At 39.3% G+C, this 72,089-nt stretch overlaps 2 non-coding genes across 2 annotated transcripts; one reads left to right on the top strand and one right to left on the bottom strand.

Moving 5' to 3' along the window:
* The first annotated feature begins 46,704 nt into the window (after nucleotides 1-46,704).
* LOC112713698 (small nucleolar RNA R71) lies at nucleotides 46,705-46,813 on the top strand. The gene has a single exon (XR_003158669.1). It is a non-coding gene; the product is annotated as a small nucleolar RNA R71 (small nucleolar RNA).
* A 14,673-nt stretch (nucleotides 46,814-61,486) lies between these two features.
* LOC112713622 (small nucleolar RNA R71) lies at nucleotides 61,487-61,590 on the bottom strand. The gene has a single exon (XR_003158593.1). It is a non-coding gene; the product is annotated as a small nucleolar RNA R71 (small nucleolar RNA).
* Between the last annotated feature and the right edge of the window lie 10,499 nt (nucleotides 61,591-72,089).

Below are 72,089 nucleotides of genomic sequence, written 5' to 3'. Positions count from 1 at the left end.
TCCGGTCTTCCACAGGAAGAGCCTACTGAGTTTCTGGCACAGTTCTTACAAATTGCTAACATAGTACGTGATAAAGAGGTGGATCAGGATGTTTACAGACTATTACTGTTTTCATTTGCTGTAAAAGATCAAGCTAAGAGGTGGTTGAATAACCAACCTACAGCAAGCATAAAGACATGGAAACAATTATCAGACAAATTCCTGAATCACTTTTACCCTCCAAAGAGGATGACATAGCTAAGGCTGGACATCCAAGGCTTTAAACAAGAGGATAATGAATCCCTTTATAATGCCTGGGAGAGGTATAGAGGTATGCTAAGAAAATGCCCCTCTGAAATGTTTTCAGAGTGGGTGCAGTTAGACATCTTCTACTATGGGCTTACAGAAAAAGCTCAGATGTCTTTAGACCACTCAGCTGGTGGATCTATACACATGAGGAAGACAATTGAAGAGGCTCAAGAGCTTATAGACACTGTTGCTAGAAATCAACATTTATACTCTAGCAATGAGTTCTCTACAAAAGAGGAAGTCATGGCAGTAGCCACTGATCCTAATCCTCAAGAACAGATGATTGAGCTTAATCAACAATTGCACCTGATGACAAAACAATTAGCAGAATTTAAAGAGATGCTCCAAGAAACTAAAATTGCTAACAAGAACATAGAACTGCAATTGAATCAGGCAAAACAGCAGATATCTAAACAGATAACAGAGGAATGCCAAGCAGTTCAACTGAGGAGTGGGAAGACATTGAATAACACTGCTCAAAGTAGCAAAAAGCCAAACAAGGAACAATTGACAGAGGATAACCAAACCACTATTCAAAATCCCTCTGAGGACAGTAAGAGCCCAGAGAGGAGCACTTTTGGCGTTCAAACGCCAGAAAAGGGAGGAGAGCTGGCGTTAAACGCCCATTCCCTGCCCAATTCTGGCGTTCAAATGCCAGAGAAGGGAGAGAAGTTGGCGTTAAACGCCCAATCTTCACCCAATCCTGGCGTTCAGACGCTAAGGGAGGATCAGACACCTGAGAGTGCTGCCAGTAATCCCTCTAAAAAGGCTTCTTCAACCACTTCTGTAAGGAATAAACCTGCAGCAACTAAGGTTGAAGAATATAAAGCCAAGATGTCTTATCCTCAGAAACTCCGCCAAGCGGAACAGGATAAGCAATTTGCCCGCTTTGCAGACTATCTAAGGACTCTTGAAATAAAGATTCCGTTTGCAGAGGCACTTGAGCAAATACCTTCTTATGCTAAGTTCATGAAAGAGATCTTAAGTCATAAGAAAGATTGGAGAGAAACTGAAAAAGTATTTCTCACTGAAGAATGCAGTGGAGTCATTCTAAAAAGCTTACCAGAAAAGCTTCAAGATCCAGGAAGCTTTATGATACCATGCACATTAGAAGGAGCTTGCACCAAGACAGCCCTGTGTGATCTTGGAGCAAGTATCAATCTAATACCTGCATCCACTATCAGAAAGCTTGGGTTGACTGAAGAAGTCAAACCAACCCGGATATGCCTCCAACTTGCTAATGGCTCCATTAAATATCCATCAGGCATAATAGAGGACATGATTGTCAAGGTTGGGCCATTCACCTTTCCAACTGACTTTGTGGTGCTGGAAATGGAGGAGCACAAGAGTGCAACTCTCATTCTAAGAAGACCTTTCCTAGCAACTGGACGAACCCTCATTGATGTACAAAAAGGGGAAGTAACCCTGAGAGTTAATGAGGATGAGTTCAAGTTGAATGCTGTAAAAGCTATGCAGCATCCAGACACACCAAATGACTGCATGGGCGCTGACATTATTGACTCTTTGGTGGAAGAGATCAATATGACTGAAAGTCTAGAATCAGAGCTTGAGGACATCTTCAAGGATGCTCAGCCTGATCAAGAAGAACCAGAGGAAACAAAGGAATTTTTGAAAATTCCTCAGGAGGAGGATAAGCCTCCCAAACCTGAACTCAAACCACTACCACCATCCCTGAAGTATGCATTTCTGGGAGAGGGTGACACTTTTCCAGTGATTATAAGCTCTTCTTTAAATCCACAGGAAGAGGAAGCACTGATTTAAGTGCTAAGGACACACAAGACAGCTCTTGGGTGGTCCATAAGTGATCTTAAGGGCATTAGCCCAGCTAGATGCATGCACAAGATCCTGTTGGAGGATAATGCCAAACCAGTGGTCCAACCACAGAGGAGGCTAAATCCAGCCATGAAGGAGGTGGTGCAGAAAGAGGTCACTAAATTACTAGAGGCCGGGATTATTTATCCTATTTCTGATAGCCCCTGGGTGAGCCCTGTCCAAGTTGTCCCCAAAAAGGGAGGCATGACAGTGGTTCATAATGAAAAAAATGAACTGGTTCCTACAAGAACAGTCACAGGGTGGCGTATGTGTATTGACTACAGAAGGCTCAATACAGCCACCAGAAAGGATCATTTTCCTTTACCATTCATAGACCAAATGCTAGAAAGACTAGCTGGTCATGATTATTACTACTTTTTGGATGGCTATTCAGGTTACAACCAAATTGCAGTAGATCCTCAGGACCAAGAGAAAACAGCATTTACTTGCCCTTCTAGCGTGTTTGCCTACAGGAGGATGCCTTTTGGTCTGTGTAATGCTCCTGCAACCTTTCAGAGATGCATGTTATCCATCTTCTCTGATATGGTGGAGAAATTCCTGGAAGTCTTCATGGATGACTTCTCAGTATATGGAGACTCATTCAGCTCCTGTCTTAACCACCTAGAACTTGTCCTGAAAAGGTGCCAAGAGACTAACCTGGTTTTAAACTGGGAGAAATGTCACTTTATGGTGACTGAGGGAATTGTCCTTGGGCACAAAATTTTAAGCAGGGGAATAGAGGTGGATAAGGCAAAGGTAGAGGTAATTGAAAAATTACCACCACCTGCCAATGTTAAGGCAATCAGAAGCTTTCTGGGGCATGAAGGATTCTATAGAAGGTTTATAAAGGATTTTTCGAAAATTGCAAAACCTTTGAGCAACCTGCTAGCTGCTGACACACCATTTGTGTTTGACACACAGTGTCTGCAGGCATTTGAGACCCTGAAAGCCAAGCTGGTCACAGCACCAGTCATCTCTGCACCAGATTGGACATTACCATTTGAACTAATGTGTGATGCCAGTGACCATGCCATTGGTGCAGTGTTGGGACAGAGGCATAACAAGCTTCTGCACATCATTTATTATGCCAGCCGTGTTCTAAATGATGCACAGAAGAATTACACAACCACAGAAAAAGAGTTACTTGTAGTGGTCTATGCCATTGACAAGTTTAGATCCTATCTAGTGGGATCCAAAGTGATTGTGTACACTGACCATGCTGCTCTTAAATACTTACTCACAAAGTAGGATTCAAAACCCAGGCTTATAAGATGGGTGTTGCTTCTGCAAGAGTTTGATATAGAAATAAGAGACAGAAAAGGGACAGAGAACCAAGTAGCTGATCATCTATCCCGAATAGAACCAGTAGCTGGGGCATCCCTCCCTTCTACTGAGATCTCTGAGACTTTCCCAGATGAGCAACTCTTTGCCATTCAGGAAGCTCCATGGTTTGCAGATATTGCAAATTATAAAGCTGTGAGGTTCATACCCCAGGAGTACAGCAGAGTGCAAAGAAAGAAATTAATTTCAGATGCCAAGTACTACCTATGGGATGAGCCGTATCTCTTTAAGAGATGTGCAGACGGAATGATCCGCAGATGTGTACCCAGAGAAGAAGCACAAAGGATCCTATGGCACTGCCATGGATCACAGTATGGAGGACATTTTGGAAGTGAGCGAACAGCCACTAAAGTCCTCCAATGTGGCTTCTACTGGCCTACTCTCTATAGAGATGCCCGAGAGTTTGTGCGTAACTGTGACAGTTGCCAAAGAGCTGGTAACTTGCCTCACGGATATGCCATGCCTCAACAAGGGATATTAAAGATTGAATTGTTTGATGTATGGGGGATTGACTTCATAGGTCCATTCCCACCATCATACTCAAACACTTACATTCTGGTGGCAGTGGACTATGTATCTAAGTGGGTAGAAGCAATTGCTATACCCACTAATGATACCAAGACCGTGCTGAAATTCCTCCAGAAACACATCTTCAGCAGGTTTGGTGTTCCCAGAGTACTAATCAGTGACGGGGGCACTCATTTCTGTAATAAACAGCTATACTCTGCTATGGTCAGATATGGAATTAGCCACAAAGTGGCAACTCTGTATCATCCACAGACAAATGGGCAAGCTGAAGTCTCTAACAGAGAGCTAAAAAGAATCCTAGAACAGACTGTGATAGCCCGAAGAAAGGATTGGGCAAAGAGTTTGGATGATGCTCTGTGGGCATACAGAACAGCATTCAAGACTCCTATAGGAACCTCTCCATACCAACTGGTGTATGGGAAAGCCTGTCATCTGCCCGTGGAACTGGAACATAAAGCCTACTGGGCAACCAGGTTCCTAAACATGGATGCTCAATTAGCTGGTGAAAAAAGATTGCTCCAACTAAATGAGCTAGAGGAGTTCAGACTCAATGCCTTTGAAAATGCAAAAATTTATAAGGAAAAGGCAAAGAAGTGGCATGACAAGAAGTTGTCATCCAGAGTCTTTGAGCCAGGACAAAAAGTTCTGCTATTCAACTCTAGGCTCAGATTGTTCCCAGGAAAGCTTAAATCTCGTTGGAGGGGTCCGTATGTGATTACAGGAGTATCACCATATGGATATGTTGAGCTCCAGGATGCTGAGTCTGACAAAAAGTTCATTGTTAATGGACAGAGGATCAAGCATTATCTTGAAAACAATTTTGAGCAAGAATACTCAAAACTGAGACTTGAGTGATTCTCAGTGAAGGTCCAGCTAAAGACAGTAAAGAAGCGCTTGCTGGGAGGCAACCCAGTCATTAGCAGGTTATATGTTTTGTTTCTACAAGGGCAAGTATCAAAAATGAAGGAATTCACAGAGTTACAGAAGGATTCAGTGCAAAAAGCAGAGAAAAAGAGCTTACTGGCGAAAAAATGCCAGTAAGGGGTACTTTGGGCGTTAAACGCCAGAATGGGCACCATTCTGGGCGTTTAACGCCAGGTGTGCAGCATCCTGGGCGTTTAGCAAACGGCCCAATGACAAAGGGAATTCTGGCGTTTAACACCAGCCAGGGCACCTGGCTGGGCGTTAAACGCCCACAATGGCTAGCAAATGGGCGTTAAACGCCAGAAAGGTGGGGGACTGAGATTTTGCTTTCCGATCAAATTTTTTTTCAAACTTTCCTTTTTTGACCCATACTTTTCTACATAAACACATTTCAACCTTTCATCATTCACCTTCAAATCTTCAAAAATCAAAATCATTCTTCAAATCTCTCTCAAATCAATCCCAAATCTTGTTCAAAAAACCCACCCTTCTCTCAAATTCTCTCCATATCTTCTCAAATCTCCTTCCAATTTTTCGAAATCTCTTCCCCCCTTATAAAAACACGTTCGGCCTCCTTATTCCCCCACACCATTCGAATTTGCTCTTCTCTTCTCTCTCTCTTCTTTCCTTTCTTTTGCTTGAGGACAAGCAAACCTCTAAGTTTGGTGTGCTTTTCCGTGATCACTAAGCCAAGATTCATCAAGATCATGGCTCCTAAGGGAAAACAAACCAAATTAAGAGGAAAGAAAGAGAATAATCCAAAGAATCTTTGGAATCAAGAGAAGTTCTTAACCAAAGAACATGAAGACCATTATCACAAAATAATGGGTCTGAGGTCAGTGATCCCGGAAGTTAAATTTGATCTGAAAGAAGATGAATATCCGGGGATCCAAGAGCAAATTCGAAACAGAGGATGGGAAGTTCTAACCAATCCTAAGATAAAGGTTGGAAGAAATTTGGTTCAGAAATTCTACTCAAATCTGTGGCTGACAGATAAGCAGAGAATGACTGGAACTGCTTTCCATACTTACAGAACCATGGTCAGAGGGAAAGTTATCTACTTCCATCTGGACAAAATAAGAGAAATCTTCAAATTGCCTCAACTGCAAGATGATCCTGAATCCTTTAATAGGAGAATGGTGAGAGCAGATAAAGGGTTGGATCAAGTTCTAGAGGACATATGCCTCCCTGGAACTAAGTGGACAACCAATTCAAAGGGTGTCCCAAACCAACTCAAGAGGGGAGACCTCAAACCAATTGCAAGAGGTTGGCTAGACTTTATTGGGCGTTCCATATTGCCCACTAGCAACCATTCTGAGGTCACTATCAAGAGAGCAGTGATGATTCATTACATTATGCTTGGAAAAGAAGTGGAGGTTCATCATCTGATTGCTTGTGAGATCTACACAATTGCAAATAAGAATTCCACTAAAGCCAAACTGGCTTACCTAAGCTTGATCTCCTTGCTCTGTAAAGAGGCTGGGATAAAGATGGGAGTAGATGAATTCATACCCATTGAACATCCAATCACCAAGAAGTCAATGGAAGGACAAATGCAAGACAACTCTATCAAAAGGAGGGCGCAGGAGTTCCTCCCTGAATTTCCTGAAATTGGCTACTGGGCCAGCCTAGAAGCATCTATCACCAAGTTGCAAGAAACTATGGAGCAACTTAAGGAAGAACAGCAGAATCAGAACTGCATGCTCTGCAAATTGCTGAAGGAACAAGAGAAGCAGGGGCGTGAACTTCAAGAACTGAAACGCCAAAAATTCTCCCCTCAATTTGAGGGAGCATCCACTTCTCAAAATCAAGGTTGTTGAGTCCTAACTCTGTGAAAACCTCTATCATTAGGAGCCTATTTAAATTTTTGTTTTCTATTTTTTTTAGTCTCATCTTATATCTATTTTTGAGTCTTGTTCTTAATTCATAATTAATAAAATTTAAAATTCATGTCTTAAAGCTATGAATGTCCTATGAATCCATCACCTCTCTTAAATGAAAAATGCTTTAATCACAAAAGAACAAGAAGTACAAGATTTCGAATTTATCCTTGAAACTAGTTGAATTAGTTTGATGTGGTGACAATACTTTTTGTTTTCCGAATGAATGCTTGAACAGTGCATATGTCTTTTGAATTTGTTGTTTTGAGAATGTTAAAATTGTTGGCTCTTGAAAGAATGAGGGAAAAAGAGAACTGTTATTGAGGATCTGAAAAATTATCAAATTGATTCTTGAAGCAAGAAAAAGCAGTGATTCAAAAAAAATGAAAAAAAAGAGAAGAAATAGAAGAAAAAGAAAGAAATAAAGTTGTGATCCAAGGCAAAAAGAGTGTGCTTAAGAACCCTGGACACCTCTAATTGGGGACTCTAGCAAAGCTGGGTCATAATCTGAAAAGGTTCACCCAAGTATGTGTCTGTGGCATGTATGTATCCGGTGGTAATACTGGATGACAGAGTGCTTTGGGCCACAGCCAAGACTCATGACATAGCTATGTTCAAGAATCATTATACTTAACTAGGAGAATCAATAACACTATCTGAGTTCTGAGTTCCTATAGATGCCAATCATTCTGAACTTCAAAGGATAAAGTGAGATGCCAAAACTGTTCGGAAGCAAAAAGCTACTAGTCCCGCTCATCTAATTGGAGCTGAGTTTCCTTGATATTTTGGAGTATATAGTATATTCTCTTCTTTTTATCCTACTTTGATTTTCAGTTGCTTGGGGACAAGCATCAATTTAAGTTTGGTGTTGTGATGAGCGGATAATTTATACGCTTTTTGGCATTATTTTTAGTATGTTTTTAGTATATTTTAATTAGTTTTTAGTATACTTTTAGTAGTTTTTAGTTAAAATTCACTTTTCTGGACTTTACTATGAGTTTGTGTTTTTCTGTGATTTCAGGTATTTTCTGGCTGAAATTGAGGGTCCTGAGCAAAAATCTGATTCAAAGGCTAAAAAGGACTGCAGATGCTGTTGGATTCTGACCTCCCTACACTCGAAGTGGATTTTCTGGAGCTACAGAAGCCCAATTGGCGCGCTCTCAACGGCGTTGGAAAGTAGACATCCTGGGCTTTCTCGCAATGTATAATAGTCCATACTTTGCCCGAGATTTGATGGCCAAACCGGCGTTGCAAATCAGCTTCAGAATTCCCAGCGTTTAACGCTGGAACTGGCATAAAAATTGGAGTTAAACGCCCAAACTGGCATAAAAGCTGGCGTTTAACTCCAGAAAAAGTCTCTACACATGAAAGCTTCAATGCTCAGCCCAAGCACACACTAAGTGGACCCAGAAGTGGATTTTTATGTCATTTACTCATTTCTGTATACCCTAGGTTACTAGTTCACTATTAATAGGATCTTTTGACATTGTATCTGTACCTCATGACACTTTACACGTTTCTTTGTGTACCTTCTATGGCATGAGTCTCTAAACCCCATGGCTGGGGGTGAGGAGCTCTGCTGTGTCTTGATGAATTAATGCAATTACTACTGTTTTTCATTCAATCATGCTTGCTTCCATTCTAAGATATCACTTGTTCTTAAACCTGATGAATGTGATGATCCGTGACACTCATTATCATTCTCAACTATGAACGTGTGCCTGACAACCACCTCCGTTCTACCTTAGATTGAGTAGATATCTCTTGGATTCCTTAATCAGAATCTTCGTGGTATAAGCTAGAATTGATGGCGGCAGTCAAGAGAATCCGGAAGGTCTAAACCTTGTCTGTGGTATTCTGAGTAGGATTCAATGATTGAATGACTGTGACAAGCTTCAAACTCCTGAGGGCTGGGCGTTAGTGACAGACGCAAAAGAATCACTGGATTCTATTCCAACCTGATTGAGAACCGACAGATGGATAGCCGTGCCGTGACAGGGTGCGTTGAACATTTCCACTGAGAGGATGGGAGGTAGCCACTGACAACGGTGAAACCCTTGCATACAGCTTGCCATGGAAGGAGCCTTGCGTGCTTGAAGAAGAAGACAGTAGGAAAGCAGAGATTCAGAAGATGGAGCATCTCCAAAACCTCAACCTGTTTCCATTACTGCAGAACAAGTACTTATTTCATGTTCTTTTACTTTTCACAATCAACCCTGATAATTATTGATATCCTGACTAAGATTTACAAGATAACCATAGCTTGCTTCAAGCCGACAATCTCCGTGGGATCGACCCTTACTCACGTAAGGTATTACTTGGACGACCCAGTGCACTTGCTGGTTAGTTGTGCGGGGTTGCAAAAGTGTGATTGCAATTTCGTGCACCAAACTTCAGATGGGAAGAATTTCTCCAGGAACTCCTTTCTGAGTGTATCCCAGTTGGATACGTTTGCTAGAGGTTGAGTGTAGTACCACTCTCTTGCTTTTCCCTCAAGAGAGAACGGAAAAGCTTTCAGTAGAATTAAAGTTTCATCAGCGCCATCACGCCTGACAGTAGAACAGGCTGCCTGGAAATCTCTCAAGTGCTTGATAGGCTCTTGAGCAGGTAGGCCATGAAACTTTGGCATCAAATATAGCAGTGCGGTCTTTATTTCAAAATCCGTAGCTACCGCTAGATGATGCGCTTGAAACGGTTGCAGTGTAAAATCAGGAGCTCCTTCCTCCTGAATGGTAATTCTTCTAGCTGCCATGTTTTCTGCACGTAAAACAACCGAATCAGTAGAACGGGGGCTGGTTTCTTCCTCAGATTCACTTTCAGATCCGCCCTCAGAGTGGACTAACCTACGCTGTTCTCGCCTTATTCGTGAAATTGTTCTTTCAATTTCAGGATCGAATATTAGCAAGCGCGGATCAGGAAGTGAACGTGTCATTTGACTGAAGAAACACGCAGCTCATAGTAGCAAAATTAAAAAAAATGCAAATAAATAAATTCTAATTAATAAAATAAGCACTCTATTGCAACTCCCCGGCAACGGCGCCAAAAATTGATGGAGTGCAGAAGCAGGTGAATTAAAAATTTATTAAAATGGTTACGTTGCAAGTATAGTTCTTAACTCACCGAAAATCTGCCTATCAATTTAGAAATATGTCACTGAAAGTTTAAATTAAAATTACTGGGAGTTTTTAGTCCCAGGTCGTCTCCCAACGAGTTGCAGAAAAATGTGCTGTTTTATTAATCAGATATTCCAAAAAGAGTTAAGCTAAGTAAATTGGGATTTAAATTGAGGAATTTTAAATAATAAAAAGAAGAGGCCTTGACTGGGAATTGATTGGTTAGAATCTCTATCATTGATGGTGTGATTGTAAGATTAATTTATAATTAATAGTCGTTCTGTTTGGTTATCCCTTACTAGGTAAGAGAAAGTCAAACAAGTAGAAATGCTAGATCTGTTCACAAGTTGCAACCCACTTAGTTCAGAGGGATTGGCGTCGGTGATAGGATAGCAATCCAACATTTAACCCAATTACAAATTTTTCTTTCAATCCTTCTAACTCAAGAGTTCCTTTTAATTAACTCCCCATCAAGTAATGAAACTACTCACGCATTGTAAATAAAGAATCCATGGCACATGAAAGGGAATTAAAAGAAGACATGATTATTGGAATGGAATTTAAATTAAAAAGAAATATTCCTTGTATTAATTAATCATAAAAATATCTGAATGACAAAATTGAACATAACAAAGAAAATGGAAGAATAAAACCAAGTTAAGAGAACAAACTAGAGTGATGAAATCTTGATGAGGAAAATAACTCTTCTCAATGTCCCAATGCTAAGATCAATTGAAAATTAAAATTCTTAAAACTAGAGAGAAAAAAACCTAAAAGAGTCAAAAACTAGATCTAAACTACTTAATGAATGTTTTCTCTGTTGTTTCTGCATATTCTCTGAGTCTGGTCTGCTGTTCCGGGCCAAAAACTGGGCCGAAATAGGGTCCAAAATCGCTGGTTTCAGATTCTGCAGTTTATGCAGATCGCGCATGTCACGCGATCGCGTAGTCTATACGGACGCGTCGCTGGCGCTTTTCCTCTTCACGCGTTCGCGTCGTCCATGCTACCGCGTTGCTTGTGCTTTCCAATCCGCGCGGTCGCGCAAGCCATGCGGCCGCGTCACTGCGATTTGCGCTCCTTCACGCGGTCGCGTGAGCCATGCGACCGCATCACTTTTCGTTGGTTATCTCCTCAAACTCTTGTATTCCTTCCATTTTTGCTAGCTTCCTCTCCAATCTCCGTCTCATTCATGCCCTATAAAGCCTGAAACGCTTGACACACAGATTACGGCATTGAATGGAATAAAGGAGAATTAAAATTAAATAATTAAAGTCTCTGGGAAGCAATTTTCAAACATGTAATAAATTCAGGAAGGAAATCTAAATGCATGCTAACTTGATGAATAAGTGGGTAAGGATCACGACAAAACCACACAATTAAACACAATATAAACTATAAAATAGTGGTTTATCATATACCCCAAAGGGGTGATTGAAAACCTTTTAGTTAAGGTTGACAAGTTCATCTTTCCTATAGACTTTGGGATCCTGGATTCAGTAGAGAATGAGAATGACTCCATAATACTTGGTCGACCATTTTTGGCCACTGCTAGAGCCATCGTAGATATAGAGCAAGGAGAGCTAACCCTCAGGATGCATGAGGAAAGCATTACCTTGAAAGTGTTTCCAACAACACAGTAGAGCAGAAGAATGAGCAGGTATAAGGAGGAGAAGGAATTCAAAAAGAAGCCGGGATGATAAACAAAAAGGGAGGTATCACAACTAAAGCCACTGTCAAGGAAGAAAGATTAACAAGAAAAAAAAAGAAAAACAAGAAGAAGGCTCACAAAGGGTGGAAGAATAAAAAAATCCCAACTGAAGGATTTTCCAAAGGTGACAAGGTGCAATTAGTATATCAACAGCTGGGAACAAAAGATCACTACACTGTTAACCAAGTACTCTCTCTCGAGCACATTGAAATTGAGCATCAAGGCACACAAAGGAGGCTTACACTGAGGGGGGACAAGCTCTGACATTTCAGCCATCAACCACCCTAAGGGGATCAATGTCAAGCTAGTGACAATAAAGAAGCGGTTGTTGGGAGGCAACCCAACCTGAGGTAGTTTTCTTTTCATAAGCTTTTCAATAAAAAGGTTGTATGATTGGTATGTATTGCAAGGAGCTAAGTTTGGTGTTTCACACCAAAACAATTTAAGAGAGAATGAAGGACTTTAAGTTTGGTGTTCCACCAAAAATTTATCTAAAAACACGTTCTCACTTTCTGCCTAATGCTAGCTCCAAGCAATCAGACAAATCATTTAACCATTTAGCTGTTTTCTAGTTCATAGTTACATAACCTTTGGCAAGGCTAAGAGAATCTATAATTGGTTAACTTGTTGCATCAGAGGTAATGGCAAGGAATTAAGTTTGGTGTTCCCACACCAAAATAAATCCAAAAGACACACTCAATTTATGCATACTAACCATTCATTTAAGGGGTTGAGAAGCAAGCAACTTTTGAGAATTATGCAAGAAATTAGCCAACAATTGAAGACAATTTGCATTGTGACTCAAAAAGGATACAACAAGAGGAAGAATGAAAAGTTGCAACCCAAAAGGTTGTATCTACACTTAATCCTTGTTGTTGTTAAATGTTTTAATTCAGGAATTCTTGTATGTCTTGCTAAAGTGTTCATCTAGTTGCAAGTGAAGTTGTTTGATTAAGTATGTTGATCTGCATAAGTGTTTGTCATCCATTACATAGCTTTGAATTTTGTTTTGTTTCCCCTGCTGTTTGAATAAAAGAGAGATGTTTGACTTAGAAAAGTAATTGTTCAATGTTGCAAAAGTTAGAATGAAAGTTAGTGGTGGTATGTGTTTGATTCAATTATTAGCTCATAGAATAACTGCTGCATAATGACATGTTACTTGAAGCTTAAGCTAGTTTGCTGCTATGATCCTTCAATTAATGAAAGTCCCTTGAAAATAAATCAAAACCAAAAGAAAAAGAAGAAGAAAAAGCCAAAAGCTGGCAAAGAAACAAATAATAAGGCTAGACACCAATAGCTTGGACCCTAGGACACATGCCTATGGTGTTTTTGTACTAGGATATGCTTGGACAAGTAAGTTCTAAGGAGTATTTCAAAACTTGGCCACTTAGATCAACTGATTTGGGATTGCCAACTGAAAGTCCACAATAAAGAGCAACCTAGCTACAAAACATTTAGTTATCCAAAGAGATGTGATGAGCGGATATTTTATACGCTTTTTGGGAGTAATTTCATGTAGATTTTAGCATGTTTCAGTTAGTTTTTAGTAGAATAATATTAGTTTTTAGGCAAAAATCATATTTCTGGATTTTACTATGAGTGTGTGTATTTTTCTGTGATTTCAGGTATTTTCTGGCTGAAATTGAGGGAGTTGAGCAAAAATCTGACTTAGGCTGAAAAAGGACTGCTGATGTTGTTGGATCCTGACCTCCCTGCACTCGGAATGGATTTTCTGGAGCTACAGGAGTCCAATTGGCGCGCTCTCAACGGCGTTGGAAAGTAGACATCCAGGGCTTTCCAGCAATATATAATAGTCCATACTTTACGCGAAGTTAGACGACGTAACTTGGCGTTGAACGCCAAGTTCATGCTGCTGCCTGGAGTTAAACGCCAGAAAAACGTCATGATCCGGAGTTGAACGCCCAAAACACGTCATAACCTGGAGTTTAACGCCAAGAAAGGCCTCTACTCGTGGATAGCTTTAGTCTCAGCCCCAGCACACACCAAGTGGGCCCCAGAAGTGGATTTTTGCACCAATTATCTTAGTTTACTCATATTCTGTAAACCTAGGTTACTAGTTTACTATTTAAACAACTTTTAGAGACTTATCTTGTACCTCATGACATTTTCAGATCTGAATTACATACTTTTTGACGGCATGAGTCTCTAAACTCCATTGTTGGGGGTGAGGAGCTCTGCAGCGTCTCGATGATTTAATACAATTCCTTTGTTTTCCATTCAAACACGCTTGTTCTTGTCTAAGATGTTTATTCGCGCTTAATTGTGATGAAGGTGATGATCCGTGACACTCATCACCTTCCTCAATCCATGAACGTGTGCCTGACAACCACCTCCGTTCTACATCAGACTGAATGAATATCTCTTAGATTCCCCAACAGAATCTTCGTGGTATAAGCTAGATAGATGGCGGCATTCATGAGAATCCGGAAAGTCTAAACCTTGTCTGTGGTATTCCGAGTAGGATTCTGGGATTGAATGACTGTGACGTGCTTCAAACTCCTGAGGGCTGGGCGTTAGTGACAGACGCAAAAGAATCAATGGATTCTATTCCAACCTGATTGAGAACCGACAGATGATTAGCCATGTTCTGACAGAACATAGGAACGTTTTCACTGAGAGGATGGGAAGTAGCCATTGACAACGGTGACACCCTACATAGAGCTTGCCATGGAAGGAACCTTGCGTGTGAGAAGAGGATTTCAAGGAGAAGTAGAAATTCAAAGGACAAAGCATCTCCAAAACTCCAACATGTTTCTCATTACTGCACAACAAGTAACTCTATTATTTTAACTTACAATTTTAAGTAGTTTGTAGTTTGGCTTTTTACAAATAAATCCAATTAACTTCTTTAGCCTCCTGACTAAGATTAATAAAATAACATTGATTGCTTCAAGCCAATAATCTCCGTGGGATCGACCCTTACTCACGTAAGGTATTACTTGGACGACCCAGTGCACTTGCTGGTTAGTTGTGCGAATCACAAATTCGTGCACCAAGTTTTTGGCGCCGTTGCCGGGGATTATTGAGTTTGAACAATTGAAGGCATATTTTATTTCTTAGATCAGGAATAATTTATTTTTATAGAGTCATTAAATTCTGATAGGATAATTTCTTTTCAAAAATTTCTTTTCAAAAAAAATTATTTTTCTTAATTAAGTGTTAATTTTTCGTGAGTTTAGTGTCTTATTCTAAGTTTGGTGTTAATTGCATATTTGATATTTTTCTTTAAATTTTCGAACTTGTGTTCTTTGTTCTTCATTGATCTTCAAGTTGTTCTTGGTTATTTTTCTTGTTTGATCTTGAGTTTTTCTTGTTTTGTGTCTTTTCTTGTTTTTCTTGTGCTTTTTAAAAAAAAATTAACTTTCAAAAATTATACTTTTATCCACAAAAATAATACATCTTTAAAATACATTACATTTTTAACTCAGTTGGTTACAGCGTTGGCTTATGTTCTTGGCAATTGGGCACCAGTTCTTTTGAAAATCTTTTTCAAAAATAATTTTTCTTGATTTAATCTGTGCCAAACTTTAAGTTTGGTGTTTTCTTGCTAATTTTGATATAATTTTCGAAAATTTGTCTTGGTTTTCTAAAAATTTTAAGTTTGGTGTTCTTTCTTTTGTTCTTGGTGTTCTTGTGAATCTTCAAGGTGTTCTTGAGTCTTTCTTGTGCTCTGATCTTAAAATTTTTAAGTTTGGTGTTCCTTGGTGTTTTCCCTCCAAAAATTTTCGAAAATAAGGAGCATTGGATCTAAAAATTTTAAGTCTTGTGTCTTTTGTGTGTTTTTCTCTTTCATCATAAAATTCAAAATTCAAAAAAAAATATATCTTTTCTAACTAATTTTAAAACTACATTTTCGAAATTTTTTATATAAATTTCAGATTTTAATTTCAAATTTTTCGAAAAATTTTTAAAAAAAAAATAATTTTAACTTCTTTTTATATATTTTGTTTCTATTTATTCCACTTTTATAAAATAAATAAAATCAACATATAAATTATCTCTTGTAATCCAATATGGAAGCAAGTAGGAATGAACAGTCCAAGAGGACTCTGGGGTCATATGCTAACCCCACTACTGCTTCATATGGGAGTAGTATCTGTATACCCTCCATTGGAGTTAGTAGCTTTGAGCTGAATCCTCAGCTCATTATCATGGTGCAGCAAAACTGCCAGTATTCTGGTCTTCCACATGAAGAACCTACAGAGTTTCTGGCACAATTTCTGCAAATTGCTGATACAGTACATGATAAGGAAGTAGATCAGGATGTCTACAGATTATTACTGTTTCCATTTGCTGTAAAAGATCAAGCTAAGAGGTGGTTAAATAACCAGCCTACGAACAGCATAAAAACATGGAAACAGCTGTCAGAAAAATTCCTGAATCACTATTTCCCTCCAAAACGGATGACACAGCTAAGGCTAAGCATCCAAGGCTTCAAACAAGGAGATAATGAATCCCTTTATGATGCCTGGGAGAGATACAGAGAGATGCTAAGAAAATGCCCCTCTGAAATGTTTTCAGAATGGGTGCAATTAGACATCTTTTACTATGGGCTCACAGAAAAAGCTCAGATTTCTCTAGACCACTCAGCTGGTGGATCTATACATATGAGAAAAACAATTGAAGAAGCTCAAGAGCTTATTGATACAGTTGCCAGAAATCAGCATCTGTATCTAAGCAGTGAATCTTCCATGAAAGAAGAAGCTAAAACAGTAACTGCTGAACTCAGTCCGGTGGATCAGGCTAATGAAATTAATCAGCAATTAGACTTTCTAACTCAGCAGCTAGCCGAATTCAAGGAAATATTACAGGAAACAAGAATGGCTAACAGGAATATGGAAGTGCAATTAAAGCAGACAGAAAAGCAACTGTCAAAACAAATAGCAGAAGAATGCCAAGCAGTTCAATTAAGAAGTGGAAAAATATTAAATACCTCACTTCAAGGCAGCAGGAAACCAAGAAATGAACAGATGTCTACTCAAAATCCCTCTGAGGACAATCAGAGCCCAGAGAGGAATGATGCTGGCGCTGAACGCCCAGACCATGCTCATTCCTGGCGTTCAACGCCAGAAACAAGCATGAATCCGGCGTTGAACGCCCAAAGGGAACATGGTTCTGGCGTTCAAACGCCATTAACCAATAAGGAAGTGGCATCTAATGCCACTCCAGCTTCCACCCCTGGCATTCAAATGCCAGTGGGTGATCAGTCACATACAAGTGCTGATAACAACCCTTCTAAAAAGGCTTCCCAACCCACTTCTGTAGGTAATAAACCTGCAGCAACTAAGGTTGAGGAATACAAAGCCAAAATGCCTTATCCTCAAAAACTCCGCCAAGCGGAACAGGATAAGCAATTTGCCCGCTTTGCAGACTATCTCAGGACTCTTGAAATAAAGATTCCGTTTGCAGAAGCACTTGAGCAAATACCCTCTTATGCTAAGTTCATGAAAGAGATCTTAAGTCATAAGAAGGATTGGAGGGAGACTGAAAAAGTTTACCTCACTGAAGAATGCAGTGCAGTCATTCTGAAGAGCTTACCTGAGAAGCTTAAAGATCCTGGAAGCTTTATGATACCATGCACATTAGAAGGTACTTGTACCAAGCAAGCTTTATGTGATCTTGGGGCAAGTATCAATCTAATACCTGCATCCACTATCAGAAAGCTTGGTTTGACTGAAGAAATCAAACCAACCAGGATATGTCTTCAACTTGCTGATGGCTCCATTAAATACCCATCAGGAGTGATTGAAGACATGATTGTCAAGGTCGGGCCATTTGCCTTTCCTACTGACTTTGTGGTACTGGAAATGGAGGAGCACAAGAGTGCAACTCTCATTCTAGGAAGACCTTTCCTAGCCACTGGCCGAACCCTCATTGATGTCCAAAAAGGGGAAGTAACCTTGAGAGTCAATGAGGAGGAGTTTAAATTGAATGTTGTCAAAGCCATGCAACATCCAGACACCCAAAATGACTGCATGAGTGTTGATATTATTGACTCTCTGGTAAGAGAGGTCAATATGACTGAGAGTCTCGAATCAGAACTAGAGGACATCTTTAAAGATGTTCAGCCTGATCTGGAGGAATCAAAGAGAATAGTAGAACCTCTGAAAATCCCTCAGGAAGAGGAAAGACCTCCTAAACCCGAGCTCAAACCATTACCACCTTCCCTAAAATATGCATTCCTGGGAGAAGGTAATACCTTTCCTGTGATCATAAGCTCTACCTTAGAGCCACAGGAAGAGGAAGCACTAATTCAAGTGCTAAAGACGCACAAGACAGCTCTTGGGTGGTCCATTAGTGATCTTAAGGGCATTAGCCCAGCCAGATGCATGCACAAAATCTTGCTGGAAAATGACGCCAAGCCAGTGGTTCAACCACAAAGGCGGCTGAATCCAGCTATGAAAGAAGTGGTGCAGAAAGAGGTCACTAAATTACTAGAGGCTGGGATTATTTATCCTATTTCTGACAGCCCCTGGGTGAGCCCTGTCCAAGTTGTCCCTAAGAAAGGAGGCATGACAGTGATTCATAATGAAAAAAAATGAACTGGTTCCTACAAGGACAGTTACAGGGTGGCGTATGTGCATTGATTATAGAAGGCTCAATACAGCCACCAGAAAGGATCATTTTCCTTTACCATTCATAGACCAGATGCTAGAAAGACTAGCAGGTCATGAATACTACTGCTTCCTGGATGGATATTCAGGTTATAATCAAATTGCAGAAGATCCCCAGGATCAGGAGAAAACGGCATTTACATGCCCATCTGGAGTATTTGCATACAGAAGGATGCCATTTGGCCTGTGCAATGCACCTGCAACCTTTCAGAGGTGCATGCTCTCAATTTTCTCTGATATGGTGGAAAAATTCCTGGAAGTCTTCATGGATGACTTTTCAGTATTTGGAGACTCATTCAGCTCCTGCCTTAACCATTTAGCACTTGTTCTGAAAAGATGCCAAGAGACTAACCTGGTTTTAAACTGGGAAAAATGTCACTTTATGGTGACTGAAGGAATTGTCCTTGGGCACAAAATCTCGAACAAGGGGATAGAGGTGGATCAAGCTAAGGTAGAGATAATTGAAAAATTACCACCACCTGCCAATGTTAAGGCAATCAGAAGCTTTCTGGGGCATGCAGGATTCTATAGGAGGTTTATAAAGGATTTTTCAAAAATCGCCAAACCTCTGAGCAACCTGCTAGCTGCTGACACGCCATTCATCTTTGATAAAGAGTGTCTGCAGGCATTTGAGACTCTGAAAGCTAAATTGGTTACAGCACCAATCATCTCTGCACCAGACTGGACATTACCATTTGAATTGATGTGTGATGCCAGTGACCATGCTATTGGTGCAGTGTTGGGACAAAGGCATGACAAGCTTCTGCACGTCATTTATTATGCCAGCCGTGTTCTAAATGACGCACAGAAGAATTACACAACCACAGAAAAAGAGCTACTTGCAGTGGTTTACGCCATTGATAAATTCAGATCCTATTTAGTAGGATCAAAAGTGATTGTGTACACTGATCATGCTGCTCTTAAATATCTACTCACAAAGCAAGATTCAAAACCCAGACTCATAAGATGGGTATTGCTTTTGCAAGAGTTTGATATAGAAATAAGAGACAGAAAAGGGACAGAGAATCAAGTAGCAGATCACCTGTCCCGAATAGAACCAGTAGAAGGGGCGTCCCTCCCTCTCACTGAGATCTCTGAAACTTTTCCGGATGAGCAACTCTTTGCCATCCAGGAAGTGCCATGGTTTGTAGACATTGCAAACTACAAGGCAGTAAGATTCATACCCAAAGAGTACAGTAGGCTGCAATCAAAGAAATTGATCACAGATGCAAAGTACTATCTTTGGGATGAACCATATCTCTTCAAGAGATGTGCAGACGGAGTAATCCGTAGATGTGTGCCTAAAGAAGAAGCACAGAAAATTCTATGGCATTGCCATGGATCACAGTATGGAGGACATTTTGGAAGTGAGCGAACAGCCACAAGAGTCCTCCAAAGTGGCTTCTACTGGCCCACTCTTTATAAAGATTCCCGAGCATTTGTGCTTAATTGTGACAGTTGCCAAAGATCAGGCAACCTACCTCACAGTTATGCCATGCCTCAACAAGGGATCTTAGAAATTGAGTTGTTTGATGTATGGGGCATTGACTTCATGGGACCTTTCCCACCATCATACTCAAACACTTATATTCTGGTGGCAGTGGATTATGTATCCAAATGGGTGGAGGCTATTGCAACACCCACCAATGACACTAAAACAGTGTTAAAATTCCTCCAGAAACATATTTTCAGCAGATTTGGTATCCCTAGAGTGTTAATCAGTGATGGGGGCACTCATTTCTGCAATAAACAGCTTTACTCTGCTCTGGTACGTTATGGAGTCAACCACAGGGTAGCTACTCCATATCACCCACAAACTAATGGGCAAGCTGAAGTCTCAAATAGAGAACTCAAAAGAATCCTGGAACGGACTGTAATTAACCGTAGAAGGGATTGGGCAAGAAGCCTGGATGATGCTCTGTGGGCATACAGAACAGCATTCAAGACCCCTATAGGGACCTCTCCATACCAGCTTGTGTATGGAAAGGCATGTCACTTGCCAGTGGAACTGGAACACAAGGCCTACTGGGCAACCAGATTCCTAAACCTTGATGCCAAGTTAGCTGGAGAAAAACGATTGCTCCAGTTAAATGAGCTAGAGGAATTTAGACTCAATGCTTTCGAGAATGCAAAAATATACAAAGGGAAAGCGAAAAGATGGCATGATAAGAAATTGTCATCCAGAGTCTTTGAGCCAGGGCAGAAAGTTCTGTTATTTAATTCAAGGCTCAAATTATTCCCTGGGAAATTAAAATCCCGGTGGAGAGGTCCATATGTAATCACAAGCGTATCACCATATGGATACATAGAACTTCAGGATAGTGACTCTAACAAAAAGTTCATTGTTAATGGACAAAGAGTTAAACACTATCTTGAAGGTAATTTCGAGCAAGAATGCTCAAAACTGAGACTTGATTAAAAGCTCAGTAATAGTCCAGCTAATGACATTAAAGAAGCGCTTGCTGGGAGGCAACCCAGCCAATCACAAAATTTAATTTTATTCGTTTTTCTAATAAATTAAAGTTTTACAGGTAGATGCTACAGTATCTTCAAAAGGTGAAATAGCAATTGGTTGAACTCACAGAATTACAGGAAAATTTGGAAGCTCACTGGCGTGAAAAAGCCAGTAAGAAACATTTTGGGCGTTGAACGCCCAAAAGAAGCACCCACTGGGCGTTCAACGCCAGTAAGGGTAGCCATCTGGGCGTTCAACGCCAGAAAGAAGCATCAGCTGGGCGTTGAACGCCCAGGAGAAGCAGCATTTGGGCGTTAAACGCCCAAAACATGCATCGTTTGGGCGTTTAACGCCAGGATGGTGGAAGGAGGTAAAATTCGTTTTTCTTTATAATTTTTCTAAATTTTTATGTTTCAATTCATGATTTCTTGCATAAACATGTTTCAAATTGTCATCCCTCAAATCAAATTAGTTTTCTAAAAATCCTAATTTCTAAAATCCCTTTTTCAAAAGTATCAAATATATCTTAATTCATAAACACAAATCTTTTTTTTCAATCCAAATCTTTTTCAAATCTTTTTCAACTCATCATATCTTCTGGATTTCGAAATTGCCTCTCCCTCTATTCCTCTCCTTTTCTTTCTTTTGCTTGAGGACAAGCAAACCTCTAAGTTTGGTGTGAGTTGCCATGATCACTGAGCTAAAACTCATCAAGATCATGGAACCTAAGGGAACAGGAAGAGCAAGGATGTGAACTGAAGGAACTAAAGCGTCAGAAGCTATTCCTTGAAGGACCAAGCACCCCACAGACTAGAGGAACATCCACTTCCCAAAAATACAGGTTGTTAAGTTCTAATTTTAAGCTTTAACTCTGTGATAGTATTTTTATAGAAATTTACCTTAGAAGTTATATAGGAGTAGTAGTAATTAGTATCTCTATTTTGATTTTATCTCCAATTAAGCTATAATTTATTTTTCTCATCATTATCAAACATGAATAAATTAGTAGATTCTTAGAATAAAGAGGCAATATTTTTTTGAGTTCTTAACAAGGAAAATTCTAATTATTTATATGTGGTGGCAATACTTTTTGTCTTCTGAATGAATGCTTGAACAGTGCATATTTTTGATATTGAATTTTATGAATGTTAAAATTGTTGGCTCCTGAAAGAATGATGAACAAGAGAAATGTTATTGATGATCTGAAAAATCATGAAATTGATTCTTGAAGCAAGAAAAAGCAGTGAAAAACAAGCTTGCGAAAAAAAAAGGGTAAAAAAAAAATTTACAAGGAATCATTGGATAAAGAAAAAAAGAAAAAGCCAATAGCCCTTAAAACCAAAAGGCAAGGGTAAAAAGGATCCAAGGCTTTGAGCATCAATGGATAGGAGGGCCCAAGGAAATAAATCCAGGCCTAAGCGGCTAAATCAAGCTGTCCCTAACCATGTGCTTGTGGCATGCAGGTCCAAGTGAAAAGCTTGAGACTGAGTGGTTAAAGTCGTGATCCAAAGCAAAAAGAGTGTGCTTAAGAGCTCTGGACACCTCTAACTAGGGACTCTAGCAAAGCTGAGTCACAATCTGAAAAGGTTCACCCAGTTTTGTGTCTGTGGCATTTGTGTATCCGGTGGTAATACTGGAAAACAAAGTGCTTAGGGCCACGGCCAAGACTCATAAAAGTAGCTGTGTTCAAGAATCAACATACTTAACTAGGAAAATCAATAATACTATCTGACTTCTGAGTTCCTATGGATGCCAATCATTCTGAATTTCAAAGGATAAAGTGAGATGCCAAAACTGTTTGGAAGCAAAAAGCTACTAGCCCCGCTCATCTAATTAGAATCTGAGCTTCACTTAAAACTCTGAGATATTATTGCTTCTTGATTTCTTTTTATCCTCTTTTATTCATCTAGTTGCTTGAGGACAAGCAACAGTTTAAGTTTGGTGTTGTGATGAGCGGATATTTTATACGCTTTTTGGGAGTAATTTCATGTAGATTTTAGCATGTTTCAGTTAGTTTTTAGTAGAATAATATTAGTTTTTAGGCAAAAATCATATTTCTGGATTTTACTATGAGTGTGTGTATTTTTCTGTGATTTCAGGTATTTTCTGGCTGAAATTGAGGGAGTTGAGCAAAAATCTGACTTAGGCTGAAAAAGGACTGCTGATGCTGTTGGATCCTGACCTCCCTGCACTCGGAATGGATTTTCTGGAGCTACAGGAGTCCAATTGGCGCGCTCTCAACGGCGTTGGAAAGTAGACATCCAGGGCTTTCCAGCAATATATAATAGTCCATACTTTACGCGAAGTTAGACGACGTAACTTGGCGTTGAACGCCAAGTTCATGCTGCTGCCTGGAGTTAAACGCCAGAAAAACGTCATGATCCGGAGTTGAACGCCCAAAACACGTCATAACCTGGAGTTTAACGCCAAGAAAGGCCTCTACTCGTGGATAGCTTTAGTCTCAGCCCCAGCACACACCAAGTGGGCCCCAGAAGTGGATTTTTGCACCAATTATCTTAGTTTACTCATATTCTGTAAACCTAGGTTACTAGTTTACTATTTAAACAACTTTTAGAGACTTATCTTGTACCTCATGACATTTTCAGATCTGAATTACATACTTTTTGACGGCATGAGTCTCTAAACTCCATTGTTAGGGGTGAGGAGCTCTGCAGCGTCTCGATGATTTAATACAATTCCTTTGTTTTCCATTCAAACACGCTTGTTCTTGTCTAAGATGTTTATTCGCGCTTAATTGTGATGAAGGTGATGATCCGTGACACTCATCACCTTCCTCAATCCATGAACGTGTGCCTGACAACCACCTCCGTTCTACATCAGACTGAATGAATATCTCTTAGATTCCCCAACAGAATCTTCGTGGTATAAGCTAGATAGATGGCGGCATTCATGAGAATCCGGAAAGTCTAAACCTTGTCTGTGGTATTCCGAGTAGGATTCTGGGATTGAATGACTGTGACGTGCTTCAAACTCCTGAGGGCTGGGCGTTAGTGACAGACGCAAAAGAATCAATGGATTCTATTCCAACCTGATTGAGAACCGACAGATGATTAGCCATGTTCTGACAGAACATAGGAACATTTTCACTGAGAGGATGGGAAGTAGCCATTGACAACGGTGACACCCTACATAGAGCTTGCCATGGAAGGAACCTTGCGTGTGAGAAGAGGATTTCAAGGAGAAGTAGAAATTCAAAGGACAAAGCATCTCCAAAACTCCAACATGTTTCTCATTACTGCACAACAAGTAACTCTATTATTTTAACTTACAATTTTAAGTAGTTTGTAGTTTGGCTTTTTACAAATAAATCCAATTAACTTCTTTAGCCTCCTGACTAAGATTAATAAAATAACATTGATTGCTTCAAGCCAATAATCTCTGTGGGATCGACCCTTACTCACGTAAGGTATTACTTGGACGACCCAGTGCACTTGCTGGTTAGTTGTGCGAATCACAAATTCGTGCACCAAGATGCTGGGCATCAATGATCCTAGGAAGAAAAAGGTGAGCCATGTGTCTGTGGTGAAGAAATGTTGAGTGAAATTAAGCCAAAGGCCACTCCAACATTTGCCACCAAGCCTTCAATAAATAATAAGCTCTCTAATGCAAAAGAAAAAAGAAAAAGCTAACAAGGGAAATAAGCAAAAAGTAAGGTATTGTAGCAGCAACCTTGGTGAACCCTTTAGGAGACATTGTTTGTTTTGACAGCAAGTAATAAATGAACTACTATTGATCTGCATAAAATCCCATAAACCAAATTCAACTATCTGCTTAATAAGGACATATATACTTCTCTATTTCATTCTATCTTCTCTTATGTTTAGTGCTTGCTTGGGGACAAGCAAGATTTAAGTTTGGTGTTGTGATGACAAGTCATTATATGCCTATTTTTCAAGCTAATTTCACTTGTTTCACTAGTTTTTATGCACTTTCTTGCATTCTAAGTAAGTAATTTGGAATCGAAATGCATGGTTTCTTTGAATCAAACAACCACCATTTAATTGATGCTAAATCATGAGGCTTAAGCTAAATTTTATTGATTTTGAATGATTTATAAACATTGTGAATTTGGTGATACTTTGATTGGTTGTTTTGATTATTTGTAGATGAAGAAAAGAAGAAAACAAGAAAGCGTGGCTTAAGAAGCGTGACTCAATGAAGAAGAAAGTGTGGCAAAGAAAATGAGGAAGCGTGGCTGATAAACCACTATTTTATGATTTATCTTGTGCTCAATTGAGTGGATTTTATCAACTCTTTACCCACTTATTCATAATATTTGCATAGTTTTATATTTCCTTCCTGATTTTGTACTATGATTGAAAACGTGCTTCTTTGATCTTATATTTGCTTATTATTAATCCTCTCTTATTACCATTAGATGCCTTGATATGTGTGTTAAGTGGTCTCAGAGATTACAGGGCAGGAATGGCTCAGAGGATGGAAAGGAAGCATGCAAAAGTGGAAGGAATACAAGAAGTTGGAGAAATTGCTAAGTTGTCCAGCCTGACCTCTTTGCACTCAAACGGCTATAACTTTAGCTACAGAGGTCCAAACGACGCGGTTCTAGTTGCGTTGAAAAGCTAACGTCTGGGGCTTCGATTTGATATATAATTTGCTATAGCTGCCCCGACGCCAGGCGACGCGAACGTGTGGGTCACGCGGACGTGTGACCTGGCAGGAACACAACCCACGCGGCCGCATGAGCCATGCGGCCGCGTCACTTTTTCGCGACCGCGAGGCTGCACTCGCGCCACTAGCACAAATCAAGTCACGCGATCGCGTGCCCCACGCGTCCGCGTCACCTAACCTTATTGCGCACCACGCAACCGCGTCACCCACGCGACCGCGTCGCCAGCTCGCACAACCTCTCCAGATTAGTGCCGATTTTCTTATCTTTTCTTCTCCGAATCCTTATTCTTCTTATCTTTTCTTATTTCTTTCTTCTTCCTTTCTTATTTTCTCTTACTTCCATTCTATTTTATTTAATTTATTTGCATACTTTCATTCATTGCATTTTTTTTATTTTTTGCATATTTTTATTTTCTTTTCTAAATTTGTTATTTTGGTGTTAAAAATTTAATTGGGAAATTATTTTCTTGTAAATTATTATGAAATTGTTTGACAATTATATATTACTTTTTGAAGGGTTGCTAGCATGTTCAATTTAATACTTTCAATAGCTTATTTACCATACATGCTATGTGTTTGTGAAAAAGCCCATATGGCATTATGGACTTCTCTATTATACTTTATACTATTCAATGCTTGCTTTTCATAAACTCCCTTTACTATTTTATTAATTGAATATAATTGTCAATACAAACATGGTGATTTATTACAAGTGATGTTTGGTCTATGCCACTCATGCCCTTTGCCGGCATGCTAATAAACACCTTGCATTCACTTGTCCTTATATGCACTAGCTATTTTCAATTGATGGCTTTTCACATGTACTCGCAAGCATGTGTTAATGTCAATTACATCCTAATGTGCATCCATCACCACTCTTCCGTTCTCTTCCTTGCTATATATCTATTTGAATTTAATTTACTTTCTCTTCCCTTCTTCAGGATGGCCACCAAGGAAGGAAAGGAGAAAGCTACTCCCAAACCGCCGGCAAGGAAAGGAACAAAAAGAGCTCAGCTGAGAAACCACAACCCCCATCCACTTGCACATCTCAGCATGCACCGAGAACGGTGCAATTTTTAAGTGTAGGGAGGTCGATACTGATCTCCATGGGTTAGTTATTTCTTGACTCAACACCAAAAAATTTTTATTTTATTTGTTTGTTCATTGTTGTATTTGCATAATTGATTGCATATTTGTTTGATTTTTTTTTTGTATATTTTACCACTTGGTTGAAGTAATATTTTCTTTTCCAAGAAACCTTTTAAAGTATTTCACTAATTTGAATAAAATTTTTTGTTACACTTGTTTGAAGAAATATTATATTGGAACATGGTTTAGAGCTCGAACACACAAAACCTGTAAGATTTTTTAGCCTAATTGATTAGTTGCATTTTATCAACCAATAATTTATTTTTGATGTGTGTTTTTCTCTCTAAAATTGTGATCTTTGTCTTGCTTGATTCTATATTTCCATTATTTGATGTATACATGCACTTACATGATTGAGGCCTTTGTTTCACTGAGCTCACATACCCATATGGCCTTACCTTTCATTATCCCTTGCACACCAATTTTGAGCCTATTATACCCATTTATTCTTTACTTTAGCACATCATCAACTCTAAGCGAAAAACAATAATGTCCTTAATTTAAATCCTTGGTTAGCTTAGAGTAGTGAAAGTGCTTATGATTTAAGTGTGGGAAAATTGTGTTTGGAAACATTTGGTTTGAGAATTGAGTATGTTAGAAATTTCTGAAAATGTGAAAGAAATGTTTAGGACATGTGGCATTCAATAATTTAATCATATGCATTGAGAAAAACAAAAGAAAAATAATATAAAAAAAAGAGAGAAAAATAAAAGAAAAAGAAAAGAAAAGAAAAGAAAAGAAAAAGAGCAAATAAAAGGGGACAAAATGCCCCAAAGTGAGTGGTGAAAGCAATGCATATGAGTTGTACTTGAAATTAGAATGTATGAATATGTGAAAAACATAGTTAATGGATGGTTAGATGTTGTATTATGATTACATGGATTGTCTAAGTTAGGTGGAAAAGTTTAAGTTAATTAAGGATTAAGATTTTTAGTCCACTTGGCCAAATACAATCCTACCTTGACCCTAACCCCATTACAACCCTTAAAAGACCTCTTGATATGTGTATTTATGCATTAAATTTTTGTTGATTGTTAGATGAAGAGCAAGCCTTAGAAAGCAAGGTTAGTAGAGAATTGAGAGAGTCGAACCTTAAACACTTGAATGATTAGAGTGTATACACTTCCAATGAGGGTTCGATGCTTGATTCTTTGTTCCCGGCTTTCATGAGCTATTTTCTTCTGCAAGTTTACTTTTACTTCATTTTTATGATTTGAATCAGTGAAATCCAGTTCATATATGTTCTTGAAAGATTTATTTATTTTTAACCAAGTAGGTAGAAACATTCTGCATGTAGTTGCATTCATATAGATAAGATCGTATTTCATATTAATCTACCATTCCTCTTCATCTTTATAGTTTCTTTTGAGCTTAGCATGAGGACATGCTAGTGTTTAAGTGTGGGGAGGTTGATAAACCACTATTTTATGGTTTATCTTGTGCTCAATTGAGTGGATTTTATCAACTCTTTACCCACTTATTCATAATATTTGCATAGTTTTATATTTCCTTCTTGATTTTGTACTATGATTGAAAATGTGCTTCTTTGATCTTATATTTGCTTATTATTAATCCTCTCTTATTACCATTAGATGCCTTGATATGTGTGTTAAGTGATCTCAGAGATTACAGGGCAGGAATGGCTCAGAGGATGGAAAGGAAGCATGCAAAAGTGGAAGGAATACAAGAAGTTGGAGAAATTGCTAAGTTGTCCAGCCTGACCTCTTTGCACTCAAACAGCTATAACTTTAGCTACAGAGGTCCAAACGACGCGGTTCCAGTTGCGTTGGAAAGCTAACGTCCGGGGCTTCGACTTGATATATAATTTTCCATAGCTGCCCCGACGCCAGGCGACGCGAACGCGTGGGTCACGCAGACGTGTGACCTGGCAGGAACACAACCCGCGCGACCACGTGAGCCATGCGGCCGCGTCACTTTTCCGCGACCTGTACGTACCAGAATACGCTGGGGGCGATTTCTGGGCTGTTTTTAACCCAGTTTGCGGCCCAGAAAACACAGATTAGAGGCTATAAAGTGGGGGAATCCATTCATTCATGAGGAGGCTCTCACATTCACAATTTTAGGAGTAGATGTAGTTTTTAGAGAGAGAGGCTCTCTCCTCTCTCTTAGGATTAGGATTTAGGATTTCTCTTAGTTTTAGGCGTGACTCTCAATCCCAGGTTCAACGTTCTTTTACTTTATATTCCTCTTTTTACTTTCAGATGCTTCAATGCTTGTATTAGATATGTTGCCTATTTGGCTTATGCTACATTCATGTTATGATTTTCTTAATTAATATTATTTGAGGTAATTCAGATTTAAGATTGCTTTGCTCTGTTTAAGATTGCTTTCAATTTAATTTAGATATTTTTCTCCCTTTTGGCCTTAGTTAAATAATTGGTGACTCTTGAGTTATCAAACTCATTGTTGATTGAGAATTGGAATTCTTCAAGAATTAATTCATCCACTTAACTTACCTTCATAGTTAGAGGTTAATAAAGTGGGAGAAAAATCCAATTCTCATTACAATTGATAAGGATAACTGGGATAGGACCTCCAGTCTTCATACCTTGCCAAGAGTTTATTTTACAGTTATTTATTAATTTTTATTGCTTGAAAATATACCTGTGCACATTGCCCAAATTCCAAATTTTTCAAAACCCCAAATTTACAATCTCCATAACCAATAATAAGAACATACCTCCCTGCAATTCCTTGAGAAGACGACCCAAGGTTTGAATACTCGGTTATCAATTTCAAAGGGTTTTGTTACTTGTGACAACCAAAACGTTTGTATGAAAGGACTTTTGAAGGTTTAGAAACTATACTTGCAACGAGGATTTATCCGCAAATTTCTACACCATGCAAAAGTTCTCTCATCACTGGCGCATGGAAGGTGGAAGCACACTGCTCTCCCCAGGAGCCCAATGCTCTCCAAGGGAGCACAACAATGAACGAAGCATGCAAAGCTTCAATGCTCTGCCCTCACTTGAGAGCGGAGCACAAACTTAAGCCAAGAAACAAGGAAGAGCAAAACGTTGCTCTGCTCTCCTTGAGAGCATTATCGGGCTCCATCCAAAACAATTCAAAGAAAAAAAGGTTTGCCAATGCTCTCCCCAAGGATCGAACCAAGCACCTAAGGGAGGAAGGGGAGCGCTACTCACAGGGAAAATAAGCCACACTTGGCCAAAATGTCACCTCCAAGGATCGAACACAGCACCTTGAGGAAGCAAGGAGCAAGTCGCTACAAGAAACCAAGGAAATTTGCACCAAAAAGCCACCCAGCAAGTTTCGAACTTGAGACCTCCCTTTGGAAGCACCAATGCTCCGCTCCCAAGGATAGCAGAGCGTAACATTGACTCGGCCAGGGGGGCTTGGAGCGCGCAAGACATGAGCACAAGCCACTGCTCCGCTCTCCACAAGAGCAGGGCAATCTCCTGATGCCTCTCCAAGCCTTGGTGCAACAAGGATCTCCATCATAAGCCACTGCTCCGCTCTCTACAAGAGCAGAGCAGCCTCCTGGGAGCAACTTGGGCTGAAATTCAATTAAAAAATCCAACTTAATTCATTTCTTCACCAAATTAAAAGCCCATCCAAATTCTAAAATCCAAGAATAGAAAGTGTATAAATAAAGGCTAGTTTGATTTAGTTAGAAGCTTTTACCTTCTCTTTAGACACCTCTAGACTTTACTTAAGAAATTTCTTTCAAAAACTTTCATTTGGAGCTTTTACTTTTAAATTTAGATCTTAGAGAATTGGGAAGGGGAATTGATCTCTCTTCTTCCTTGTTCTTGCTTAAGCACTTTTTATTTTTCTTGCTTTGGATCTTGGGTGGAGAATTGAAGAACTTCTATTTCAATCTCACCTTGAGATCTCTTATTTACTTTTTCTGCATAATTGAATTTCAATTTCTGTTTACTACTTCATCTCTTCTTTTCTTCTGCAAATTACTTTTCCATTCTCCTTTGCAATTGTTCTTGTTGGATCAAGGAAGGATTTGAGATCTAGACTTGTTTTCTAGTCTCTTCCACTCTTGAGATCTTTAACCATCTTTTATTTTGCTGCAATTAAGCACAAGTCATTTTCTATTTTACGTTTCAAAGCATTCTACCTTTACTATTTGAGATCTACTTCATTTCAATTCATCTTCTACTCTTCTGTTTAATGAGATTTACTTGTTCTTGTCTAAATTCTGCAATCCCAATTCCCAATTCCTTTTATAATTCAAGCAATTTACATTTCTTGCATTTTAAGCTTTAGTCATTTACTTTTCTTGCAATCTAAGTTTCTGCAATTTAATTTACTTGTTCTTTAAGATTCAGCCTCTTTAATTTCTCTGCACTTTAATTTACTGCAATTCTTCCCTCTCCCTTTACATTTCACGCAACTTAGCTTCTGTCAATTACAAATCACTCCAATCAATCTTTGTTTGCTTAACTAAATCAACCACTAAATTAAAATTGCTCAATCCTTCAATCCCTGTGGGATCGACCTCACTCATGTGAGTTATTATTACTTGATGCGACCCGGTACACTTTCCGGTAGTTTTGTGTTGGATCATTTTCCACACATCAGCTACTTCCCATCCTCTCAGTGAAAATGGTCCAAATGCTCTGTCACAGCACGGCTAATCATCTGTTGGTTCTCGATCATGTCGGAATAGAATCCATTGATTCTTTTGCGTTTTTCATCACGCCCAACACTCACGAGTTTGAAGCTCGTCACAGTCATCCAATCCCAAAATCCTACTCAAAATACCACAAATAAGGTTTAGACTTTCCGGATTCTCATGAATGCCGCCATCATTTCTAGCTTATACCACGAAGATTCTGATTAAGGAATATAAGAGATACTCATTCAATCTGATGTAGAATGGAGGTGGTTGTCAGGCACATGTTCATGGATTGAGGAAGGTGATGAGTGTCACGGATCATCACCTTCTTCATAGTGAAGCGCGAATGAACATCTTAGATAAGAACAAGCGTGTTTGAATGGAAAACAGAAACAATTGCATGAATTCATCGAGACGCTGCAGAGCTCCTCACCCCCAACAATAGAGTTTAGAGACTCATGTCGTCAAAGAGTATAAAATTCAGATCTAAAATGTCATGAGATGCAAAATAATTCTCTAAAAGTTGTTTAAATACTAAACTAGTAACCTAGGTTTACAGAAAATGAGTAAACAAAAATAGATAGTGCAGAAATCCACTTCTGGGGCCCACTTGGTGTGTGCTGGGGCTGAGACTTAAGCTTCTCACGTGCATGGGCTGTTTCTGGAGTTGAACGCCAGGTTGTAACCTGTTTCTGGCATTGAACTCCAACTTGTAACCTGTTTGTGGCGCTGAACGCCAGACTACAACATGGAACTGGCATTGAACGCCAGTTTACGTCATCTATCTTCGTGCAAAATATGGACTATTATATATTGCTGGAAAGCCCTGGATGTCTAATTTCCAACCCAATTGAGAGCGCGCCAATTGGACTCCTGTAGCTCCAAAAAATATATTCCGAGTGCAGGGAGGTCAGAATCCAACAGCATCAGCAGTCCTTTTTCAGCCTAAATCAGATTTTTGCTCAGCTCCTTCAATTTTAGCCAGAAAATACCTGAAATCACAGAAAAACACACAAACTCATTGTAAAGTCCACAAATATGATTTTTGCCTAAAAACTAATAAAAATCTATTAAAAACTAACTAAAACATACTAAAATCTACATGAAATTACCCCCAAAAAGCGTATAAAATATCCGCTCATCACAACACCAAACTTAAACTGTTGCTTGTCCTCAAGCAACTAGATAAATAAAATAGGATAAAAAGAAATTAAGAAACAATAGTATCTCAGAGTTTCAAGTGAAGCTCAGATTCTAATTAGATGAGCGGGGCTAGTAGCTTTTTGCTTCTAAACAGTTTTGGCATCTCACTTTATCCTTTGAATTTCAGAATGATTGGCATCCATAGGAACTCAGAATTCAGATAGTATTATTGATTCTCCTAGTTTAGTATGCTGATTCTTAAACATAGCTACTTTATGAGTCTTGGCCGTGGCCCTAAGCACTTTATTTTCCAGTATTACCACCGGATACATAAATGCCACAGACACATAATTGGGTGAACCTTTTCAGATTGTGACTTAGCTTTGCTAAAGTCCCTAATTAGAGATGTCCAGAGTTCTTAAGCACACTCTTTCTACTTTGGATCACAACTTTAACCACTCAGTCTCAAGCTTTTCACTTGGACCTGCATGCCACAAGCACATGGTTAGGGACAGCTTGATTTAGCTGCTTAGGCCTAGATTCATTTCCTTAGGCCCTCCTATCCATTGATGCTCAAAGCCTTGGATCCTTTTTACCCTTGCCTTTTAGTTTTAAGGGCTATTGGCTTTTTCTTTTTCTTTATCCAATGATTCCTTGTAAATTTTTTTTCACTGCTTTTTCTTGCTTCAAGAATAAATTTCATGATTTTTCAGATCAGCAATAAAGTATGGACTATTTATATATTGATGGAAAGCTCTGGATGTCTACTTCCAACGCCGTTGAGAGCGCGCTATTTGGAGATCTGTAGCTCCAGAAAATCTATTTCGAGTGCAGGGAGGTCAGATTCCAACAGCATCAGCAGTCCTTTTGTCAGCCTTTTTCAGAGTTTTGCTCAAGTCCCTCAATTTCAGCCAGAAATTACCTGAAATCACAGAAAAACACACAAACTCATAGTAAAGTCCAGAAATGTGAATTTAACATAAAAACTAATGAAAACATCCCTAAAAGTAGCTTGAACTTACTAAAAACTACCTAAAACCAATGCCAAAAAGCGTATAAATTATCCGCTCATCACAACACCAAACTTAAATTGTTGCTTGTCCCCAAGCAACTGAAAATCAAATAAGATAAAAAGAAGAGAATATACTATAAATTTCAAAATATCAATGAATATTAATTCTAATTAGATGAGCGGGACTTGTAGCTTTTTGCTTCTGAACAGTTTTGGCATCTCACTTTTTCCTTTGAAGTTTAGAATGATTGGCTTCTCTAGGAACTTAGAATTTCGGATAGTGTTATTGATTCTCCTAGTTAAGTATGTTGATTCTTGAACACAACTACTTTTATGAGTCTTGGCCGTGGCCCTAAGCATTTTGTTTTCCAGTATTACCACCGGATACATAAATGCCACAGACACATGACTGGGTGAACCTTTTTAGATTGTGACTCAGCTTTGCTAGAGTCCCCAGTTAGAGGTGTCCAGAGCTCTTAAGCACACTCTTTTTGCTTTGGATCACGACTTTAACCACTCAGTCTCAAGCTTTTCACTTGGACCATCATGACACAAGCACATGATTAGGGACAGCTTGATTTAGCCGCTTAGGCCTGTATTTTATTTCCTTGGGCCCTCCTAACCATTGATGCTCAAAGCCTTGGATCCTTTTTACCCTTGCCTTTTGGTTTTAAGGGCTATTGGCTTTTTCTGCTTGCTTTTTCTTTTTCTTTCTATTTTTTTTCGCCTATTTTTTTTTCGCAAGCTTTTTACTTTTCACTGCTTTTTCTTGCTTCAAGAATCAATTTTATGATTTTTCAGATTATCAATAACATTTCTCTTTGTTCATCATTCTTTCAAGAGCCAACAATTTTAACATTCATAAACAACAAGATCAAAAATATGCACTGTTCAATCATTCATTCAGAAAACAAAAAGTATTGTCACCACATCAATATAATTAAACTAAATTCAAGGATAAATTCGAAATTCATGTACTTCTTGTTCTTTTGAATTAAAACATTTTTCATTTAAGAGAGGTGAAGGATTAATGGATTTTATTCATAGCTTTAAGACATGGTTACTACATACTAATGATCATGAAGTAAAGACACAAAACATAGACAAACACAACATAAAAATCGAAAAGCAGAAAGAAATAAGAACAAGGAATGAATCCACCTTTAGTGGCGTCTTCTTCTTGATGGACCAACAATGTCCTTAAGCTCTTCTATGTCCCTTCCTTGCCTTTATTGCTCCTCCCTCATTGCTCTTTGATCTTCTCTTATTTCATGGAGAATGATGGAGCGCTCATGATGTTCCACCCTTAATTGTTCAACATTGTGGCTCAAATCTTCTAAGGAGGTGTTGAGTTATTCCCAATAGTTATTGGGAGGAAAGTGCATCCCTTGAGGCATCTCAGGGATTTCTTGATGATGAGCTTCCTCATGCATTTCTTGAGAACCGTGGAGGGTCTCTCTTGCTTGCTCCATCCTCTTCTTGGTGATGGGCTTATCCTCTTCAATGGAGATATCTCCTTCTATGATAACTCCAGCTGAGTAACATAGATGGCAAATAAGGTGAGGAAAAGCTAGCCTTGCCATTGTGGAGGGCTTGTCGGCTATTTTGTAGATTTCATTGGATATGACCTCATGAACTTCTACTTCCTCTCCAATCATGATGCTACGAATCATGATGGCCCGATCCACAGTAACTTCAGATTGGTTGCTAGTAGGAATGATAGAGCGTTGAATGAACTCCAACCATCCTCTACCCACAGGCTTGAGGTCCAGTCTTCTTAGTTGAACTGGCTTGCCTTTGGAGTCTCTCTTCCATTGAGCTCCTTCCACACATATGTCCATTAGGACTTGGTCCAACCTTTGATTAAAGTTGACCCTTCTAGTGTAGGGGCGTTCATCTCCTTACATCATGGGCAAGTGAGACGCCAACCTCACATTTTCCGGGCTAAAATCTAAGTATTTCCCCCAAACCATTGTGAGATAATTCTTTGGATTTGGGTTCATACTTTGATCATGGTTCCTAGTGATCCATGCATTTGCATAGAACTCTTGAACCATTAAGATTCTGACTTGTTGCATGGGGTTGGTTAAGACTTCCCAACCTCTTCTTCAGATTTCATGTCGGATCTCCGGGTACTCATTTTTCTTGAGCTTGAAAGGGACCTCAGGGATCACCTTCTTCTTTGCCACAACATCATAGAAGTGGTCTTGATGGCTCTTGGAGATGAATCTTTCCATCTCCCATGACTCAGAGGTGGAAGCTTTTGTCTTCCCTTTTCCTTTTCTAGAGGATTCTCCGGCCTTAGGTGCCATTGATGGTAATGGAAAAACAAAAAGCTTATGCTTTTACCACACCAAACTTAAAATATTGCTCGTCCTCGAGCAATAGAAGAAAGAAGAGAAGAAGAAGAAGAGAATATGGTAGAGAGGGAGAGATGTAGGTTCGGCCAAGGTGAAGAAGAGGGGGTTGTGTTGTGTGAAAATGAAGTAGAATGGAAGGGTATATATAGGGAGAGGGTGGTGTAGGTTCGGCCATTTAGGGTGGGAATGGGTGGGAAAATGTTTTTGAATTTTTGAAGGTAGGTGGGGTTTATGGGGAAGAGTGGATGGATGTGAGTGGTGAAGGGGGTGCTTGGGAAGAGGAATTAAGGTGATTGGTGAAGAGTGTTGGGAAGTGTGACATGGGGAATACTCATCACAAAATAGGATTAGGAGGTAAGGTGGGAATATAGTAGGTGGGGATCCTGTGGGGTCCACAGATCCTGAGGTGATCCTGTGGGGTCCACAGATCCTGAGGTGTCAAGGAATTCCATCCCTGCACCAAATAGGCATGTAAAATGCCCTTGCACACCATTCTGGCATTTAAACGCCGAGTGGTGCACATTCTGGGCGTTCAACGCCCATGTAAAGCATGTTTCTGGCGTTGAACGCCAGTTTCATGCTTGTTGCTGGCGTTCAGCGACATTTTTTCCTCTTAGGCACATTCCTGGCGTTCAGCGCCAGGTTGATGCTCTGTTCTGGCGTTGAACGCCAGCCAGATGCTCCTTACTGGCGTTGAACGCCAGCCTATGCTTCCTCCAGGGTGTGATTTTTCTTCTGCTGTTTTTTATTCTATTTTTAATTTTCTATTTTTTTTCGTGACTCCACATGATCATGTACCTAATAAAACACAAAATAACAATAAAATAAAAATTAGATAAATAAAATTGGGTTGCCTCCCAACAAGCGCTTCTTTAATGTCAATAGCTTGACAGTGGCTCTCATGGAGCCACAAAGGTGATCAGGTCAATGTTGTATAGTCCCAACACCAAACTTAGAGTTTGGATATGGGGTCTTAACACCAAACGTAGAGTTTGGTTGTGGCCTCCCAACACCAAACTTAGAGTTTGACTGTGGGGGCTCTTCTTGACTCTGAACTGAGAGAAGCTCTTCATGCTTACTCTCTTTTGTCACATAGGGATGGCCATGTGCTTTAAACACAAGGTAGTCCCCATTCAATTGAAGGACTAATTCACCTCTGTTGACATCTATCACAGCTCCTACTGTGGCTAGGAAAGGTCTTCCAAGGATAATGCATTCATCCTCTTCCTTCCCAGTGTCTAAGATTATGAAATCAGCAGGGATGTAAAGGCCCTCAACCTTTAGTAACACGTCCTCCACTATTCCATAAGCTTGTCTCAATGACTTGTCTGCCAATTGTAATGAGAACAAGGCAGGTTGCACCTCAATGATCCCCAGCTTCTCCATTACAGAGAGTGGCATAAGATTTATCCCTGACCCTAGATCACATAGAGCCTTTTCAAAGGTCATAGTGCCTATGGTACAAGGTATTAAGAACTTTCCAGGATCTTGTCTCTTTTGAGGTAAAATTTGCTGAATCCAGGGTTCTAGTTCATTAATGAGTAAGGGAGGTTCACTTTCCCAAGTCTTATTACCAAACAACTTGGCATTTAGCTTCATGATAGCTCCTAAGTATTGAGCAACTTGCTCTCCAGTCACATCTTCATCCTCTTCAGAGGAAGAATAGTCTTTAGAGCTCATGAATGGCAGAAGGAGATTTAATGGAATCTCTATGGTCTCTGTATGAGCCTCAGATTCTTTTGGATCCTTAATAGGAAACTCCTTCTTGCTTGAAGGACGTCCCAGGAGGTCTTCCTCACTAGGATTTTCGTCCTCCTCATCCCTTGTGCATTCGGCCACATTGATCACATCAATGGCCTTGCACTCTCCTTTTGGATTCTCTTCTGTATTGCTTGGGAGAATACTGGGAGGAGCTTCAATGACTCTCTTACTCAGCTGGCCCACTTGTGCCTCCAGATTTTTGATGGAGGATCTTGTTTCACTCATGAAACTAAAAGTGGCTTTTGACAGATCAGAGACTAGATTGGCTAAATTAGAAGTATTTTGTTCAGAATTCTCTGTCTGTTGCTGAGAAGATGAAGGAAAAGGCTTGCTATTGCTTAGCCTAGTGCGTCCACCATTGTTAAAGCCTTGTTGAGGCTTTTGTTGATCCTTCCATGAGAAATTTGGATGATTTCTCCATGATGGATTATAGGTGTTTCCATAAGGTTCACCCATGTAATTAACCTCTGCCATTGCAGGGTTCTCAGGATCATAAGCTTCTTCAGAAGCTGCCTCTTTAGTACTGTTGGATGCATTTTGCCATCCATTCAGACTTTGAGAGATCATGTTGACTTGCTGAGTCAACACTTTGTTCTGAGCCAATATGGCATTCAGAGCATCAATTTCAAGAACTCCTTTCTTCTGAGGTATCCCATTATTCACGGAATTCCTCTCAGAAGTGTACATGAATTGGTTGTTCGCAACCATATCAATGAGTTCTTGAGCCTCTTCAGGCGTTTTCTTTAGGTGAATAGATCCACCTGCAGAATGGTCCAATGACATTTTCAAAAATTCAGATAGACCATAATAGAATATATCTAATATGGTCCATTCTGAAAACATGTTAGATGGACATCTTTTGGTCAGCTGCTTGTATCTTTCCCAAGCTTCATAGAGGGATTCACCATCTTTTTGTTTGAAGGTTTGAACATCCACTCTCAGCTTGCTCAGCTTTTGAGGAGGAAAGAATTTATCCAAGAAGGCAGTGACTAGCTTATCCCAGGAGTCCAGGCTATCCTTGGGTTGTGAATCCAACCATATTCTAGCTCTGTCTCTTAAAGCAAAAGGGAAAAGCATGAGTCTGTAGACTTCAGGATCAACTCCATTCGTCTTTACAGTCTCATAGATCTGCAAGAACTCAGTTAAAAACTGATAAGGATCTTCAGATGGAAGTCCATAAAACTTGCAGTTTTGTTGCATTAAGGCAACTAGCTGAGGTTTCAGCTCAAAGTTATTGGCTCCAATGGCAGGAATGGAGATGCTTCTTCCATCAAACTTGGACGTTGGCTTTGTGAAGTCACCAAGCATTCTCCTTGCATTATTATTATTTTCGGCTTCCATCTCCTTCTCTTGTTCTAATATTTCTGAAAGGTTACCTTTAGATTGTTGTAACTTAGCTTCTCTTAATTTTCTCTTCAGAGTCCTTTCAGGTTCTGGATCAATTTCAACAAGAGTGCCTTTATCCTTGTTCCTGCTCATATGAAAGAGAAGAAAACAAGAAAAGAAGAGGAATCCTCTATGTCACAGTATAGAGATTCCTTTATGTTAGTAGAAAAAGAAGGGGATAGAAGAAAGAAAAGTGAAGAATCCAAACACAAGGGATAGATTGGGTTTGGATTTTTTTAGATGTAGAGAGGTGAAGAGAAGTGTTAGTAATTAAATAATTAAATAGAATAAGAGAGAAGAGATAGAAAATTCGAAAATAGTTTTAAAAAAGGGTTAGTAATTTTCGAAAATTCGAAATAAGATAAGATTAAAATTAAAATTTAAAACAAAAAGAATCTTTTTTTTTTTGAAAAAGAGATGAAATATTTTCGAAAATTAGAGAGGGAAAAGTAGTTAGTTAGTTTTGAAAAGATAGGAAACAAACAAAAAGTTAAAGAGTTAGTTGAAAAAGATATTAAAATCAAATTTGAAAATATAAGAAGATAAGAAGTTAGATAAGATATTTAAAATCGAAAATTTGACTTGTCTTGTAAGAAATAACTGATTTTAAAAATTTTTGACCAAGTCAACCCAAAATTTCACAAATTTGGAGAGAAAAAAAGGAAAAGATATTTTTTTGATTTTTGAATATTTAAAGATGAGAGAGAAAAACATAAAAATGACCTAAAATATGAAAATTTTGGATCAAAACACATGATGCATGCAAGAACACTATGAATGTCAAGATGAACACCAAGAACACCTTGAAGATCATGATGAACATCAAGAACATAATTTTGAAAAATTTTTTATGCAAAGAAAACATGCAAGACACCAAACATAGAAATCTTTAATGCATGGACTCTAACAAACGAAAAATGCATATGAAAAACAACAAACAACACAAAACAAGAAAACATCAAGATCAAACAAGAAGACTTATCAAGAACAACTTGAAGATCATGAAGAACTCTATGAATGCATGGATTTTTCAAAAAATGCAAGAAAAATTTTTAAAGCATGCAATTGACACCAAACTTAAAAATTGACTCAAGACTCAAACAAGAAGCACAAAATATTTTTGATTTTTATGATTTTATTAATTTTTTTGGATTTTTATTAATTTTTTTCGAAAATAAAGTTTGGAAAAACGAAAAAGAAAAGAAAAATTTTGAAAAAGATTTTTGAAAAAATTTTTGAAAAGAAAATTACCTAATCTGAGCAACAAGATGAACCGTCAGTTGTCCATACTCGAACAATCCCCGGCAACGGCGCCAAAAACTTGGTGGACAAAATTGTGATCCTCAAAGTTGGTCTCTTTGTATTCGTGTGAAATCAAAAATACCCCAAAGAGATCATGGTGTGATAAATTGGGATCTTAATAATCCCTGGTGTGATCATAACTCCGTTCAACTTAACCAACAAGTGTACTGGGTCATCCAAGTAATACCTTACGTGAGTAAGGGTCGATCCCACAGAGATTGTTGGTATGAAGCAAGCTATGGTCACCTTGTAAATCTCAGTTAGGCAGATTAAATTGGTTTATGATGAGTTCGAAAATTAATAATAAATAGAAAATAAAAAGGGATAGAAATACTTATGTAAATCAATAGTGGGAATTTCAGATAGGCGTATGGAGATGCTGTGCTCCTCTCGTATCTCTACTTTTTTATTACATTCATCCAATCCTTCTTACTCCTTTCCATGGCAAGCTGTATGTAGGGAATCACCGTTGTCAAAGGCTACATCCCATCCTTTCAGTGAAAATGGTCCTATGCTCTGTCACAGCACGGCTAATCATCTGTCGGTTCTCAATCAGGTTGGAATAGAATCCCTTGATTCTTTTGCGTTTGTCATCACGCCCAGCCTTCAGGAGTTTGAAGCTCGTCACAGTCATTCAATCCCAGAATCCTACTCGGAATACCATAGACAAGGTTTAGACTTTCCGGAATCTCATGAATGCCGCCATCAATTCAAGCTTATACCACGAAGATTCTGTTGGGGAATCTAAGAGATATGCGCCCGGCCTAAAGTAGAACGGAGGTGGTTGTCAGTCACAAGCGTTCATAGGTGAGAATGATGATGAGTGTCACGGATCATCACATTCATCAAGTTGAAGTGCAACGTATATCTTGGAATAAGAATAAAAGAGAATCGAATAAAAAGTAATAGTAATTGTATTGAAACTTGAGGTACAGCAGAGCTCCGCACCCTTAATCTATGGTGTGCAGAAACTCCACTGTTGAAAATACATAAGTGAAAGGTTCAGGCATGGCCGAATGGCCAGCCCCCTGAATGATCAAGAGACCGAATGATCAAAGACTACAAAGTCAAAAGATTAAACTGTCAAAAGATGTCTAATACAATAGTAACTTATCCTATTTATACTAGACTAGCTACTAGGGTTTACATGAGTAAGTAATTGATGCATAAATCCACTTCCGGGGCCCACTTGGTGTATGCTTGGGCTGAGCTTGATCTATCCACAAGCTGAGGCTTTTCTTGGAGTTGAAGTCCAAGTTATAACGTGTTTTGGGCGTTCAACTCCGGATAATGACGTGTTTCTGGCGTTTAACTCCAGACAGCAGCATGTACTTGGCGTTCAACACCAAGTTACGTCGTCAATTTCCAAATAAAGTATGAACTATTTATATATTGATGGAAAGCTCTGGATGTCTACTTTCCAACGCCGTTGAGAGCGCGCTATTTGGAGATCTGTAGCTCCAGAAAATCTATTTCGAGTGCAGGGAGGTCAGATTCCAACAGCATCAGCAGTCCTTTTGTCAGCCTTTTTCAGAGTTTTGCTCAAGTCCCTCAATTTCAGCCAGAAATTACCTGAAATCACAAAAAAACACACAAACTCATAGTAAAGTCCAGAAATGTGAATTTAACATAAAAATTAATGAAAACATCCCTAAAAGTAGCTTGAACTTACTAAAAACTACCTAAAACCAATGCCAAAAAGCGTATAAATTATCCGCTCATCACAACACCAAACTTAAATTGTTCCTTGTCCCCAAGCAACTGAAAATCAAATAAGATAAAAAGAAGAGAATATACTATAAATTTCAAAATATCAATGAATATTAATTCTAATTAGATGAGCGGGACTTGTAGCTTTTTGCTTCTGAACAGTTTTGGCATCTCACTTTTTCCTTTGAAGTTTAGAATGATTGGCTTCTCTAGGAACTTAGATTTCGGATAGTGTTATTGATTCTCCTAGTTAAGTATGTTGATTCTTGAACACAACTACTTTTTTGAGTCTTGGCCGTGGCCCTAAGCATTTTGTTTTCCAGTATTACCACCGGATACATAAATGCCACAGACACATGACTGGGTGAACCTTTTTAGATTGTGACTCAGCTTTGCTAGAGTCCCCAGTTAGAGGTGTCCAGAGCTCTTAAGCACACTCTTTTTGCTTTGGATCACGACTTTAACCACTCAGTCTCAAGCTTTTCACTTGGACCTTCATGACACAAGCACATGATTAGGGACAGCTTGATTTAGCCGCTTAGGCCTGTATTTTATTTCCTTGGGCCCTCCTAACCATTGATGCTCAAAGCCTTGGATCGATCCTTTTTACCCTTGCCTTTTGGTTTTAAGGGCTATTGGCTTTTTCTGCTTGCTTTTTCTTTTTCTTTCTATTTTTTTTCGCCTATTTTTTTTTCGCAAGCTTTTTACTTTTCACTGCTTTTTCTTGCTTCAAGAATCAATTTTATGATTTTTCAGATTATCAATAACATTTCTCTTTGTTCATCATTCTTTCAAGAGCTAACAGTTTTAACATTCATAAACAACAAGATCAAAAATATGCACTGTTCAGTCATTCATTCAGAAAACAAAAAGTATTGTCACCACATCAATATAATTAAACTAAATTCAAGGATAAATTCGAAATTCATGTACTTCTTGTTCTTTTGAATTAAAACATTTTTCATTTAAGAGAGGTGAAGGATTAATGGATTTTATTCATAGCTTTAAGACATGGTTACTACATACTAATGATCATGAAGTAAAGACACAAAACATAGACAAACACAACATAAAAATCGAAAAGCAGAAAGAAATAAGAACAAGGAATGAATCCACCTTTAGTGGCGTCTTCTTCTTGAAGGACCAACAATGTCCTTAAGCTCTTCTATGTCCCTTCCTTGCCTTTGTTGCTCCTCCCTCATTGCTCTTTGATCTTCTCTTATTTCATGGAGAATGATGGAGCGCTCATGATGTTCCACCCTTAATTGTTCAACATTGTGGCTCAAATCTTCTAAGGAGGTGTTGAGTTGTTCCCAATAGTTGTTGGGAGGAAAGTGCATCCCTTGAGGCATCTCAGGGATTTCTTGATGATGAGCTTCCTCATGCATTTCTTGAGAACCGTGGAGGGTCTCTCTTGCTTGCTCCATCCTCTTCTTGGTGATGGGCTTATCCTCTTCAATGGAGATATCTCCTTCTATGATAACTCCAGCTGAGTAACATAGATGGCAAATAAGGTGAGGAAAAGCTAGCCTTGCCATTGTGGAGGGCTTGTCGGCTATTTTGTAGATTTCATTGGATATGACCTCATGAACTTCTACTTCCTCTCCAATCATGATGCTACGAATCATGATGGCCCGATCCACAGTAACTTCAGATCGGTTGCTAGTAGGAATGATAGAGCGTTGAATGAACTCCAACCATCCTCTAACCACAGGCTTGAGGTCCAGTCTTCTTAGTTGAACTGGCTTGCCTTTGGAGTCTCTCTTCCATTGAGCGCCTTCCACACATATGTCCATTAGGACTTGGTCCAACCTTTGATTAAAGTTGACCCTTCTAGTGTAGGGGCGTTCATCTCCTTACATCATGGGCAAGTGAAACGCTAACCTCACATTTTCCGGGCTAAAATCTAAGTATTTCCCCCGAACCATTATGAGATAATTCTTTGGATTTGGGTTCATACTTTGATCATGGTTCCTAGTGATCCATGCATTTGCATAGAACTCTTGAACCATTAAGATTCTGACTTGTTGCATAGGGTTGGTTAAGACTTCCCAACCTCTTCTTCGGATCTCATGTCGGATCTCCGGGTACTCATTTTTCTTGAGCTTGAAAGGGACCTCAGGGATCACCTTCTTCTTTGCCACAACATCATAGAAGTGGTCTTGATGGCTTTTGGAGATGAATTTTTCCATTTCCCATGACTCAGAGGTGGAAGCTTTTGTCTTCCCTTTTCCTTTTCTAGAGGATTCTCCGGCCTTAGGTGCCATTGATGGTAATGGAAAAACAAAAAGCTTATGCTTTTACCACACCAAACTTAAAATATTGCTCGTCCTCGAGCAATAGAAGAAAGAAGAGAAGAAGAAGAAGAAGAGAATATGGTAGAGAGGGAGAGATGTAGGTTCGGCCAAGGTGAAGAAGAGGGGGTTGTGTTGTGTGAAAATGAAGTAGAATGGAAGGGTATATATAGGGAGAGGGTGGTGTAGGTTCGGCCATTTAGGGTGGGAATGGGTGGGAAAATGTTTTTGAATTTTTGAAGGTAGGTGGGGTTTATGGGGAAGAGTGGATGGATGTGAGTGGTGAAGGGGGTGCTTGGGAAGAGGAATTGAGGTGATTGGTGAAGAGTGTTGGGAAGTGTGACATGGGGAATACTCATCACAAAATAGGATTAGGAGGTAAGGTGGGAATATAGTAGGTGGGGATCATGTGGGGTCCACAGATCCTGAGGTGATCCTGTGGGATCCACAGATCCTGAGGTGTCAAGGAATTCCATCCCTGCACCAAATAGGCATGTAAAATGCCCTTGCACACCATTCTGGCATTTAAACGCCGAGTGGTGCACATTCTGGGCGTTCAACGCCCATGTAAAGCATGTTTCTGGCGTTGAACGCCAGTTTCATGCTTGTTGCTGGCGTTCAGCGCCATCTTTTCCTCTTAGGCACATTCCTGGCGTTCAGCGCCAGGTTGATGCTCTGTTCTGGCGTTGAACGCCAGCCAGATGCTCCTTACTGGCGTTGAACGCCAGCCTATGCTTCCTCCAGGGTGTGATTTTTCTTCTGCTGTTTTTGATTCTATTTTTAATTTTCTATTTTTTTCGTGACTCCACATGATCATGTACCTAATAAAACACAAAATAACAATAAAATAAAAATTAGATAAATAAAATTGGGTTGCCTCCCAACAAGCGCTTCTTTAATGTCAATAGCTTGACAGTGGCTCTCATGGAGCCACAAAGGTGATCAGGTCAATGTTGTATAGTCCCAACACCAAACTTAGAGTTTGGATATGGGGCCTTAACACCAAACTTAGAGTTTGGTTGTGGCCTCCCAACACCAAACTTAGAGTTTGACTGTGGGGGCTCTTCTTGACTCTGAACTGAGAGAAGCTCTTCATGCTTACTCTCTTTTGTCACATAGGGATGGCCATGTGCTTTAAACACAAGGTAGTCCCCATTCAATTGAAGGACTAATTCACCTCTGTTGACATCTATCACAGCTCCTACTGTGGCTAGGAAAGGTCTTCCAAGGATAATGCATTCATCCTCTTCCTTCCCAGTGTCTAAGATTATGAAATCAGCAGGGATGTAAAGGCCCTCAACCTTTACTAACACGTCCTCCACTATTCCATAAGCTTGTCTCAATGACTTGTCTGCCAATTGTGATGAGAACAAGGCAGGTTGCACCTCAATGATCCCCAGCTTCTCCATTACAGAGAGTGGCATAAGATTTATCCCTGACCCTAGATCACATAGAGCCTTTTCAAAGGTCATAGTGCCTATGGTACAAGGTATTAAGAACTTTCCAGGATCTTGTCTCTTTTGAGGTAAAATTTGCTGAATCCAGGTATCTAGTTCATTAATGAGCAAGGGAGGTTCACTTTCCCAAGTCTCATTACCAAACAACTTGGCATTTAGCTTCATGATAGCTCCTAAGTATTGAGCAACTTGCTCTCCAGTCACATCTTCATCCTCTTCAGAGGAAGAATAGTCTTCAGAGCTCATGAATGGCAGAAGGAGATTTAATGGAATCTCTATGGTCTCTGTATGAGCCTCAGATTCTTTTGGATCCTTAATAGGAAACTCCTTCTTACTTGAAGGACGTCCCAGGAGGTCTTCCTCACTAGGATTTTCATCCTCCTCCTCCCTTGTGCATTCGGCCACATTGATCACATCAATGGCCTTGCACTCTCCTTTTGGATTCTCTTCTGTATTGCTTGGGAGAATACTAGGAGGAGCTTCAATGACTCTCTTACTCAGCTGGCCCACTTGTGCCTCCAGATTTTTGATGGAGGATCTTGTTTCACTCATGAAACTGAAAGTGGCTTTTGACAGATCAGAGACTAGATTGGCTAAATTAGAAGTGTTTTGTTCAGAATTCTCTGTCTGTTGCTGAGAAGATGATGGAAAAGGCTTGCTATTGCTTAGCCTAGTGCGTCCACCAATGTTAAAGCCTTGTTGAGGCTTTTGTTGATCCTTCCATGAGAAATTTGGATGATTTCTCCATGATGGATTATAGGTGTTTCCATAAGGTTCACCCATGTAATTAACCTCTGCCATTGCAGGGTTCTCAAGATCATAAGCTTCTTCAGAAGCTGCCTCTTTAGTACTGTTGGATGCATTTTGCCATCCATTCAGACTTTGAGAGATCATGTTGACTTGCTGAGTCAACACTTTTTTCTGAGCCAATATGGCATTCAGAGCATCAATTTCAAGAACTCCTTTCTTCTGAGGTATCCCATTATTCACGGAATTCCTCTCAGAAGTGTACATGAATTGGTTGTTCACAACCATATCAATGAGTTCTTGAGCCTCTTCAGGCATTTTCTTTAGGTGAATAGATCCACCTGCAGAATGGTCCAATGACATTTTCAAAAATTTAGATAGACCATAATAGAATATATCTAATATGGTCCATTCTGAAAACATGTTGGATGGACATCTTTTGGTCAGCTGCTTGTATCTTTCCCAAGCTTCATAGAGGGATTCACCATCTTTTTGTTTGAAGGTTTGAACATCCACTCTCAGCTTGCTCAGCTTTTGAGGAGGAAAGAATTTATCCAAGAAGGCAGTGACTAGCTTATCCCAGGAGTCTAGGCTATCCTTGGGTTGTGAATCCAACCATATTCTAGCTCTGTCTCTTAAAGCAAAAGGGAAAAGCATGAGTCTGTAGACTTCAGGATCAACTCCATTCGTCTTTACAGTCTCATAGATCTGCAAGAACTCAGTTAAAAACTGATAAGGATCTTCAGATGGAAGTCCATAAAACTTGCAGTTTTGTTGCATTAAGGCAACTAGCTGAGGTTTCAGCTCAAAGTTATTGGCTCCAATGGCAGGAATGGAGATGCTTCTTCCATCAAACTTGGACGTTGGCTTTGTGAAGTCACCAAGCATTCTCCTTGCATTATTATTATTTTCGGCTTCCATCTCCTTCTCTTGTTCTAATATTTCTGAAAGGTTACCTTTAGATTGTTGTAACTTAGCTTCTCTTAATTTTCTCTTCAGAGTCCTTTCAGGTTCTGGATCAATTTCAACAAGAGTGCCTTTATCCTTGTTCCTGCTCATATGAAAGAGAAGAAAACAAGAAAAGAAGAGGAATCCTCTATGTCACAGTATAGAGATTCCTTTATGTTAGTAGAAAAAGAAGGGGATAGAAGAAAGAAAAGTGAAGAATCCAAACACAAGGGATAGATTGGGTTTGGATTTTTTTAGATGAAGAGAGGTGAAGAGAAGTGTTAGTAATTAAATAATTAAATAGAATAAGAGAGAAGAGATAGAAAATTCGAAAATAGTTTTAAAAAAGGGTTAGTAATTTTCGAAAATTCGAAATAAGATAAGATTAAAATTAAAATTTAAAACAAAAAGAATCTTTTTTTTTGAAAAAGAGATGAAATATTTTCGAAAATTAGAGAGGGAAAAGTAGTTAGTTAGTTTTGAAAAAGATAGGAAACAAACAAAAAGTTAAAGAGTTAGTTGAAAAAGATATTAAAATCAAATTTGAAAATATAAGAAGATAAGAAGTTAGATAAGATATTTAAAATTGAAAATTTGACTTGACTTGTAAGAAATAACTGATTTTAAAAATTTTTGACCAAGTCAACCCAAAATTTCACAAATTTGGAGAGAAAAAAAGGAAAAGATATTTTTTTGATTTTTGAATATTTAAAGATGAGAGAGAAAAACATAAAAATGACCTAAAATATGAAAATTTTGGATCAAAACACATGATGCATGCAAGAACACTATGAATGTCAAGATGAACACCAAGAACACCTTGAAGATCATGATGAACATCAAGAACATAATTTTGAAAAAATTTTTATGCAAAGAAAACATGCAAGACACCAAACATAGAAATCTTTAATGCATGGACTCTAACAAACGAAAAATGCATATGAAAAACAACAAACAACACAAAACAAGAAAACATCAAGATCAAACAAGAAGACTTATCAAGAACAACTTGAAGATCACGAAGAACTCTATGAATGCATGGATTTTTCAAAAAATGCAAGAAAAATTTTTAAAGCATGCAATTGACACCAAACTTAAAAATTGACTCAAGACTTAAACAAGAAGCACAAAATATTTTTGATTTTTATGATTTTATTAATTTTTTTGGATTTTTATTAATTTTTTTCGAAAATAAAGTTTGGAAAAACGAAAAAGAAAAGAAAAATTTTGAAAAAGATTTTTGAAAAGAAAATTACCTAATCTGAGAAACAAGATGAACCGTCAGTTGTCCATACTCGAACAATCCCCGGCAACGGCGCCAAAAACTTGGTGGACAAAATTGTGATCCTCAAAGTTGGTCTCTTTGTATTCGTGTGAAATCAAAAATACCCCAAAGAGATCATGGTGTGATAAATTGGGATCTTAATAATCCCTGGTGTGATCATAACTCCGTTCAACTTAACCAACAAGTGTACTGGGTCATCCAAGTAATACCTTACGTGAGTAAGGGTCGATCCCACAGAGATTGTTGGTATGAAGCAAGCTATGGTCACCTTGTAAATCTCAGTTAGGCAGATTAAATTGGTTTATGATGAGTTCGAAAATTAATAATAAATAGAAAATAAAAAGGGATAGAAATACTTATGTAAATCAATAGTGGGAATTTCAGATAGGCGTATGGAGATGCTGTGCTCCTCTCGTATCTCTACTTTTTTATTACATTCATCCAATCCTTCTTACTCCTTTCCATGGCAAGCTGTATGTAGGGAATCACCATTGTCAAAGGCTACATCCCATCCTTTCAGTGAAAATGGTCCTATGCTCTGTCACAGCACGGCTAATCATCTGTCGGTTCTCAATCAGGTTGGAATAGAATCCCTTGATTCTTTTGCGTTTGTCATCACGCCCAGCCTTCAGGAGTTTGAAGCTCGTCACAGTCATTCAATCCCAGAATCCTACTCGGAATACCATAGACAAGGTTTAGACTTTCCGGAATCTCATGAATGCCGCCATCAATTCTAGCTTATACCACGAAGATTCTGTTGGGGAATCTAAGAGATATGCGCCCGGCCTAAAGTAGAACGGAGGTGGTTGTCAGTCACACGCGTTCATAGGTGAGAATGATGATGAGTGTCACGGATCATCACATTCATCAAGTTGAAGTGCAACGTATATCTTGGAATAAGAATAAAAGAGAATTGAATAAAAAGTAATAGTAATTGTATTGAAATTTGAGGTACAGCAGAGCTCCGCACCCTTAATCTATGGTGTGCAGAAACTCCACTGTTGAAAATACATAAGTGAAAGGTTCAGGCATGGCCGAATGGCCAGCCCCCTGAATGATCAAGAGACCGAATGATCAAAGACTACAAAGTCAAAAGATTAAACTGTCAAAAGATGTCTAATACAATAGTAACTTATCCTATTTATACTAGACTAGCTACTAGGGTTTACATGAGTAAGTAATTGATGCATAAATCCACTTCCGGGGCCCACTTGGTGTATGCTTGGGCTGAGCTTGATCTATCCACAAGCTGAGGCTTTTCTTGGAGTTGAAGTCCAAGTTATAACGTGTTTTGGGCGTTCAACTCCGGATAATGACGTGTTTCTGGCGTTTAACTCCAGACAGCAGCATGTACTTGGCGTTCAACGCCAAGTTACGTCGTCAATTTCAGAATAAAGTATGAACTATTATATATTGCTGGAAAGCTCTGGATGTCTAATTTCCAACGCCGTTCAGAGCGCGCTATTTGGAGATCTGTAGCTCCATAAAATCCATTTCGAGTGCAGGGAGGTCAGATTCCAACAGCATCAGTAGTCCTTTTGTCAGCCTTTTTCAGAGTTTTGCTCAAGTCCCTCAATTTCAGCCAGAAATTACCTGAAATCACAGAAAAACACACAAACTCATAGTAAAGTCCAGAAATGTGAATTTAACATAAAAACTAATGAAAACATCCCTAAAAGTAGCTTGAACTTACTAAAAACTACCTAAAAACAATGCCAAAAAGCGTATAAATTATCCGCTCATCATCCTTCAAGAGATAATTTTTGACGCTTCAGTTCCTTTAAGTCACACCCTTGCTCTTCTTGTTCCCTAAGCAATTTGCAAAGCATGCTATTTTGATTATTCTGTTCTTCCTTTATTTGGTCCATAGCTTCTTGCAACTTGGTAACAGATGCTTCAAGATGCTCCCATTATTCAAATTGAGGGATTTCTGGGAGGAATTCCTGTGCTCTCCTTTTGATGGAGTCATCCTGCACTTGTTGTTTTTCCATTGATATTTTGGTGATTGGCCACTCAACTGAGATATATTCAGTTATTCCCATCTTTACATAGCATAGAGATTAGGCTTGGATAAGCCAATTTGGTGTCTTTGGATTTCTTGTTTGCTATTATGTAAAGTTCACACGAAATTAACTGATGAACTTCTACTTCTTTTCCCAACATAATGCAGTGAATCATCACTGCTCTTTTAATCTTGACTTCAGAACGGTTACTAGAGGGCAATATAGAACACCCAATGAAGTCCAGCCAGCCTCTGGCTACTGGTTTGAGATCTTCTCTCTTGAGTTGATTTGGGACACCCGTGGTGCTGGTGGTCCACCTGACTCCAGGGATGCATATATCCTCTAGAATCTTGTCCAGGCCCTTGTTTGTTCTCATCATTCTCCTATTAAAGGAGTCTGGGTCATCTTTTAGCTGAGGCAGCTTAAAGATCTCCCTGATTTTTTCAGGATGGATGTGAACAATCTTTCCTCTTACCAAGGTTCGATAGTCATAGAGGGCAGTTCCAGATATTCTCTGCCTATCTGTTTGCCACAGATTAGCGTAGAACTCCTAAACCATATTCCTTCCCACTTTTGTTTCAGGATTAGCTAGGATTTCACAGTTCCTGTTTCGAATTTGCTCTTGGATCTCCGGATATTCATCTTCTTTCAGATCGAATTTGACTTCTGGGATCACTGATCTTAGACCCATTATTTTGTAGTAATGGTCTGAATGTTCTTTGGTTAAGAACTTCCCTTGATTCCAAAGTAGTTTTGGAATACTCTCTTTCTTGCCTCTTGGAGTGGGTTGTTTTCCTTTAGGAACCATGATCTTAGTGGGTATGGTTTAGTGATCACAGATAAACACACTAAACTTAGAGGTTTGCTTGTCCTCAAGCAAAAGAAAAGAAAGGAGAGGGATAGAAGGAGAGCTAGTGTCGAATGGTGGATGAGAGGAGGGAGGCCGAATGTGGATTCAAAGGGAGGGGGGTTGGGTTTTCGAAAATATTGAAGAAAGATAAGATAGAAGATATGATTTATAAAAGATAAATAAGATAAGAAAAAGATATAATTTAAAATTAAAAAAATGTTAATGATATTTGAAAAAGATAAATCTAAATTTTTATTTTGAAAAAGATTTTAAAAGATAATTGAGTTTTGAAAATTTTGAAAAAGAGTTGGATTGGATTGGAAAAAGATTTGTGTTTATGGATTAAGATACATTTGATATTTTTGAAAAAGGGTTTTTAGAAATTAGGATTAAAATTTTTGGAATTAAAGGATGAGAATTTGTAACATGTTTATGCAAGAAATCATGAATTGGAACATAAAAATTAAAAAAAAAATTGAAGTAAAATCGAATTTACCTCCTCCCCACCATCCTGGCGTTAAACGCCCAAACGCTGCATGTTTTGGGCGTTTAACGCCCATGTGCAGCTTCTCCTGGGCGTTCAACGCCCAGTTGTTGCTTCTTTCTGGCGTTCAACGCCAGGAACTCCTTTGTCACTGGGCGTTTTTCTGAACGCCCAGGACGCTGTAAATCTAGCGTTGAACGCCCAGAAGGTGCTTCTTTCTAGCGTTCAACGCCCAGAAGATGCTCCTTTCTGGCGTTTAACGCTCAGATGGCTATCTTTACTGGCGTTGAAGGCCCAGTAAGTGCTTATTTTGTGTGTTCAACACCCAAAACAGCTTTTGCTGGCTTTTTCGCACCAGTGAACTTCCTTTTTGCTGTTTTATCCTTTGGATCCTTCTGTAACTCTGTGAACTTAAGCAATTGCTATTTTACCTTGAAGATAATTGACATATACCTGTAAAAATCAATTAATTAACAAATAAGCTTTGTAAATGGCTGGGTTGCCTCCCAGCAAGCGCTTCTTTATTGTCTTTAGCTGGACTACTACTGAGCTCTAATTAAGTCTCAGTTTTGAGCATTCTTGCTCAAAATTGCTTTCAAGATAATGTTTGACTCTCTTTCCATTAACAATGAACTTTTTGTTAGAATCATTATCCTGAATCTCTACGTATCCATATGGTGACACACTTGTAATCACATATGGTCCTCTCCGTCGGGATTTCAATTTCCCGGGGACTAATCTGAGCCTAGAATTAAATAGCAGAACTTTCTGCCCTGGCTCAAAGACTCTGGATGACAGTTTCTTATCATGCCATCTTTTTGCTTTCTCTTTGTAAATTTTTGCATTTTCGAAAGAATTAAGTCTGAATTCCTCTAGCTCATTTAACTGGAGCAATCGTTTTTCTCCAGCTAACTTGGCATCAAGGTTTAGGAATCTGGTTGCCCAGTAGGCCTTATGTTCCAGTTCCACTGGCAAAAGACAGGCTTTTCCATACACAAGCTGGTATGGAGAAGTTCCTATAGGAGTCTTGAATGCTGTTCTGTATGCCCACAGAGCATCATCCAAGCTTCTTGCCCAATCCCTTCTACGGTTAATCACAGTCCGTTCCAGGATTCTTTTAAGTTCTCTATTAGAGACTTCAACTTGCCCATTTGTCTGTGGATGATATGGAGTGGCTACCCTGTGGCTTACTCCATATCGAACCAAAGCAGAGTAAAGCTATTTATTGCAAAAATGAGTGCCCCCATCACTGATTAGTACTCTAGGGATACCAAATCTGCTGAAGATGTGTTTCTGGAGGAATTTCAGCACTGTCTTAGTACCATTAGTGGGTGTTGCTATAGCTTCCACCCATTTGGATACATAATCCACTGCCACCAGAATATAAGTGTTTGAGTATGATGGTGGGAATGGCCCCATGAAGTCAATACCCCATACATCAAACAACTCAATCTCCAAGATCCCTTGTTGAGGCATGGCATAACTGTGAGGCAGATTGCCAGATCTTTGGCAACTGTCACAATTAAGTACAAACACTCGGGAATCTTTATAGAGAGTAGGCCAATAAAAGCCACATTGGAGGACTCTTGTGGCTGTTCGCTCACTTCCAAAATGTCCTCCATACTGTGATCCATGGCAGTGCCAGAGGATCTTTTGTGCTTCTTCTTTAGGCACACATCTACGGATTACTCCGTCTGCACATCTCTTGAAGAGATATGGTTCATCCCAAAGATAGTACTTTACATACGTGATCAATTTCTTTGTTTGCTGCCTACTGTACTCTTTGGGTATGAATCTTACTGCCTTGTAGTTTGCAATGTCTGCAAACCATGGCACCTCCTGGATGGCAAATAGTTGCTCATCCAGAAAGTTTTCAGAGATCTCAGTAAGAGAGAGGGACGCCCCTTCTACTGGTTCTATTCGGGACAGGTGATCTACTACTTGATTCTCTGTCCCTTTTTTGTCTCTTATTTCTATATCAAACTCTTGCAGAAGCAACACCCATCTTATGAGTCTGGGTTTTGAATCCTGCTTTGTGAGTAGATATTTAAGAGCAGCATGGTCAGTGTACACAATCACTTTTGATCCTACTAAATAAGATCTGAACTTGTCAATGGCGTAAACCACTGCAAGTAACTCTTTTTCTGTGGTTGTGTAGTTCTTCTATGCGTCATTTAGAACATGACTGGCATAGTAATTGACGTGGAGAAGCTTGTCATGCCTTTGTCCCATCACTGCACCAATGGCATGGTCACTGGCATCACACATTAGTTCAAAAGGTAATATCCAGTCTGGTGCAGAGATGACTGCTGCTGTGACCAGCTTAGCTTTCAGAGTCTCAAATGCCTGCAGACACTCCTTGTCAAAGATAAATGGCATGTCAGCAGCTAGCAGATTACTTAGAGAATTCGCAATTTTTGAAAAATCCTTTATAAACCTCCTATAGAATCCTGCATGCCCCAGAAAGCTTTTGATTGCCTTAACATTGGCAGGTGGTGGTAATTTTTTAATTACCTCTACCTTAGCTTGATCCACCTCTATTTTCTTGTTCGAAATTTTGTGTCCAAGGACAATTCCTTCAGTCACCATAAAGTGACATTTCTCCCAGTTTAAAACCAGGTTAGTCTCTTGGCACCTCATTAGAACAAGTGCTAGATGGTCAAGACAGGAGCTGAATAAGTCTCCAAACACTGAAAAGTCATCCATGAAGACTTCTAGGAATTTTTCCACCATATCAGAGAAAATAGAGAGCATGCACCTTTGAAAGGTTACAGGTGCATTGCACAGACCAAATGGCATCCTTCTGCATGCAAATACTCCGGATGGACATGTGAATGCTGTTTTCTCTTGATCCTGGGGATCTACTGCAATTTGATTATAACCTGAATATCCATCCAGGAAGCAGTAGTATTTATGACCTGTTAGTCTTTCTAGCATCTGGTCTATAAATGGTAAAGGAAAATGATCCTTTCTGGTAGCTGTATTTAGCCTTCTATAATCAATACACATACGCCACCCTGTAACTGTTCTTGTTGGAACCAGTTCATTTTTTTCATTATGAACCACTATCATGCCACCCTTCTTAGGGACGACTTGGACAGCGCTTACCCAGGGGCTATCAGAAATAGGATAAATAATCCTAGCCTCTAGTAATTTAGTGACCTCCTTCTACACCACCTCCTTCATGGCTGGATTCAGCCGCCTTTGTGGTTGAACCACTGCTTAGCGTCACCCTCCAATAAGATCTTGTGCATGCATCTGGCTAGGCTAATGCCCTTAAGATCACTGATGGACCACCCAAGAGCTGTCTTGTGTGTCATTAGCACTTGAATTAGTGCTTCCTCTTCCTGTGGCTCTAAGGTAGAGCATATAATTACAGGAAAGGTATCACCTTCTCCCAGAAATGCATATTTCAGGGATGGTGGTAATGGTTTGAGCTCGTGTTTAGGAGGTTTCTCCTCTTCCTAAGGGATTTTCAGAGGTTCTATTATTCTCTCTGATTCCTCCAGATCAGGCTGAACATCTTTAAAGATATCCTCCAGCTCTGATTCAAGACTCTCAATCATATTGATCTCTTTTACCAGAGAGTCAATAATATCAATGCTCATGCAGTCATTTGGGGTGTCTGGATGCTGCATAGCTTTGACAACATTCAACTTGAACTCATCTTCATTGACTCTCAGGGTTACTTCCCCTTTTTGGACGTCAATGAGGGTTCGGCCAGTTGCTAGGAAAGGTCTTCCTAGAATGAGAGTTGCACTCTTGTGCTCCTCCATTTCCAACACCACAAAGTCAATAGGAAAGGCAAATGGCCCAACCTTGACAATCATATCTTTAATCACGCCTGATAGGTATTTAATGGAGTCATCAGCAAGTTGGAGACATATCCGGGTTGGTTTGACCTCTTCAGTCAAACCAAGCTTTTTGATAGTAGATGCAGGTATCAGGTTGATACTTGCCCCAAGATCACATAGAGCTTGTGATGAGCGGATAATTTATACGCTTTTTGACATTGTTTTTAGTATGTTTTTAGTATGTTTTAGTTAGTTTTTCTTATATTTTTATTAGTTTTTATTTAAAATTCACTTTTCTGGACTTTACTATGAGTTTGTGTATTTTTCTGTGATTTCAGGTATTTTCTGGCTAAAATTGAGGGACCTGAGCAAAAATCTGATTCAGAGGCTGAAAAAGGACTGCAGATGCTGTTGGATTCTGACCTCCCTGCAGTCGAAGTGGATTTTCTGGAGCTACAGAAGCCCAATTGGCGCGCTCTCAATTGAGTTGGAAAGTAGACATCCTGGGCTTTCCAGAAATATATAATAGTCCATACTTTGCCCGAGATTTGATGGCCCAAACCGGCGTTCCAAATCAGCTCAAGACTGCCCAGCGTTTAACGCCGGAACTGGCACAGAAGTGGGAGTTAAACGCCCAAACTGGCACAAAAGCTGGCGTTTAACTCCAAGAAAAGTCTCTACACATGAAAGCTTCAATGCTCAGCCCAAGCACACACCAAGTGGGCCCGGAAGTGGATTTTTACGTCATTTACTCATTTTTGTAAACCCTAAGCTACTAGTTCTCTATAAATAGGACCTTTTGCTATTGTATTTTCATCTTGGTAGCTATCTTTGAGTAGTCTTATGCTATCTTAGATCATGGGGCTGGCCTCACGACCATGTCTAGACCTTGTTCTTATGTATTTTCAACGGTGGAGTTTCTACACACCATAGATTAAGGTGTGGAGCTCTGCTGTACCTCGAGTATTAATGCAATTACTATTGTTTTTCTATTCAATTCAGCTTATTCTTGTTCTAAGATACCACTTGTTCCTCAACTTGATGAATGTGATGATCCGTGACACTCATCATCATTCTCACCTATGAACGTGTGCCTGACAACTGATGACATGTCATCATATACCTATTTTTCTATGCTTTTCATACAAGAAATTGATAATTTGTGCTTAAATATTGAATGCTTTTGTACTTAAATGATATATTTTCTTGATATTTTAATTTTATAAATCTTGTAGGAAATAAGAAGAAAAAGAAGCAAAGAAGCACAAAAAAGGAGAAAAAAGAGCTTTGGGACACACTTTGAAGTTGGAGCACACTTTGGAGCCTTAGGCCACGCTTTTAAAAGCGTGGCCCATGACCAAATCAAAGGAGGAAGCAACCAGCACGCACACTGCCCTGCCCTTGCCAAGGGCAGGGCAGAATCATGATGAAACAAAGTGAGGTTGGAGCAAATTTTCGCTAAGTTAAAATCTGGCCGCTCACAGCATGACCATGCCTACTTCAAAGGGCTATAACTTGAGCTACAGACATCTGATTGATGTGTTTCCAGTTGCGTTGGAAAGCTGACATTCAGAGCTTTCCAATGATATGTAGCAATCTATATTTGGCGTACAATTGAGGCAGGAACGAAAGGCATCTTTAAGGGCTATGAGGAAGCAAGAAACTAGGCCTTACTTTGGTGCCAAGAAAACCAAGGAAAATGGGTAGCGTGTGTAGCATCCAAGTTTCGAACTCGGGACGTCAAAGTGGAAACACTGCCCTGCCCTCCGCGAGGGCAGGGCAGCATTTTGTTGGTGCACAATTCTGGCGCACCAAGGCACCCTTCTGGCGCACCGCAGCATCATCTGGCAGCACCAGCAGCGCACCGTGGCACAATTCTGGTGCACCAATTTTTTCTGCCCTGCCCTCCGCGAGGGCAGGGCAGCATCTTGCGCACCAGCCTGCACCACGCCCGCACCACGCATGCACCAACACCAAATCCTACCCTGCCCTCCACAAGGGCAGGGCAGCCTCCTGGGAGCAACATATGGGCCAACTTTCATATAAATTCAATTCCTCACCAAATTAAATCAAGGCCATCCAAGACCCATTTTCCCTCAAATCCAAAGCAAGCAAAGCCCACATCATCACTCAAAGGCACATGGATCAATTAAATTAGGATTTTCATTTTTGTAATTTGTTTTAATTTCATTTTCATTTTTTATTTTGTAAAGCCTATTTAAAGGCATCAATTAGAGCTCGGAAGGCTTGCTCCATTAGGGATTAGTAGCAGTAGATAGCTCTCTCTTAGTTTTCTTTTCTGTTTGGAATCTTGAGTGAGATTGGAGGAATTCTGTTTCATTCTCACTTTGAGAATTCTCTTTGTTTACTTTCTGCAGATTTCTAAGAAATTGAGGATTGAATTTGAGTCTTCACTGATTGCTTCTCTCTTTTCTTCTGCAATTATTCTCTATTGGATCAAGGAAGGGATTGAGATCTAGACTTGTTTTCTAGTATCCTCCACCCCTGAGATCTTCAACTTTTCCTTAGCTATTGAAATTGAGCTACATTTTACTTTCTGTTTCATTCCTCTTCTGCTACATTTACTTTTCTGCAATTTCCTTTCCTGCATTCTGCACTTTCACATCTTTGTTCACATTGAGCTTGATTTAATTTCCTGCACATTTACATTTTCTGCAATTTAAATTTCTAGTTGCTTACTCTATTGCTCTCTTTAATTTCCAGCACCCAACCCCTTTATTTTTGATGCAATTTACGTTTCTTGCAATTTAAGTTTCAGCAATTTAATTATTCTGCACTTTTAATTCCCTGCCATTTACTTTCTGTTGGCTACACTTCACACAATTCACTCAATGTTAGCTTGACTAAACTAATCACCCACTAAAATTGCTTGATCCATCAATCCCTGTGGGATCGACCTCACTCTAAGTGAGTTATTACTACTTGATGCGACCCGGTATACTTGCCGGTTGGATTTGTGTGTTGGAAATTTGTTTTTCCACAAAAACACCATCAACAACCACCTCTATTCTACCTTAGATTGAGTGGATATCTCTTGGATTCCTTAATCAGAATCTTCGTGGTATAAGCTAGAATTGATGGCGGCATTCTTGAGAATCCGGAAGGTCTAAACCTTGTCTGTGGTATTCTGAGTAGGATTCAAGGATTGAATGACTGTGATGAGCTTCAAACTCGCGATTGTGGGGCGTTAGTGACAGACGCAAAAGAATCACTGGATTCTATTCCGACATGATCGAGAACCGACAGATGAATAGCCATGCTGTGACAGAGCGCGTTGAACATTTTCACTGAGAGGACGGGACTGTAGCCATTCACAACGGTGATGCCCAACATACAGCTTGCCATGGAAAGGAGTAAGAAGGATTGGATGAAGGCAGTAGGAAAGCAGAGAGACGGAAGGGACAAAGCATCTCCATACGCTTATCTGAAATTCTCAGCAATGAATTACATAAGTATCTCTATCTTTATTTTATGTTTTATTTATCTTTTAATCATTAATCCTCCATAACCATTTGAATCTGCCTGACTGAGATTTACAAGATGACCATAGCTTGCTTCATACCAACAATCTCCGTGGGATCGACCCTTACTCGCGTAAGGTTTATTACTTGGACGACCCAGTGCACTTGCTGGTCAGTTGTGCAAAGTTGTGATAAAGAGTTGAGATTGCAATTGAGCGTACCATGTTGATGGCGCCATTGATGATCACAATTTCGTGCACCAAGTTTTTGGCGCCGTTGTCGGGGATTGTTTGAGTTTGGACAACTGACAGTACATCTTGTTGCTTAGATTAGGTATTTTTCTTCAGAATTCTTAAGAATGAATTCTAGAGTTTCAAGGTGATGTTCTTATCATCACAAAAGCTGATTGATTCTCATCAATTTAGCTGTTGAATGTAATGTCCTGCTGAAGCTTGGGTAGCCATGTCTAATTTCTCTAGACTAAAGCTTTAGACTAACATTGCATGATTCCTGGAAATTCTTATTAAGAATTTTGATATCCTTATTTTCTTTTCCACTCAATTTTTGAAAAATCCAAAAAAATTACAAAATCATAAAAACCAAAAAAAATTTTATGTTTCTTGTTTGAGTCTAGTGTCTCATTTTAAGTTTGGTATCAATTGCATGTCTTTACTCTTCTAATTTTCGAAAATTACATGCATTTTGTTCTTCATTGATCTTCAAGTTGTTCTTGATGATTTCCTTGCTCTGATCTTTAAATTCTCTTGTCTTGAGTGTTTTGTTGTTTCTCATATGCATTCTCAATTTGTTGGTGTCAATAGTATACAAACTTCTAAGTTTGGTGTCTTGCATGCATTGTTTATTTGATTTTAGTTGCATTTTGATTATTCCTCATCATTAAAAATTCAAAAAAAAATTCTTAATTTGTGTCTTTTCAAGTCAATAATACAGAGAATTGAAGATTCAGGACATACAGCAGAGGAATTACACAGAAAAAGCTGGGCGTTCAAAACGCCCAGTGAAGAAGGAAAACTGGCGTTTAAACGCTAGCCAGGGTACCTGGCTGGGCGTTTAACGCCCAAAAGGGTAGCATTTTGGGCGTTAAACGCCAGAATGGATACCATTCTGGGTCTTTAATGCCAGGATGGCACAAGAGGGAAGATTTTGTTTTTAATTCAGATTTTTTTTCAAATTTTCATAATTTTTCAAAATCAAATCTTTTTCAAATCATATCTTTTCAATCATATCTTTTCAAAATCAATTTCTTTCCATTTTCAAAAATACTTGCTAACAATTAATGATTTGATTTAAAACTTTCAAGTATGTTGCCTTTTCTGTTGAGAAAGGTTTAATGTCTGAATCATGTCTTTTAAATTTCTTGTTAGCCAAGTCATTAATTTTAAAAATCAAATCTTTTTAAATTGTTTTTCAGTCATATCTTCTTAATCACATCTTTTTCAAAATAGTTTTCAATCATATCTTTTTGATTTCTAATTTCAAAATCTTTTTCAAAAATCACTTTATTTCTTTCTCAATCTTAGTTTTCGAAAATCATCAATCAATTTTTCAAAAATTCTTTTAATTGTTTCAAAATCTTTTACTTTATTTTCGAAAATTCTTCCCCTCTTCTCACATCCTTCTATTTAAGGACTAACACTCCTCCACTATCAACAATTCGAACTCAATCTCTCTTGATAAGTTCGAACTCTTCTACCTTCTCCTTCTATTCTTCTTTTCCTCTGACACCTCAAGGAATCTCTATACTGTGACATAGAGGACTCCATACTTTCTTGTTCTCTTCTCTTTCATATGAGCAGGAACAAAGACAAAAGCGTTCTTGTTGAGGCTGACCCTGAACCTGAAAGAACCTTGAAGTGAAAGCTAAGAGAAGCTAAAGCACTACTCTCTGTAGAGGACCTAACAGAAATCTTCAAACAAGAAGAAGACATGGCAGCCGAAAACAACAACAATGCCAACAATGCAAGGAAGGTGCTGGGTGACTTTACTGCACCTACTCCCGACTTCTATGGGAGAAGCATCTCTATCCCTGCCATTGGAGCAAACAACTTTGAGCTTAAGCCTCAATTAGTTTCTCTAATGCAACAGAATTGCAAGTTCCATGGACTTCCATTGGAAGATCCTCATCAGTTTTTAGCTGAATTCTTGTAAATCTGTGACACTGTCAAGACCAATAGGGTTGACCCTGAGGTCTACAAAATTATGCTATTCCCTTTTGTTGTAAGAGACAGAGCTAGGATATGGTTGGACTCACAACCTAAAGAAAGCATGAACTCTTAGGAAAAGCTAGTCAATGCCTTCTTGGCAAAGTTCTTTCCACCTCAAAAATTGAGTAAGCTTAGAGTGGAAGTCCAAACCTTCAGACAGAAGGAAGGTGAATCCCTCTATGAAGCTTGGGAAAGATACAAACAATTGATCAGAAAGTGTCCTTCTGACATGTTTTCTGAATGGAGCATCATAGGTATCTTCTATGATGGTCTGTCTGAACTGTCCAAGATATCATTGGACAACTCTGCTGGAGGATCTCTTCATCTGAAGAAGACGCCTGCAGAAGCTCAAGAACTCATTGAAATGGTTGCAAATAACCAATTCATGTACACTTCTGAAAGGAATCCTGTGAACAATGGGACGAATCAGAAGAAAGGAGTTCTTGAGATTGATACTCTGAAAGCCATATTGGCTCAGAACAAAATATTGACTCAGCAAGTCAATATGATTTCTCAAAGTCTGTCTGGAATGCAAGCTGCACCAGGCAGTACTAAGGACGCTTCATCTGAAGAAGAAGCTTATGATCTTGAGAACCCATCAATGGAAGAGGTGAATTACATGGGAGAACCCTATGGAAACACCTATAATCCTTCATGGAGAGATCATCCAAATCTCTCATGGAAGGATCAACAGAGACCTCAACAAGGTTTCAACAACAATAATGGTGGAAGAAATAGGTTTAGCAATGGCAAGCCTTTTCCATCATCTTCTCAGCAACAGACAGAGAATTCTAAGCAGAGCCACTCTAACCTAGCAACCATGGTCTCTGATCTAATCAAAACCACTCAAAGTTTCATGACTGAAACAAGGTCCTCCATTAGAAACTTGGAGGCACAAGCGGATCAGCTGAGTAAGAAAATTACTGAACTCCGTCCTAGCACTCTCCCAAGCAATACAGAAGAGCATCCAAAAGGAGAGTGTAAGGCCATCAACATGGCCGAATTTGGAGAGGAGAAAGAGGCAGTGATCACCACTGAGGAAGACCTCAATGGATGTCCACTGGCCTCCAATGAGTTCCCTAATGAGGAACCATGGGAATCTGAGGCTCACACTGAGACCATAGAGATTCCATTGGATTTACTTCTGCCATTCATGAGCTCTGATGAGTATTCTTCCTCTGAAGAGGATGAAGATGTCACTGAAGAGCAAGTTGCTAAGTACCTTGGAGCAATCATGAAGCTAAATGACAAGTTATTTGGTAATGAGACTTGGGAGAACGAACCCCCTTTACTCACCAAAGAACTGGATGACTTGACTTGGCAGAGATTACCTCAAAAGAGATAGGATCCTAGGAAGTTCTCAATACCTTGTACAGTAGGCACCATGACCTTCAAGAAGGCTCTGTGTGACCTAGGGTCAAGCATAAACCTCATGCCTCTCTCTGTAATGGAGAAGCTAGGGATCTTTGAGGTACAAGCTGCAAGAATCTCACTAGAGATGGCAGACAATTCAAGAAAACAAGCTTATGGACTTGTAGAGGATGTTCTAGTAAGGATTGAAGACCATTACATCCCTGCTGATTTTATAGTCCTAGAGACTGGAAAGTGCATGGATGAATCCATCATCCTTGGCAGACCCTTCCTAGCCACAGCAAAGGCTGTGATTGATGTTGACAGAGGAGAATTGATCATTCAAGTGAATGAAGAATCCTTTGTGTTTAAGGCTCAAGGATATCCCCCTGTAACCATGGAGAGGAAACATGAAGAGCTTCTCTCAAAACAGAGTCAAACAGAGCCCCCACAGTCAAACTCTAAGTTTGCTGTTGGGAGGCCACAACTAAATTCTAAGTTTGGTGTTGAACCCCCACATTCACACTCTAAGTTTGGTGTTGGGAGGTTCCAACATTGCTCTGAACATCTGTGAGGCTCCATGAGGGCCCACTGTCAAGCTACTGACATTAAAGAAGCGCTTGTTGGGAGGCAACCCAATCTTATATTTATTTTTCATTGTTATTTTATATTTTCTATAGGTTGATGATCATGTGAAGCCACAAAAACAATTGAAAAAGCAAAAACAGAATGAAAAATAGAAAGAAAAACAGCACACCCTGGAGGAAAAGCTTGCTGGCGTTTAAACGCCAGTAAGGGCAGCAAATGGGCGTTTAACGCCCAGTCTGGCACCATTCTGGGCGTTTAACGCCAGAAAGGGGCACCAGACTGGCGTTTAACGCCAGGAATGGGCAAGAAGCTGGCGTTAAACGCCAAAAATGGGCAGCAGCCTGGCGTTTAACGCCAGGATTGGCAGAAAGGGCATTTTTGCACGCCACTTGGTGCAGGGATGAGCTATCCTTGACACCTCAGGATCTGTGGACCCCAGAGGATCCCCACCTACCCAACCACTCTCTCTCTTCTTCACCCATTCACCTATCAAATCCCACCATTCTCTTCACCACTCACATCCATCCTTCATAAAACCCCACCTACCCCCCCATCCAAATTCAAACCACTTTCCCTCCCAAACCCAGCTATAATGGCCGAACCCTACCCCTCTCTCCACCCCTATATAAACCCTTCTTCACTCCTTCATTTTCACACAACCTAAACAATACTTCTCCCCCTTGGCCGAAACACAAAGCCCCCCTCCATCTCCTATCGTTTTTCTTCTACTCTCTTCTTTCTTCTTTTGCTCGAGGACGAGCAAACCTTCTAAGTTTGGTGTGGTAAAAGCGTTGCTTTTTGTTTTTTCATAACCATTTATAGCACCTAAGGCCGGAGAAACCTCTAGAAAGAGGAAAGGGAAGGCAAAAGCTTCCACCTCCGAGTCATGGGAGATGGAGAGATTCATCTCAAGGGTGCATCAAGACCACTTCTATTAAGTTGTGGGAATGAAGAAAGTGATCCCCGAGGTCCCTTTCAAACTCAAAAAGAGTGAATATCCGGAGATCCGACATGAGATCCAGAGAAGAGGTTGGGAAGTTCTTACCAACCCCATTCAACAAGTCGGAATCTTAATGGTTCAAGAGTTCTATGCCAATGCATGGATCACCAAGAACCATGATCAAAGTGTGAACCCGGACCCAAAGAATTGGCTTATAGTGGTTCGGGGGAAATGCTTAGATTTTAGTCTGGAAAATGTAAGGTTGGCATTCAACTTGCCCATGATGCAAGGAGATGAACACCCCTACACTAGAAGGGTCAACTTTGATCAAAGGTTGGACCAAGTCCTCATAGACATTTGTGAAGAGGGCGCTCAATGGAAGAGAGATTCAAGAGGGAAGCCGATTCAACTGAGAAGGCATGACCTCAAGCCCATGGCTAGGGGATGGTTGGAGTTTATCCAACGCTCAATTATTCCCACTAACAACCGGTCCAAAGTTACTATAGACCGGGCTATCATGATTCATAGCATCGTGATTGGAGAGGAAGTAGAAGTTCATGAGGTTATATCCCAAGAACTTTATAAGGTGGCGGACAAGTCCTCTACCTTAGCAAGGTTAGCCTTCCCTCATCTCATTTGTCACCTCTATAATTCATTTGGAATTAACATAGAGGGAGACATCCTCATTGATGAGGACAAGCCCATCACTAAGAAGAGGATGGAGCAAACAAGAGAGCCCACTCATGGACATGAGGAAATTCCTCATCATGAAATCACTGAGATGCCTCAAGGGATGCACCTCCCTCCACAAAACTATTGGGAGCAAATCAACACCTCCTTAGGAGAATTGAGTTCCAACATGGGACAACTAAGAGTGGAGCACCAAGAACATTCCATCCTCCTCCATGAAATTAAAGAAGATCAAAGAATCATGAGAGAGGAGCAAAAAAGACAAGGAAGAGACATTGAGGAGCTCAAGCACTCCATAAGATCTTCAAGAGGAAGAACAAGCCACCATCACTAAGGTGGACCCGTTCTTTAATCTCCTTGTTCTTTATTTTTCTGTTTTTCGAAAATTATGCTTTATGTTTATCTATGTTTGTGTCTTATGATCATTAGTGTCTTAGTGTCTATGCCTTAAAGTTATGAATGTCCTATGAATCCATCACCTTTCTTAAATGAAAAATGTTTTTATTACAAAAGAACAAGAAGTACATGATTTCGAATTCATCCTTGAAACTGGTTTAATTATCTTGATGTGGTGACAATATTTTTTGTTTTCTGAATGTATCCTTGAACAATCCATATGTCTTTTGAATTTGTTGTTCAAGAATGTTAAAATTGTTGGCTCTTGAAAGAATGATGGAAAAGGAGAAATGTTACTGAGGATCTGAAAAATCATCAAATTGATTCTTGAAGCAAGAAAAAGCAGTGAAAAGCTTGCAGAAAAAAAAAGAGAGTATATGCAAAAAAAAAAGGAGAAAGAAAGAAAAAGAAAGAGCAAGCAGAAAAAGCCAATAGCCCTTTAAACCAAAAGGTAAGAGTAATAAAAAGGATCCAAGGCTTTGAGCATCAGTGGATAGGAGGGCCTACAGGAATAAAATCCTGGCCTGAGCGGCTAAACCAAGCTGTCCCTAACCATGTGCTTGTGGCGTGAAGGTGTCAAGAGAAAACTTGAGACTGAGCGGTTAAAGTCATGATCCAAATCAAAAAGAGTGTGCTTAAGAACCCTGAACACCTCTAATTGGGGAATTTAGCAAAGCTGAGTCACAATCTGAAAAGGTTCACCCAGTTATGTGTCTGTGGCATGGATGTATCCGGTGGTAATATTGGAAAACAGAGTGCTTTGGGCCACGGCCAAGACTCATAAAGTAGCTGTGTTCAAGAATCAACATACTTAACTAGGAGAATCAATAACACTATCTGAATTCTGAGTTCCTATAGATGCCAATCATTCTGAACCTCAAAGGATAAAGTGAAATACCAAAACTGTTCAGAGGCAAAAAGCTACTAGTCCCGCTCATCTAATTGGAGCTAAGTTTCATTGATATTTTGGAGTCCATAGTATATTCTCTTCTTTTTATCCTATTTGATTTTCAGTTGCTTGGGGACAAGCAACAATTTAAGTTTGGTGTTGTGATGAGCGGATAATTTATACGCTTTTTGGCATTGTTTTTAGTATGTTTTTAGTATGTTTTAGTTCGTTTTTATTATATTTTTATTAGTTTTTATCTAAAATTCACTTTTCTGGACTTTACTATGAGTTTGTGTGTTTTTCTGTGATTTCAGGTATTTTCTGGCTGAAATTGAGGGACCTGAGCAAAAATCTGATTCAGAAGCTGAAAAAGGACTGCAGATGCTGTTGGATTCTGACCTCCCTACACTCGAAGTAGATTTTCTGGAGCTACCGAAGCCCAATTGGTGCGCTTTGAATTGCGTTGGAAAGTAGACATCCTGGGCTTTCCAGCAATATTTAATAGTCCATACTTTGCCCGATATTTGATGGCCCAAACCAGCATTCCAAATCAGCTCAAGACTGCCCGGCGTTTAACGCCGGAACTGGCACAGAAGTGGGAGTTAAACGCCCAAACTGGCACAAAAGCTGGCGTTTAACTCCAAGAAAAGTCTCTACACATCAAAGCTTCAATGCTCAGCCCAAGCACACACCAAGTGGGCCCGAAAGTGGATTTTTACGTCATTTACTCATTTTTGTAAACCCTAAGCTATTAGTTCTCTATAAATAGGATCTTTTGCTATTGTATTTTCATCTTGGTAGCTATCTTTGAGTAGTCTTATGCTATCTTAGATCATGGGGCTGGCCTCACGGCCGTGTCTAGACCTTGTTCTTCTGTATTTTCAACGGTGGAGTTTCTACACACCATAGATTAAGGTGTGGAGCTATGCTGTACCTCGAGTATTAATGCAATTACTATTGGTTTTCTATTCAATTCAGATTATTCTTGTTCTAAGATATCACTTGTTCCTCAACTTGATGAATGTGATGATCCGTGACACTCATCATCATTCTCGCCTATGAACGTGTGCCTGACAACCACCTCCGTTCTACCTTAGATTGAGTGGATATCTCTTGGATTCCTTAATCAGAATCTTCGTGGTATAAGCTAGAATTGATGGCGGCATTCTTGAGAATCCAGAAGGTCTAAACCTTCTCTGTGGTATTCTGAGTAGGATTCAAGGATTGAATGACTGTGACGAGCTTCAAACTCGCGATTGTGGGGCGTTAGTGACAGACGCAAAAGAATCACTGGATTCTATTCCGACATGATCGAGAACCGACAGATGAATAGCCGTGCTGTGATAGAGTGCGTTGAACATTTTCACAGAGAGGACGAGACTGTAGCCATTGACAACGGTGATGCCCAACATACAGCTTGCCATGGAAAGGAGTAAGAAGGATTGGATGAAGACAGTAGGAAAGCAGAGAGACGGAAGGGTCAAAGCATCTCCATATGCTTATTTGAAATTCTCACTAATGAATTACATAAGTATCTCTATCTTTATTTTATGTTTTATTTATCTTTTAATCATTAATCCTTCATAACCATTTGAATCCGCCTGACTGAGATTTACAAGATGACCATAGCTTGCTTCATACCAACAATCTCCGTGGGATCGACCCTTACTCGCATAAGGTTTATTATTTGGACGACCTAGTGCACTTGCTGGTTAGTTCTGCAAAGTTGTGATAAAGAGTTGAGATTGCAATTGAGCGTACCATGTTGATGGCGCCATTGATGATCACAATTTCGTGCACCAGCTTGCTTGGTACAAGTACCCTCTAATGTGCATGGTATCATAAAGCTTCTGGGATCTTTAAGCTTCTCAGGTAAGCTTTTTAGAATGACTGCACTGCATTCTTCAGTGAGGTAAACTTTTTCAGTTTCCCTCCAATCCTTCTTATGACTTAAGATCTCTTTCATGAACTTAGAATAAGAGGGTATTTGCTCAAGTGCCTCTGCAAACGGAATCTTTATTTCAAGAGTCCTGAGATAGTCTACAATGCGGGCAAATTGCTTATCCTATTCCGCTTGGCAGAGTTTCTGAGGATAAGGCATTTTGACTTTGTATTCCTCAACCTTAGTTGTTGCAGGTTTATTGCCTACAGATGTGGGTTGAGAAGCCTTTTTAGATGGGTTAATATCAGCACTTGTATGTGTCTGATCCCCCACTGGCATTTGAATGCCAGGGGTGGAAGTTGGAGTGGCGTTAAAGGCCAACTCATTACTTGTTTCTGGCGTCTGAACGCCAGAACTGTGCTCCCTTAGGGCGTTCAATGCCAAATCCTTGCTTTTTCTAGCGTTGAACGCCAGGACTGAGCATAGTTTGGGCGTTCAGCGCCCGCTTTCCACCCATTTTTTGGTGTTTGAGCGATAGAATTATTCCTCTCTAGGCTCTTACTGTCCTCAGATAGATTTTGGGTAGTTTGCTCATTTCTTGGCTTCTTGCTACCTTGAAGTGAGGTATTTAACATTTTCTCACTTCTTAATTGAACTGCTTGGCACTCTTCTGTTATTTGTTTTGATAACTGTTGTTCTGTTTGCTTCAACTGTACTTCCATATTCATATTAGGCATTCTTGTTTCTTGTAGTATCTCCTTGAATTCGGCTAGCTATTTTGTTAGAAAATCCAATTACTGATTGAATTCAGTAACTTGTTCTGTAGGACTGAGTTTAGCAGTTACTGTTTTAGCCTCTTCGTTGATGGAAGGTTCACTGCTTAGGTACAGATGCTGATTTTTGGCAACTGTATCAATAAGCTCTTGAGCTTCTTCTATTGTCTTTCTCATGTGTATAGATCCACCAGCTGAGTGATCTAGAGAAATCTAAGCTCTTTCTGTAAGCCTATAGTAGAAGATGTCTAACTGCACCCACTCTGAAAACATTTCAGAGGGGCATTTTCTTAGCATCTCTCTGTATCTCTCCCAAGCATCATAAAGAGATTCATTATCTCCTTATTTGAAGCCTTGGATGCTCAGCCTTAGCTGTGTCATCCGTTTTGGAGAAAAATTGTGATTCATGAATTTTTCTGACAGCTGTTTCCATGTCTTTATGCTGTCCTTAGGTTGGTTATTTAACCACCTCTTAGCTTGGTCTTTTACAGCAAATGGGAATAGTAATAGCCTGTAGACATCCTGATCTACCTCCTTATCATGTACTGTGTCAGCTATTTGTAAAAATTGTGCCAGAAACTCTGTAGGTTCTTCCTGTGGAAGACCGGAATACTAGCAACTTTGCTGCACCATGATGATGAGATGAGGATTCAACTCAAAACTACTGACTTCGATGGAGGGTATACAGATACTACTCCCATATGAAGCAATAGTGGGGTTAGCATATGACCCCAGAGTCCTTCTGGGCTATTCATTTCCACTTAAGTCCATGATGGAGAAAGGGAGATGATGTGAATTTATTTTATTTATTTTATTATATATAAAAATTTCGAAATAATAATAATAAAATAAAATAAAATAAAGACGACAATAAAAATAAAAATAAAAATAAAAATAAAAATAAAAATAAAAAATATTTTATGAAGATTTTCGAAAAAGTGAGGAGAGAGAAAGTGGTTAGGATATTTTTGAAATTGAAATCTGAAATTTTTATATAAAAAAATTTGAAAATATGCCTTAAAAATAGTTAGAAAATATATTTTTTGAATTTTGAATTTTATGATAAAAGAGAAAAAAATGACACAAGACATAAAATTTTTAGATCTAATGCTCCTTGTTTTCAAAAATTTTGGAGGGAAAACACCAAGGAACACCAAACTTGAAAATTTTAAGATCAAAACACAAGAAAGACTCAAGAACACCTTGAAGATTCACAAGAACACCAAGAACAAAAGAAAAGAACACCAAACTTAAAATATGACACTAAACTCATGAAAAATTAAAACTTTAATAAAGAAAAAAATTTTTGAAAAAAAAAATTTTTTGAAAAGAAAATAAAAGACTTAGAATTGATGACTCTATAGCAACAAAAATAAATTATTCCTAATCTAAGCAACAAAGTAAACCTTTAGTTGTTCAAACTCGAACAATCCCCGGCAACGGCGCCAAAAACTTGGGGCACGAAATTGAAAATCACAATTTTTCTCAACCTCGCTCAACTAACCAGCAAGTGCACTGGGTCGTCCAAGTAATACCTTACGTGAGTAAGGGTCGAATCCCACGAAGATTGTTGGCTTGAAACAAGCTATGGTTATTTTATTATTCTTAGTTAGGATACCAATTATGATTATCAGTTAACTTGCAAATGAACAAAAGGACATGGATTAAGTAATATAAAGTTGGAATAAAAATAGTAACTAATGTTGGAAAATTCGAAATACTTATTATGCAATTATGGAGAATATGTTGGAGTTTTGGAGATGCTTTGTCTTCTGAATTTCAACTTTTCTCTTGTACTCCTCTTCACACACGCAAGGCTCCTTCCATGGCAAGCTGTATGTAGGGTGTCACCGTTGTCAATGGCTACTTCCCATCCTCTCAGTGAAAATGGTCCAAATGCTCTGTCATAGCACGGCTAATCATCTGTTGGTTCTCGATCATGTCAGAATAGAATCTATTGATTCTTTTGCGTTTGTCATCACGCCCAACACTCGCGAGTTTGAAGCTCGTCACAGTCATCCAATCCCAGAATCCTACTCGGAATACCACAGACAAGGTTTAGACTTTCCGGATTCTCATGAATGCCGCCATCAATTCTAGCTTATACCATGAAGATTCTGATTAAGGAATCTAAGAGATACTCATTCAATCTGATGTAGAACGGAGGTGGTTTTCAGGCACACGTTCATGGATTGAGGAAGGTGATGAGTGTCACGGATCATTACCTTCTTCATAGTGAAACACGAATGAACATCTTAGATAAGAACAAGTCTGTTTGAATGAAAAACAGAAATAATTGCATTAATTCATCGAGACACTACAGAGATCCTCACCCCCAACAATGGGGTTTAGAGACTCATGCCGTCAAAGAGTATAAAATTCAGATCTAAAATGTCATGAGATGCAAAATAATTCTCTAAAAGTTGTTTAAATACAAAACTAGTAACCTAGGTTTACAGAAAATGAGTAAACAAAAATGGATAGTGCAGAAATCCACTTCTGGGGCCCACTTGGTGTGTGCTGGGGCTGAGACTTAAGCTTCTCACGCGCATGGGCTATTTCTGCAGTTGAACGCCAGGTTGTAACCTGTTTCTGGCGTTGAACTCCAACTTGTAACCTGTTTCTGGCGCTGAACGCCAGACTGCAACATGGAACTGGCGTTGAACGCCAGTTTACGTCATCTATCTTCGCGCAAATATAGACTATTATATATTGCTGGAAAGCCCTGGATGTATACTTTCCAACCCAATTGAGATCGCGCCAATTGGACTCCTGTAGCTCCAAAAAATCTATTCCGAGTGAAGAGAGGTCAGAATCCAACAACATCAGCAGTCCTTTTTCAGCCTAAATCAGATTTTTGCTCAGCTCCTTCAATTTCAGCCAGAAAATACCTGAAATCACAGAAAAACACACATACTCATAGTAACGTCCAGAAATATGATTTTTTCCTAAAAGCTAATAAAAATCTATTAAAAACTAACTAAAACATACTAAAATCTACTTGAAATTACCCCCAAAAAGCGTATAAAATATCCGCTCATCAAGCACTCACCAAAAAGATACTTCGGGCAGGATTTTATTGGCCAACTCTACAAAAAGAAACTATAGAATTTGTAAAGACATGTTCCTCATGTCAGAAACATGCCAACTTCCACATCACCCCACCAGAGGAACTCATCAGCGTGACCTCACCTTAGCCATTCACAAAATGGGGACTCGACC

This window comes from Arachis hypogaea, chromosome 9, assembly GCF_003086295.3.
Source record: "Arachis hypogaea cultivar Tifrunner chromosome 9, arahy.Tifrunner.gnm2.J5K5, whole genome shotgun sequence".
Lineage (NCBI taxonomy): Eukaryota > Viridiplantae > Streptophyta > Magnoliopsida > Fabales > Fabaceae > Arachis > Arachis hypogaea.
Note: the sequence above shows the minus strand (reverse complement) of the source record. Positions and strands in the feature narration are given on the sequence as shown.